This window comes from Crocodylus porosus, unplaced genomic scaffold (genome assembly GCF_001723895.1).
Source record: "Crocodylus porosus isolate Cpor-Errol unplaced genomic scaffold, CroPor_comp1, whole genome shotgun sequence".
Lineage (NCBI taxonomy): Eukaryota > Metazoa > Chordata > Crocodylia > Crocodylidae > Crocodylus > Crocodylus porosus.
In genome coordinates, this window is record NW_017728928.1 from 11,726,492 (window position 1) to 11,793,019 (window position 66,528).

The 66,528-nt window shown below is 45.2% G+C and overlaps 5 protein-coding genes across 5 annotated transcripts; 2 read left to right on the top strand and 3 right to left on the bottom strand.

The window, feature by feature from the left end:
- The first annotated feature begins 4,029 nt into the window (after positions 1-4,029).
- Positions 4,030-21,497, top strand: SLC16A5 (solute carrier family 16 member 5). The gene is made up of 4 exons (XM_019542528.1): positions 4,030-4,872; positions 13,308-13,451; positions 14,885-15,733; positions 19,142-21,497. Exons 1-4 carry the CDS (start codon positions 4,656-4,658, stop codon positions 19,372-19,374), a joined length of 1,443 nt encoding a protein of 480 aa, XP_019398073.1. The 5' UTR covers positions 4,030-4,655; the 3' UTR covers positions 19,375-21,497.
- A 5,099-nt stretch (positions 21,498-26,596) lies between these two features.
- Positions 26,597-30,368, top strand: ARMC7 (armadillo repeat containing 7). Its single transcript, XM_019542529.1, has 4 exons — positions 26,597-26,614; positions 27,237-27,318; positions 28,015-28,158; positions 29,749-30,368. Exons 2-4 carry the CDS (start codon positions 27,252-27,254, stop codon positions 30,084-30,086), a joined length of 549 nt encoding a protein of 182 aa, XP_019398074.1. The 5' UTR covers positions 26,597-26,614; positions 27,237-27,251; the 3' UTR covers positions 30,087-30,368.
- A 180-nt stretch (positions 30,369-30,548) lies between these two features.
- Positions 30,549-36,529, bottom strand: NT5C (5', 3'-nucleotidase, cytosolic). The gene is made up of 5 exons (XM_019542530.1): positions 36,313-36,529; positions 32,530-32,630; positions 32,387-32,447; positions 31,007-31,121; positions 30,549-30,910 (listed from the first exon to the last, which is right to left on the bottom strand). Exons 1-5 carry the CDS (start codon positions 36,496-36,498, stop codon positions 30,768-30,770), a joined length of 606 nt encoding a protein of 201 aa, XP_019398075.1. The 5' UTR covers positions 36,499-36,529; the 3' UTR covers positions 30,549-30,767.
- A 1,385-nt stretch (positions 36,530-37,914) lies between these two features.
- HN1 (hematological and neurological expressed 1) lies at positions 37,915-51,467 on the bottom strand. Its single transcript, XM_019542531.1, has 5 exons — positions 51,299-51,467; positions 47,903-48,048; positions 47,121-47,218; positions 44,855-44,879; positions 37,915-38,905 (listed from the first exon to the last, which is right to left on the bottom strand). The coding sequence occupies exons 1-5, from the start codon at positions 51,352-51,354 to the stop codon at positions 38,757-38,759; spliced, it is 474 nt and encodes a 157-aa protein (XP_019398076.1). The 5' UTR covers positions 51,355-51,467; the 3' UTR covers positions 37,915-38,756.
- A 7,962-nt stretch (positions 51,468-59,429) lies between these two features.
- SUMO2 (small ubiquitin-like modifier 2) lies at positions 59,430-66,458 on the bottom strand. Its single transcript, XM_019542542.1, has 4 exons — positions 66,284-66,458; positions 65,660-65,791; positions 61,737-61,808; positions 59,430-60,084 (listed from the first exon to the last, which is right to left on the bottom strand). Exons 1-4 carry the CDS (start codon positions 66,302-66,304, stop codon positions 60,022-60,024), a joined length of 288 nt encoding a protein of 95 aa, XP_019398087.1. The 5' UTR covers positions 66,305-66,458; the 3' UTR covers positions 59,430-60,021.
- Between the last annotated feature and the right edge of the window lie 70 nt (positions 66,459-66,528).

The window sequence follows — 66,528 nt, forward strand, 5'->3', positions numbered from 1 at the left end:
CGCCCCCGCTCCGTGCCGAGGCTGGCGGCAGCCCGCCCGCCTCCCGCGGGGTGCGGAAATGAGGCGAGGGCACGGGCTCCTTCGATTGGTTTTTTCCGTATTTCCAACCAAACCGAGTCAGTGCAGACCCAGAAGCGGGCGGGAAAGCCCCCCGCCCCAGCTGGGGCTTCAGGTGTGCCCAGCTCCTCCGGCGGGCATCCTCGGCCCAGGCCCAGGGGCTTGCGGTTCGGGTGCCCTCCCCGAGGCTTGCTCGCCCTTAGCGGTCGGGCTCCGGGAGCAAGCTAGGGTCTGCTTGGATTTGCACCAAGTCTCTTCCCCCTCTGGCCTCATCACACAGGGGCAGAGGGCCCCCTTTGCCAGGCAGCTGGCAAGAAGCAGTGCGATTCCCCCTCCTGCCCTCGGAGGGGGGTGGGCTTTCAGTCAGGACACGCGGGGTCTCTCGCCCTTCCCCATTTGTTCCTTGATGAGACGATTGCTTTCCCTTCCAAGTGTCTCAGGTGCCAGGAAGGAAGGACAGTCCCAAGGGCATGACTCACGGTCCCCCACCAGCTCCAGCCAGTCCCACCTCTTCCAGGGCATCAGTTTCCAAAACAGGAAGAAACAAGGGACCGCACAATAGGGCTCTCCAGTCCGTCCTCCGCCAGACCCTACTCTTCTATTCAGACCCAGGCTTCAAACAAGCAGTTGCACAGACCGTCTCCTGGGGCAGCCGTCCCACACCAAAAGGGGGGACCTAGGTAGCCAGCGAATTATCTGAGCGTCCTACCTGCAGCCGGGCTCTCCCTCCCACAGCAGCAATCCACCCTTCTTGGTCAGCACCTCCACAGGTCTAGCAGGGTGGGGTTGATGCGGCTCACGCAGGCAGGCCCCCAGGAATCCCCACCTCCTGGCCAGAGGAGAATTGAGCTTTGTGCCCAGTCAGGTGCGTGGGGAAGTGATTAACAATTCACATCAGTAGTTTACCAGGACAAAGACAGCTATATGGAATTCACTCCATTTTACAGATGATGAAATGGAGGCAGAGAGCGAGACCACACAGTTAGAAGGGTCTCGAATCCTGATGCCCAGTCTTGAGCAACAGTCATTAGGTCCTGCTTCCTCCAACCTATGAAAAATCAAGTGGCAGTGGCACATTCACGATCCCATTGATTGTGGCAAACCCTGCATAGACGTTCATGGGAGCAGAGTCAGGCCCTAGCACATAACGAGCAATATTTTAATCAGCTGGTTAATGAAATGCATGAGCACATTAGTGCTGCATCCTGCTTAACAAGTCTCACCAGCTGGGGTAGCACAAGAACCTCGGTACAGGTCTGTATGTGTTTACCAAGAAATAGATCCCTTGTAGACGGTGCTTATTTGCTCATCTTGCAGGTCTTTATGCAAAGTTCTTTCTGCTGCTGCAGTATTCCTGAGAAGAGTCCACAAACTTTTAAAATGATTCATGCAAGTTGTTTGCTAGTCCTTGGAGGGGGCAGTAATTGGCAACAGGAAAATATAGCAACACTGCATCAGGGAATGGAACGTGCTGCATCAGGAGCCGTGTGTCTCTGGCTCCCTTCCAGTCTTTTGCCTGCTATAAAGAAAGCAAGTAGTTGCATGTTGAATCCCACTCCCCCGATTCTCTTAACAAACAACCCTTCAGTTTTGAACTGTGCATCTTGCAGCCTAGCTAAGAGGGCAGGAAGATTGAGGAGCGGATTAGACAGACGAAAACACTTGCAAAGGGTTTTGCCCAGGTGCTGATGAGTGAGACTGGAGCATGGCAGTGACTGACAGCTGGGCTGATCCCATGGCTGTTTATCAAGAAAACAGTTTGTTGGGACAAGTATCAAAGATGCACAAAAAAAATCACCAACATTGGCAAGAGATTGGCCAAAGACTGAACAACCCTGCTAGTGATCCTATCTCTGAACCACACTAGAAGGACAGGGTATAGCAGCAAGCCTCAAGCAGGATACCATAGCACCCTGGGGGCCTTAAGCTCCTGTCAAGGATACTGCAGGGTGCCACACAATACGAGCACTGTAAGGTGTGCAAACATGATTCACAAAACAAATCCAGAGATTTCAAATGGAATCCATTGTGTTAAAAACTTGCTGAGCTCTTTGCAACAAAAGAATTGCTCCAGAATTTTTCTGCAGTCCAAAAAACAAGTCAAAACCAAGAACTGACATTTTCCAAGGGAAACCTTGAGTCTATCAAAGAGTGCCTCAAATCTGAAAGGGTTGAGGACCATTGGTGTATAGAAAAGGTCCCCATTTTATAGGCACAGGAAGGATTTCAGCCCATTGTCTTTCATGAGCAGTAAGCTTTCCCACCAAGGAGAACGTTTAACGACATGCGCAATGCATGAATAAATCCAGATTCTGCTCTTGCTCTAAGCTGGTGATGTGACGAGGGACTAGTACAGGGAATGAAGAGACATAAAATGAGCCCTGCTGGTGCACAGGAAAACATCCCTCTGCCTATTAAAGGGGCTGCTTGCACTTCCCTTTATCAGCTATTAGATACTGGGCTAGCTGTGCCAGGATAATCATTTGTCTGATCCTAAAGTGTTTGTACTAGTAGCTGGCCCATTCCCTGGAGGAGAATTCCAACAAGGTGTTGTACCACAATAGATCTTTCCTGTTGCAGGTTGTATGAGGTACAGCCAGGTGAGCTGGCACTGACATTAACTTGTTCCCATTTACCTTTGTTCAGGCAACAGGCCTGGCAATGAAAAGGTGAGAATCAGACTCCCAAGGAGAAGAACCTGGCTTGCGATGAGATGCCGTGGGTGGCAAAAGTGGTTAATAACTAAAGCAAGGGTGCATCTTAATGGGAGAATAAATGCACATCAGTAGCAAGTGAATACGTATGGGAAGCATCATGGGCTTGGCAGTTAGCTAGGTGAAACAAGTAAAGCGCTGGGCTGTGCAATTAGGGGCAGAAACAAATTGGCCTGTAATTTTCCATGCTTGTGCCTGTGAGGCTCTTCATGCTGAAGACAGTCCTGAGCCAGAAAGTTCAGAGCTGTTTGCTCACGCTGAAGGGCCAGGCTATGAACTGAGCAGAAGCATTTGCAGAGAACGAAGCTGTACCAATCATCCTCTCCCCACAGCCTTCCTCTGTTTATAGGCTTTCAGACCATAAGACATCAGGGTAAATACTTGCTGTTTTGCATAGGTGCTACGCTGCTCTGTGTGGCCTCAGCTTGGATCAGGCTTTTTTTATTTGCTACTTTAAATGCTTAGTCATAGGGGAATGACCTCGCCTACATCACACATGCATGCTTATTTATCATCCTATTAGTTTACAGAGTGGATATTTCAGTACCGGCTGGAGGCTTGAAATTATCTCCTTGACACCACTGTGTTTTGGACTTGGAGATATGAAGTCTGATTGGATTATTTCAGGAATGAATTAACAAAATATTGCCCATAAAACTCTCCCTGAGACAGACTCTTAAGACAGTGGGCAGCCAACATCAGTTAGTAATAGCCACACTGTTGCTTTCCACAGCTAAAAATATGTCACCTAAAAAAACCTCAAAAGCCAAGCTAGATCAGTGTAGATTGCAAGGGGGCTGTGTGGTCCAGCCCCAGAGTCAGGAGACTTATACTTTATTTCTTTGCCCATGGCTCACTGCATGACCCTGGAAAAAGCAATTTAAATTCTCTGTCAAACTTGGTTTCCCCATCTGTAACACAGGGATTATAACAGTCGCCCTCCTTTGAGCAGTGTCTGGGGATTCACAGGTATAAAGGGCTGTTGTGCAGACTGGTTGGGATTCCCCTGTGCCCTGAATGTCACAGAGCTCAAAGTCTGGCCAGCTGCCACAGGAAAGTATTGGAGTGACCTGGGTGTGGGAAATCTCCCTATTAGGGTTGCCAACCCTCCCAGATTGCCGATTCGGGGAGACTCCTGGCCATCGATCTCCTGGTGAGTACTGAAAGCAATCTGGGAAATTTTTTTCCCCTCCAACATGATGATTAATTTCATTTTCTTAAACTATCCTATTAATCTCTCCCAGAATACCATCAGTCAGAGTTGGCAATCCTACTCCCTACTGTTTCATTCTGCTGGCCCCCAAGAGATGGACCCTGGGAGCTAACCCAGGTTTGCCTTTAAGGCTTAAACAGGAAAGTGAGAAGAACAGGGAGGTGCCTAAAATAGCTGGCAAAGAGGATTTGCATAAAGCTTCCTAGTATAACTAGCTTGCCCTACTCAGTAGAGCTCTGTATGTTTTCTATTACCTTTGGTGTTTGCATAATTTTGGTTCTCTCCTCTGCAGGAGGATTCTGTGACCTTAGCTCCCACCCGGTAAGGGGACTCTGACTGCCGAAGGTAGAAGGGAAAACAAGGGATGAGAGGGAGCCGGCAAGGGCAATTCATACCTCATAGAGGTGGAGCCACTTCTGTACCTGGCCATGTGCAGAGCCTTGTGAAATAAAAGGGGAAGGCAGCACTTTCCCAAGGAGGCTGGTGCCGGGAGTCTGTAATGGGAGGAAGTGGTTGTGAAACACGCAAGACAAACAGCCGTGGTTGTAGAGGGCAGCAGCTCTCCTGAGCCCAGAGTGAAGGCAGCTCTGCTGTGAATAGCCCTGCATCCTACCAGGGGCTGTACAATAGCTGGGCTCTTTTCTTTGACAGGACAGAAGGTAAAAACAGACATGTCCAGAGGGGGAGCAGTGCATGGGACTTCCAAGGCACAGGACCGAGGATGGGCCTGGATCGTTCTGCTGGCCACTGTGCTGGTTCAGGGGCTAACACTGGGCTTCCCCTCTTGTGTTGGGGTCTTTTTCACTGACCTGCAGCATGAGTTCCAAGCCACCAACAGTGAAACATCGTGGTTCCCATCCATCATGACAGCATTGTTACATGCAGGAGGTAAGTAAGATACCAAGCAGCTACTTTCATCTTCTCCTGTTGAAGGCACTGGGCAGGGGGTCATTAACTAATGAGCATGTATTACAGTAGCTCAAGGCTGGGAACCAAATGTCACAGGGGACTGGAAAGGGGATACAGCCCAGGCATGAATCTGGATTCAGGCTGCTTGTGACCAAAAGCTTTTCATTTGGCAACACCCGTGAAATGAGCCCAGGGTGTCTCTGACCAGGTCCACCACCACGATCAGCCTTTGGTGGTAGTCACAAAGGTTGATTGGGACATGGAGACTGAACTCCTTTCTCAACTGTCTAGATTGTGCTGGAGGCACACTGGCAGGGAGAGAAAGGCTTAAGATGCTGACTCCCTTTCTCACCTGTCTTCTCCGGAACAGCCAAAATGCACTGCCTTTTGCACAACAGTTCCTTGGCTAGTGCATCCGATACTCCTACCCTCAGACTGCCCCATCCCTCTCTGTGCCCATTTAGAGCATGTCTATCTGCCTATACCACACCATACTCTGCCTTTCATGGTGGTGTACAAGATACTAAGAGGCTTTTGCTGCCTCTAGAGAGACCCCCAAATACAAATCTACTGGATTAAAAGCAGCTGACAAGCAACTGTCAGTTAAATAAGGACAGAAGGTAATGTAGCTCAGTGCCCAGAGATGGAGAAGACCATGTTCAGAGAAGTACTTCCCGCCTGCACAGTATCCCTGGCCAGTGTGGACAGGGAATTTGTTTCTCAGAACTATGCTAGCCAAGCGGTGCTATGCAGTGCGGGCCAGATTCATCTCTGCTGGGAACAGGAGGTGGAAGGAAAATTGCTTTCTGAGGATGAAGGAATGATTTCCCTGTGCGAGGAGAAATGGGCTCCTCTCTAAGTGATGACTGCTTTAGTTTCTGCTGTTCCATCACACCTCACCAGTACAGCAGCTGGGATGTGCTTACTGGAGGTGCCTTCACAACTAATACCATCCCTCCTGAGGTTGCCCTTGTGGTCTGTGGGGACTCCCGGTGGAACAGAGGTTGTGACCATCTTATGCTAACACCACCTGGCACACTTTCCACTGCTGGGCATCCAGTGCCTTCATGTGTGCCAGGGGAAGCTGGAAGGCACCAGAGATGAATCCAACTTTATTTTAAGAATATGAGTGCTAGCTGGTACTTGACACTGTGGAGCTAGTGCTCTCCATTCTTTAGCCAACTGGCCTGTTGTGGTATTTAAACCATTTAGATATTTAGTGGCTCTTTGGCCTCTACATGCCCCTTGGACCAAGCCATCTGCTTCTTTGGAGCGGCTGCTTCAACAGAGCTCCCAGCCCAGCAGTTTCCTGGGTCCCTGAACTCTGTTCTTCCAGCTGAGGCGCTGACTTTGCCTTGGCACTACAACCAAGTGCCAGAGCATCATTTCTGTGGTTCTTACCAGAAAGAGGTACAATGCTGTGGGCACCTGCCCCTCCAAAACAGTCATCAGGTGGGTGTCTCTGCTGCAGAGATGGCTTGGTCTACAATACTTGCTAGTCAGTGACTTGTGTAACTCCTGGCTCCAGAATTAATTGCCTTCTGAGGGACACTAAAACCCACATTCCCCACCTGTGCCAGGAGCATAGGAATCAGCACATGATCCCTGGATCAGGGGGAGTCTGGCACCACAGCCAAAAGGGAGCTATGAAAGATTAATAAGGTAGCAGTCTCAAGAGGGCACTTTACATGATCAGAGAATTCAGTGGTCACTAACTAAATAATTGTCAGGGCCCCCTCGGGAGATAGAGGAAGAAGTACCAGGAGCTGCCTTTCACCAGTGGGGAAACTGAGACATCAAGAAACTAAGCAACTTGCCTGGTGTCAGTAACAAAGCAGGATTTAGAACACACATGCTACTCCCCTTGCACACCCAGGCCCAGTCTCTTCTCTTGCTCTGGAGCAGGGTGCTATATATTAGGGAGACTTCATAGACATTAAGGCCCAGAGGCAAGGGATTTAGGTACCTAATTCTCTTAAAGTCAATGGGACTTAGACACCTGGATCAGGTTCTTTGCTCTCTCACCTTTAAACCTTCCCAGAGATTTACTTCTGACAGGATATACACAGGAAAAAAGGCAACCATGACAACGATTATTGTTTTGCCGTTTTTGCATATATATAATTGCACTTTAAACCTTTCTCATTGTGCTGCTCACAGGCCTTCACCAAGTGACAACCTTATCTAATCACTGTGACCTGTCCCTGCCTTCCTCTAACTTCAGTCCATTTGTTCTTTTCACAGATAAAAAGAACATGTCTTTTTATCTGTGCCATGAGGTACTAATCAGACTTTTGTCCATTATAATACAATGAAGAGTAGTATACTACCCTATTAATATACACATATGGAACACAGTGAGTGTGTGCACACACTATGACAGACATGTATGCATGTATCTGTATGTACCTATATAAGCACACTCAATGAGTTACATAGATAAACTGAAACTACTGGTTTATAAAACTACTGGTATATAAGCCTTGCAAATGCTCCCACATGTCATTCTTTCCTCAAAGGCTTCTGGTTGCACTTTGCTAGCAACAAGAGCAAAGCTTAAGTATTTATGATCTCCTTGGTATTCCAAGAGCACATCAGACTTTATTCAGCATTTAACTGTTTTATGTAGTTGAAGGGTATCCTACAACAACACACAGAATGGCCCTTGGGTGTTTAGTAACACAAGAAAACAGAAAACCACAGAGAAGCTTTGAAAAGTTCAGATCCTCAAAAGGGACTCATTTAGTTATACTCATGGCGGGGATACAAAAGCAAAACATAACTGCTTAATGTTATCTTTGGGTGCAACAGTGCTCCAGAAGAGTCTGGAGTAGGGAGATGGACCTGTAAGAAGAGGTTATAAGAATAGGCAAGGGTAGGGAGATTGACCTGTAAGAAAAAGCTATAAGAATTTCCTACAGTCATGTACTTCCTGGTGTAAGTTCCGTGAGCATCAAACCCTGGGTACACTCAGCTCCTTCTGCATTGGTCTTGGCTAAAAAAAGAAAGAAAAAAAAAGGGTTATTACATAACTCAGCCAAGAGGAGGAAAAACAGTTAAGCTGAGTCGTGGCTAAATTATTAAATAATGGGATGAAGCTGAGTAAGGGAATAATGTAGGCTGCGCATTGGGAAAAATTTCCCAACAATAAGCTAGCATAAGGATTGCTTAGTTCCCAGGGGAAAGCAGTGGTGGGAGTCAGGATAAACAAAGGGCTCGGGAAGGATCCATAAGGCGGAGAGTGGATTGAGGAAGGGAATCTCTTTCAGGGCTCTCAGTAGGATTTATCCATCACTAACTTTTAGACGCTGGGATTCAGCAGTAGTTAAAAAAGCCCTCTTTCCAGCAGGGAAAGGTTGTCCCACCCTTTGGACTTCTCTTAGAAAAGCTTCTGCTGTGGGTCTGTGATATTAAAGAATATGAGCAGCTCTGCTACTTCAGTAGGAAGGCTAGAAGGACTCCAGATAGGAGAGGGGGGTGGAGGTCTCCAGTGGCATCACACTATCAAGCAGTGCCAAACCTTTCCTTGGTGGAGCTCCCCCTGGTAGCTGCAGCCCACTAGAGCATCTCTGAAGAGTCCAGACATACTGGTGTTTGCCCCAGCTCTGCAACCAGAACACACAGGTCAGAATAGCAGGCTTTGCGTGCCTTGTCATTCCAGCCCAATGTATGCCCAACTCCCAGGCGACAGCCAGAATCTAGCCCAGCCCTTCAAAAGCTCCCTTTGATTTCATAATATTTATGGGGATGGAAGAAGGAAAAATATCCAGCCAGCTCTAAAACACCCAGCTAAATGGGCTGTGCCTTGCAACACCCTCTCTGCATGTACCCTGTGTTTGTTCTATAAACAGATCACAGTATGAGCTGGCACTAGGGGAAAGGGCCACAGCGTGCTGCCTGGGGCTGAACATCTGAATTGTTCCGTCAGCTCTGTATGTTCCAGGACCAGTGAAAGGTGACACTTTGAAGAAAGAAAAAAAAACCCAGAGTCATGCTTATGCCAAGGTTGCATGAGGAAACCCTCATTCACCAATGGTTATCTCCTGAGTAGGCCAAGGTGGATGGCTGACAGCCATGCGAGACCGAGGTTGCAGCAAGTCCAGAAATATAAGGCAGAAAAAAAAATCACAGGTGGAACTATGTTGAATGTAGAGAGATCCCTGTGAAAGCTCTGCAGAAATACTGAGCCCAGCTCCCAGACTCCACCACCCAGAGCGCGCTGCTTTCCACAGATTGAGGATCTGTGGATCCAGACTCAAGTGTTTCAAAATAAGCAGGAGATTCTGGATGCTTGACTCAAGACAGAGAGGTTGGAAGCCTCAATCCATCTCTGGTTAAGCACCCAGAACCAGTGCCTAACTTTTGAAAACTTAGTTCATGGTGTCCAATATGCTGCCCTCCAACCACAGACATATACAGCACCTCCTGCTATCAGTGGAAAAGAGTTTATTAGGGACCACTGTCTTTAGAGACTTTCTTAGGCCAGGCACACTGCTGTCCTGAGCCATCTAAGCAGGTAGCATCCAACAGCATTTAGACAGCCATATTATCACTCTCATTTTCCTAAAGGAAACAACCATTTCCTGACAGCTCAGCACCATAGTTCAGGGTCAAGGGAAGAAGGTCACTAAACTGATCAGGAAGCCATAAAATGGAGAGGGAAAGAACAGCATGGCCGTTATTAAATTGACCATCAGAACAGTAGCAGAAGGGCACGTGATGAGACAGGGCATAACCAGCCAATTCCAAGCCAGATGCGTCTACTCTGCAAATTTATGTCTCAGTGTTCAAGTTGCTAAAATGCGGAGGGACACATTCTTGCTCACAGACTCTGGCACAAAGCAGTAGACATGGTTAGCCAAAACCCATATAAAATTCAGGGAAAAAAGAACCAGGCTTAAGTTATTGTGTTTTTCTCCCTTCCTTGTTATGACACTTAACTCAAGGGGGGAAGGAAGGAGGAGGAAATCAAGCTGTGACCGTTTCCAGCAAATGGAGGAAACAAATTGAAGAGGGAACCAATGGAAAAGTTCCACTTTCTAGACAGAGCTTGTCATCATCAGTGGTTTTGCAAAGGTTACTCATGCAAAAGAGAGCTGAGTGAAGTTAATGCTTGCCTTGTAATCGGTTCTTGGGACCTGTTGCTCATAGCTAGTTGTTCCCCATTTAGCAGATTGGCAAATGCACTTCCAGTACTTACTACACAGGTCAGGAGTTCCCAGGTGGCATGTAGCATATTCAGATTGCATCAGTAACAGAAAGTCTCTCTCAGGAACCATCAGCTGGACGAAAGCAGGAGGACAGCTGGTGTAGCATGGGCTCATCACTACTGTACTTTGCATCTTCCATGGCTCCTAGTCCATTTCTGGTACCTACACAAGGCCACCTTCTCCAGAGCCTTCAGCAGGCTGGAGGACCATCCACACGACCTGACAAAACAGCAGTCCCATTTTGGGACAATGTAGGATAAAATGGGAGAGAAGCAAGTTGATGGTCATCTCAGTCGGGGGTGGAGGCAGGGGGCCGTAGTGAGGGGAGTTACAGGAAGAAATTAGACCCGAAGCCTGACAAATCTCAGAACGTGCTGCAAGATCCGCCTTTTTGATAGTCTTTTCACCATGACTGGCAGGATTTAAATATATGCTGACAGAGGCTTTGAAACCTGTCAGTTCAGCTCTGGAAGTGGAATAGGGCTTCTAAGACATCAACAAAGCCTCCAGCAACATATATAACTCAGCAAAACTCTCTAAAAACTGGTAAAGGCAAGGAGCAAAGTATTCCACAAAATTCATAACCAAACAGACAGATCCAAGTTTACCAGTGCACTGAGTCTCTCTAATGCCAGTAGCATTGTGGAAGTTTCTAAGACAGTGGTTCTCAACCAGGGTGCCATAGCATCCTGGGGTGCCTTGAAGTCCTTTTAAGCGTGCCACAACATGCCATGCAATGCTAGCACTGTTGGGTTTGCAAATATGATTCACAAGATAAACCCAGAGATACCAAGTAAGAATCTGCAGTGTCAACAACATTCTGACCTGTTAGGGGCTTTCTGAGTGCTTTGCAACAAGACTTGCTCTAGTATTTTGTTTTTTGTAGTCAAAAAACAAACTAAAAACAAAGAGCTAGCATTTTCCTGGGGGGAGCCTTGAGTCTCACAAGGGCTAACTTGAGTCTACGAAGCTTGAGAACCACTGTTCTAAGAGTTCAGTAGATAAGACAAGCGTGAGGAAGATCACTTGAGAGATCACATGTTGTCCCTGATCTTGGAAACTCAGCCTGAGCGGATTCCTTCTTCCAAGATGTTGAGTCAAGCAGAACTCTCTCTGCACTGCGTTTTGTCCTCATGTAGCTGTAGGGCTGGAGTCAGTCTATTCACTTCATCAGAATCATCCAGCTTTGCCCCTGTGTAGACAAGAACAGCCTTAGACCCTCAGATTTTACTAATGTTGTCAACTCTTGTAAGTTTAGGACCAAACTAAAAAAAAAAAACACAAAACCAAAAATCCCACCTTACTTTAAGTACATGAAAGCTGAGATTTCAGGGTGGGGCTTTAAGAAAACTGAATCTCAGCTTTCTTCTTCTTTGTTTTTTTTAAGTTTTTAAAGCCCTGAGGGTTGTAGGGAACAGCTTGAGAATGTGAAGCATGCCCAGAAAGCTCAAAAGCTATGAGACATTTTAAAAAGAACTAAATATTTATTCTTTAGAGAGAATTCTCGTGGCTTTGTTTTAACCTCTGGGGCTTGCAGCACTGCTCCAGCAGCCTGCAGTTCCTTCTGTGAGAGGGAAAATCATTTTGGCCACCACTCTGCTGAACCTACCAAATACTTTTTCAAAAGCTCTAAACAGGTGAAATCTCTCATGCAGATCAAAATACAAGGCAGCTGCAGCCTGCATGTTAATCAAATTCAGCTGCTTGCTTGACTATTATGGATTTAGTTTCAACCACCACATTGTTTTTAGGATAAAAAATTTGCCACTGGTTATTTTCCCACTCTGATCAGTTGCGGATGTCCATGAGCATTTTGCAGTGGCTTATGCAATGCTAAATTTTAAAAAACCCTCCTCTTCAGAACAAAAGGGAAACTTTTATTTCTGTCCCCCTCCCGATGGACTCCAGGCCTTTGAAACAGAAAAGCCTGTTCCTCCCTCAGCATTTCAGGGCTGTCCTGCCCTGCCTCAAAGACAAGTGCCCTATAATTAGCAATATCAACATATTAGCAGTTTGCCAGCAGCCTGGCAGCATAAATTTACATTAATAACTAAACAGAGATCCTTCACGTCCATACTTGCTTGGATGTTGTTTTGCTGGATGGAATTTGTTAGCAGAATGCACCAGCAGCGCAAACAGCAAACCCCAATATCCCATTTAAGAGTAATGGCAAATTTGCCTTCTGACATAGGTGAAGCATTAGTTGCTGTGGGCTGCACTGCTGGTGCGTAGGCTAGGTACAGGAATGCTGGGTTCAATCATTAGCTTGGATGACCTCTGGCAAGCAGCTATTCTGAAACTTGTCAAATGCATGGGGATTGGCAGGCATAAAGAGCTGTAACTTGGCATTGTTATTGGATTCCAAGGCAGATGAAGGGGTGAGCAGCTGGACAACTGTACACATCACAGGTTGGATACTGGGGACCGCAGAGGTTCGATTTTGTTCTAACATGGAGCAGAACGAGACCATTGGTCTGTTTCTAAATCATCTTCTTCAAGGGCACTTGTCATCTTTCTCCCATTCTTGCCTTGCTTTGGGCTGGGTCTGTCCTCCTTTCAAAGGGCTCTCATCCCCATGGGAATATTGTCAGTCCCAGTGCTCCTGACATTTCAGATGCTCTGTTGCTTTACTGTAAAAGGCTGAGATCTCAGAACGCTTTTCTATCTCTGCATCTCCAAGCTGAGTCTTGGAGTCAGAGTGCTGGACTCACCCTTAACCATAGCAGTGGAAATTCAGGGCTATGGCATCACCTACTTGAATAGGAGAAACTCAAAGGAGGTGGTCAAGTTTAGGCTTTATCAGCAAAGCACAGATGGGGGCATGCCCCCAAGCATGAGTTCTGGAGCTGACTCTGAATGAAGTGGGGAGGGAGGGAGGAAAAGGAGCTTTTTCTGAAGGTGGGAATCCAAGATCTGGATGGGAAGAATCATGATTCAGCCTAGGAATCCTCTGACCAATTGCTATAGTCTTTGAATTAGATCTAAACCCAAGGGGGCAGAATTTGGACCCAACTTCAGGCTCTTCCTGTATTCAAGCTTTGGCAAGGCCCCAATCAGCACTTCTCCCACGTTAATAAACTAACCCTACATGCCAGGAGTGACCAAAGAATCCAGGTCTCTATAGGCCCTGGGGGCTAAAACCCAGTGCAGAATCATTTTTCCATCTTGAATTTCTCTCTGGACACTTGTTCATTTGCTTTTCAGGCCCTCTCTGCAGTGTCCTGGTCGAGCGATTTGGCTGCAGGTTCACGGTGATGCTGGGGGGTCTGCTCAGTGGAGTGGGCATGGTGTCCAGCTCTTTCTCCAAGTCCATCAGCCAGCTCTACATAACAGCTGGCTTTATCACAGGTGAGTGCTAAGTTAGGACATGAGGCCTCAGTCACTGCCCTTGTTGGGATTTGGGTGTTGAAAGTGTTGGGGAGCAGTGTAGAAGGAGCAGAGCCCAGGCTGAATGTTCGGGTCTTTCCCTCATCCAGCAAACAGGACTGATCAAAATACGCACAAACTGGTAGGATTAATGGGCTGAATAGCCAGCAGCCTCTTGCACTTGCTTATGGCACATACTATTCAGCTAGGCTCAGTGGAAACAGCTTCTCCCACAATTCCCCACAAGGATACACGTCTCTACAAGAGAGAAATGATGAACAAAGATGCTACCATTTTTAGAAGCTGGGTGGTTTTCTGGTTTTGAGGAGAGGGAAGGTCATATAAGGGGGCTGATTTTTCTGACCTTAATTTCTCCGAAACTGCAATGTGGTACACTGGGAAAAAATCCATGTGGGTCCTATGTATTCATAGCTCACCCCTCCTTATTCAGAGAAGTCAGAACACACCCTTTTTCGACCAAAATGATATTGAAACTTCCCCCCCTCCAAGTGATTCTCAACCACTTGTGAGGGGGGTAACATGGGGATGCCTGATGTGGGAGGCGATAGGCTCAGGGTCAGGCTTGTCCCTGCCTGACTGCTCCCCTGCCCCTCTTATCCAGCCCCTCTGCAAGGATACAAGCACTGTACTAAATACATTAGTTTCTGAAATGGGGTGCCACTTAATCCTCCAAAGTTATGGAGGGCTCTCAAGTCTAAAAAGGTTGAGAACCACTGCTCTGAATATTCCTATTATGTGTCCATTAAGGGACTCTCCCTCTTTTTATAGCACAAAGTCATGAATTTCTGCAGTCAGGTCACCCTGGGACTCAGTCTCACTGGATCTGTGCAAGCAAAGCAGGGAGATATAGGTAGACGTACTAGTCTGAAGTCAAGTACAAGATGCGGTAGATTTGTGCCTTATAGACGAACTAAAGTAGGTAGCTATACAATACAAGCTTTTGTGGGCTGTAGCTCACTTTATCAGCTGCTGGAGCAAAAGAAGAGTCAAAGCAGATGATCACTGCAACAGCACAGAAAACCCATCAGCAGGAAATATAATTCCATTCTCTAAGTTAGTAAAATGACTTAATGAAGGCACGTCTCTATCACGGGGGTAATTAATTATCCTGGTACCATTTTGTCAAGATCAGGGGTTTTGGGACACATTTCAACTTGGATGAGAGCATCCAGCTCACCTAAAATTGCCTGAATCTCTATGTAAGATGCTGCTTTTTATATCATGTGTTGTGCTGTGCTGTGCTGTGCTGAGCTACTAAAAACTGTTCACTCGTGCACAGTTACAGAATGGTGGCTGAGGTAATTTGTGGGCACAGCTGAGGCTAATGATCCTTCAGGCAGAAAGGTGCTTTGGAAACCTAAAACATTGCTATTGTTTTCTTTCTTTTTTCCAAGGCCTGGGATCATGTTTCAGCTTCCAGGCAGGCGTGACCGTGCTGGGATACTACTTTGTGTGCCGGCAGGCCCTGGCCAATGCCGTAGCATCTAGTGGTGTTTCCATTGGCCTCACGCTGTGGCCCTTGATTTCCCAGTACTTGCTGGACAAGATGGGCTGGAGAAACACTTTCCTCATCTTTGGGGGGGTGCTGTTGAACTGTTGCGTCTGTGGAGCCATCATGAGGCCAGTCCAGCTCAAATCTCCTAGCCCTAGACAAGTGCCAAGGGAGACAACAGAGGGGGCACAGCTATCCAATGGGGCTGGTCCTCACCCAGCAGAGCCCCCGCAGCAGGGCAGGTTTGCTACTTGCTGCCGGATGCTACAAAAGTACCTGGCCTTTGACGTCTTTTGCAAAAACAAGGGTTATCAGATTTATACCATTGGTGTGACCTGGATGGTGATGGGCTTTGTGCTGCCTCTGATCTACCTGATTCCTTACGCCACCCAGAATGGGGTGGAGGAGCGCAAGGCTGCCCTCCTCATCTCCATCATTGGCTTCATCAACATTTTCATGCGCCCCATGACTGGGCTGCTCTCAGGACTCAACATCTTTGCTGGGAGGCGCATCTACCTGTTCAGCCTGGCCGTGCTGCTGAACGGCCTCAGCAACCTCATCTGCGTCATCTCAGCGGACTTCAGCATGCTCGTCCTCTACTGCCTCATCTACGGCGTGTCCATGAGTGGCATTGGAGCGCTCGTGTTCCAGGTGCTGATGGATGTGGTGGAGATGGACAGGTTCTCAAGCGCCTTGGGGCTCTTCACCATCCTGGAGAGCATGACCATCCTCATTGGGCCACCACTCATAGGTGAGAAAAGTTCGCTGGCTGGGGAGAGGATTGATAGGGCCCTGAAGCCAAACCTTGGGAGGTGTCAAGTGGAGGGAGGGTGGGAGGAATTATCCGATTTCCCCAGGGTTGTGGGGAGGGAACATCATTAACAGGAGCTTCATCTTCCCTGGTGTCTCTAAGAGGAGGGCTTGCAGTTGGATTCCTTTTAATCACCAGAGGGCAGGGAGAGGTAACCTGACTGGCAGACAGCTTCGATATCCAAGTAGGTGACAGGTTTTTGGATCTTCACTGGCTGGTAGACAAAGACTGAGAAATATTCACAGGGCAGGATCTCTCACCACTTCGCTGACTGCACCAGTCTCTACCTGTCCTTGGAGGCTTCTTAGCATGCAGTCCAGACACAGAACAGTCTGATCACAGAATCACAGAAAACGAGGGTTGAAAGGGACCTCAGGAAGTCATCTAGTCGAACCCCCTGCTCAAAGCAGGACCAGAAATGTAGTAGGTTCTGTGTTGTGCAGGATACCTACAGTAGGAAGGGGAATGTGGTTGCTTAGGCGTTTGGAGCCACTTCTGTCTCTCCCTGTTGTTGGCCCCAAGAATTAATTCTATTTTCTCTGGGAGGAGGAAAGGAAGCGAGGATTGCCATTTGCCCCATCCCTTCAGCCAGATGCAGTTCACCTTGAACCCCACTAGGTGTCCTGTTAACATCTCTGTTGTTCCTCCATGAAGTAGCACTGCAGTGCAACAGCAAGCAATGCAACAAGTGACTTAAGAGACAGGAAACTGGCACTGAATGTGAATCTCAGGCTAAGGATCTGAGTCCCTGACACAGTAGGAGCTGAGTGAGCCCTGATGAGGGCACTGCTAATCCCTAGAGAATGAATTTTGTGTCATTCAGCAGCAACCCCTGCTGCAGTAACAGTGTTTGAGGATGCTCCTATTCTCTATCAGTGCCATTGATGTAAAGGAGCGAGTGGGGATATCACTTGTTATGAACATGTTGAGCCTAGGCCTAGATCCTAGGCTTAATCTCTCAAACAGGTTGCCTGGAAATATCCCAAACACTGGGCAGAGCCAGAGCAACATGGTGCAGGACTGAAGAGACCTTGTGAGCTTGGGAGAGGTGTAAAACATGGCCAGAGATAGAAAAGCAAGAGATGACAGGCCTTGCATCAACATCCACAGATGTGAACCTTTGTTGCTTGGTCTAGCAGGTCACCTCACACTGATCAAATGCTGCCCTGCTACTTCAGAGCCTTCTTAAGGTGCTTTTGTCACAGGGACTATGCTATAACGGCAAAACACATGCAGCTCCTGCTGTGTAACAGGGGCACAGTCTTCCAGGATAGGCTTGCTGAAACCAGGGCCATTCTAATGTAATGGCCACACTTCCTGCATACACTAACCTGCCAGGGAATCCCAGAAGGAAAGTCATTCATGTGTGTCAAACACTTTGAAATCTTCTGATGGCAGGTGCTAGGGCAGAGCAAAGCGTTGGCACCGTTACCAAATTCTGCAAAAACAGCAGGAATGCATTTCCTGTTGCTCCATTTACACTTGCACTCAAGGAGCCTGGTGTGGACACTAATTTTAAGAGAAAGGGCCATTAATTAACATTCAGTGTTTGGATAATGACTGTTCCTTCAGCTTCCCTCACATATATACACTGTAATGAGCAGAGAGGACACACTGTAAAATCCTTTGAATATTGCCTGTTTCCAGTTAAAACAAAGGTTAGTTATTCACACACATGAACTATCCGCATTTGAATGGGGCTCACCCTAACTAGCCTGTCTTAAAGGCTCTACATCTTTACAGTGCATTAAAAACATGGATTAGTCTTGTTACCTGCAAATCCTGCTCTCCCTGACTATACCCTTTCATGAAGGAGGGTTTCAGTTTAGAAGGAAAACAAGTAGATTTTCAGATTTTGTAGAATCAAAGAGAAGTAGGACTGAAAGGGCCCTCCAGAAGTCATCTAGTCTATCTCTCAGCCTGAGGCAGGTTCATCCCTGTCCAAACCATCCCATACAAACTGTAATCTAAGCTCTACATAAAATGACTGTAAACCCTGACGCAACACAGACCTAACACCTAAACCTGCAACAGGTAAAGCAAAACCACAGCAGTCAAGATCCTGCTTCTATGAAATGTCAATATATGCTCAAGAGGTCCCAAGGACAGGGCCAGCCCCCCCAAGGCCATGCTACAAAGGGGCAACCCCTGCCTGCAGTCTGTACCAATCTGACCATGGAGTAACATTCCTTCCTGATCTGAAATACGGTGATCAAGCTGACCCTAAGTGGAAGGGCAAGACCCTCTAGCCAGGAACCTTTGGCTTGTGTCCCAACAGGCGCATTGGCACAGCCCAGTCAAAGTCCCTGGCCTTGGCTGTAGCCAACACCCAGTGTCTCTGAGGAAGGCTTAAAAACACATGTAGCATAATGAAAGGGGGCTGGGGGGGGCAACCGCTAAAGCCCAGAAGCCTGGGAAATCTCTATAGTAGAACATAGACACAGCCACACCTGAATCATCCTCAACCAGTGGCTGTCCAACCTCTTCTTCAACCCCTCCAGTGATGGAGAGTCCACAGCTGCCCCAGCCATCTATCCCATTGCTTCACTGTTCTAGCAGTGAAGAAGTTTTCCCAGATATTGAATCTAAATTTACTTTCTGCAACTTCAAGCCATTGATCTGCATCCTCTTCTCTGCAGCAAGAGAGAAAAGTTGCTTTCCCTCTTCTTTATGGCAGCCTTTCAAGTATTTGAAGCTTGCTGTATTCTCAGATTGGGAATTAGCCTATTCCAATATCTAGTGACTACTAGTGATTTTTAAGGCCCCCTGCTGAGGAAACTAAATGAATAAATTGCAGGAGGCTGAAGTTGTTTGGGAGTTTTCCCTCTTTACTGACTTGGCTTTTTATTGAGCAAACACTCATACAACCACAGAAAGTCAGCCAAGTTATTAAAAAAAATAGCCCAGCATCTGTACTTGGGAAAAGTTAGCCCATGGATGAATGCTTTTAGGCTGTGACCTACTTCAGGCAGAGCTCACTGTTGGGCTGTTTTCGGGGCAGGTTTTTTTTTGTTTTTTTTTTTTTACTAAAACAGCTAATTTAGAGTTTAAAAAAAGACATATTGTCTACATTAGCCCATGCTCCAACTTCTGCTGTAGGCATTTCTTCTTTCCTGTCTGGGGTCATAGTCTCTGCCTAGATAAGTTACCATTACTTCCCTGTCTTACCAGGCTTAGTAGTGTTACTGTGAGCTGTTAAACACCTGCTTTGTTCCACCCCAATGGCAGCTCCATTTGATGGCAAAGTGACCTCACTGCTGTTTGTCAGATGATCTGGAGTCCTAGGCATTATAGAAGTGTAAGATGCTTTCTTTTACTGTCTGGCTAAGCCCCAGTTCTCTGTTTCAGGTCTCCTGGTGGACCTAACTGGCCAATTCAGTTATGTCTTCTATGCTTCCAGCTTCTTCATGGTGTCAGCTGCGCTATTCATGGGGCTCAGTTTCTGTGCTCTGGAGAGAAAGAATAAGCTGAAAGAGGCCCCAAAGGGGACTGCAGACAGTCCCTCCAAATACCAGTACACCGAAGTGCCAAGCAAGCCAGAGGCAGAGGGGCAGGCTGTCATGTATATCACCAGCATCTGAACAAACTGGAACCCAAGGAATCCCAGGGCCCGTGCACACAAGGCAGGTAGGAAACAAGTGCCTGCTTTTCACAGTGATCCATCCTCCTTCTGCTGGGAGCTTCCACTTGCCGGGACTATGTCAGCTTCCAGACAGAAGACCCAGAGGAAGGGACTGAACCCTAACACCCCTCGTCAGCCTGCAAGCCAAAGAACAGACAGCACTTTTTTTTTTATGCCTGATGCGAATCACGAGGCAATGACAGAAGTCATTTGGTGACATCATGGTTAATTGAATCTAGTTAGCTTCAAGTGTATGACTTTTTTTTTTAAAGGCCGATTTCTTTTTCAAGTACAACTGTTTTTAAGACCAGAAAAGCTCTGTTAGCACATTGGCCTCTGCGCTACCACAGCTTCCTGATACCAGTGACATTTATCAGTCCTGGATGAGTTACACACTAAGTCACCTTGTTTGAACACACCCTCCTGGCAAGGACTAGAAGTGAAAGTTAACCACCTCCCACAGAGGGGCAGGGAGAAACACCTTCATTTCAGGGGAAGAGGTGCTTCTGCCATGTCCTCCATCTCTGAATGTGGAAGTTGTTATACGGGTTGTAGAACTCAGGCAAGTTTCATCTGTCAATCGCATCTAGGCCAAGTGGTTTTTCTTATGAGCTAATGACCAAAAAAATGAGCATTCTTGCATTTCAAGGGCATTTTCAGGGAAACAAAGGTTTCATACCAAACCCCAGGGAAACAGGGCAGACTCAGAGTGCCTGCATTTTATAGCCAGTTACTTCTCAAGTGCTTTCCTCCACACCCTTGCCCAAAAGAGCTGTAGGACAGGATCTGACAGTTCATGGCCAGTGTAAACTTATTAAGACACTAAAAGAAGGACCAGCACTTAGAGATGGCCATTTCCTTCCCTGGCCTTGTCCAGGACCAATTCTTTGAAAAAAGTCCTGGACTTGCCAGACACAGGGCCAATTTCAACACTGATGTAACACTCAGAAGGTCAGAGTCTTCTCTGGTATAAATGGACCCAAGTCAACCCTAGATGCTTGGAGTTAATGACACCCACTTTCTGATGAATTAGCGAGTCCACACTGATGTAATCTAGTGCTGAGGAGACAAAAAGAAGTGGAAAAAGAAGTATGTGGGGAAGAATTTCATGTAACCTCCACTTTATTCCAACCTCCAATTTGTAGCCTTTCCCGCTACACTGCTCTTCTGTTGCTGTAGCATACATGTTACATCAGCTTTAGGCTCCATGGACCAAATTCAGAGGACAGGTAACCTGTGGGTGTGAGTTACTAGCTGGTGAATGGGTGGGTCCACATGAGCACCAAGGAATCTAGAAGATCAGCCTGAAGTCATGCTGAGGCAAGCTTTGACTTAGCCATCTTAGCCTCTTCTTTGGATTTGGCCTGGGATACCAGCCACTGCACTGCCTCTTACGTGCACTATAGTCCTGATCATAAACTTTGCTTTTATCCCACTTCAGTTCTGATTCAAGGGTAGCAGCCCTCTCAAAAAACACTGGAGCTGGAGAGTAGTGTGAGACTCTCCCCACTTTCATTTGGTTTTAAGACTTGCTCTAGCAGTCCCCAGGATAAAAGGTGCTAAACACTTCAATTCTAGCCACAAAACCAAAGCTGCTACTTGAAACCAATGCAATCATGGGGTCCCAGCCTGCCAAACCTAGAAACCAAGGAATTAAACCACTAGAAAGCTGACCCCCCTGTGCTTTCTGAGACTATGATGCTGGGTCATGATGTATTGCTTCCACTGTCAACAAGTGCCTATTTTAACAGTGGTCCAGGATCCCTAGAGCATAACATACTTTACACTTCTAGATCAAACATCTCCTGAAGTAAGGTTATTGCAAGGAGATTTATATGTAGCCCTTTGCTTCCTAGAAGTGATGGCATCTTATCTCTAGCTGCATGTTTTCAGCAACTTCCATAAAGCTAAGATGGTCAATAACTGCAAAGCAACTATTTAGTGTCACTCAGCTGACTGTACACAACTACTGTTTCATACCAAGGAAATGTGCGGATTTTCTTCCTCACTAGAACCGATCAATGAGAAAGGACCAAGTCTCAACCCTGTTCTAGCTTTGATGAATAAAGGAGCTAGGCAACACTGTATTCTTCAAGCGATGTTTGTATTCAATACACTGTTTTACATTTTCAGTTGTTTCTTCCCAGCTGACCTTGTCCTCTGGAGGCGGAAATCACATGATATCAAAGTCTCTCTGTCATGGCCAAAATGGACATGATACAGGCTTAGGCTGGAAGCTATCAAAACTGCCCTGAGCCAGACAGGAAGGAGTCCCAGGAAGCATCTTCCTGTCCTTCAAGAGTCAAGCGATGCAGATAGCACTGGAAAGAAGTGCTGGGTTGGCCTGAAGTAACTGCTCAGCAAGACATAACAGCAAAGAGGTTAAGACAGAAAGTGAACCAGGGTGTCAAGAACCATCTTGCTAGTCCTGTGTTAGCAAACCAGCCCCAGAGGTTGATTTTCATCCTTTTCAGTAGGGGGGGGGAGAAGAGTGGAGGGCACCGAGTTAATAGGTGACGCATCACATTCCTGATTAGGAACAGCAGACTGTGCTGCTGGGTTCCAGCCTGCACTCCATCTCTCTTCTCCCGATTAGCAGGAATCACTTCTCTTTAGATTATAACTGATCACTGTAGCTACCCTTTTAGATGCAGCCCTTAACATCCTTCAGCCTGTCACTCCACAGCCCTTCTGCCTCCTGTTGTAACCTAAAGACCTTCTGAGTAGGGTCTCCCCCTGTGTATATATGCTAAGGGGCATGCACACAAGTGGCAAAAACATAATAAAAAGTCCACTTTGCTTGGAGAACAAGCGAACAGGAAGGGTAGGCCACAAGCTCTAAAGACTGAGAACATAAAGAAAAATAAACCCGTAACAAAGGTTCCTTTCATTAACTTAAGGTCATCCAATGGTGCAAGGCAGCCCCACTTAATTACCAAGCCTCTGAAGCATAACCAGTTTTTACTGACTTCCCATAGACAGTCAAACTGAAATCATCTTTAATTATATACAAACACTAGTGCCTCAACCAGATTATAAACTACTGAGCACATAGGCAGAACAAGGAGAACTGGCCAGGAACACACACCCCTCCAAGCCCCCTTTGCTCTGGTTGTTTCTGCAGGTCTCATCAACCTTTGGGCTCCTCTGCACTTTTGCAGTAAGCGTGTCTGTGTACGGCTATGGCATACAAACAGGGAAGTTCAAGCTTAAATATTCAAGGATTCTAATCAAACTTCACATTCGCATTGATAATTAACCAATGGAACCATTGCTGCAGTCCTATAAAAACTGAAGCCAAAAAGGGTGGCATTCAGACACAATCTGTATCATTCCAGCTGTATTTAAGGCACTAATAACTGTAGAATCAAGCCCGTCCCTAGACTGCCATGCTGGAGGCTGGGGTGATGCACACATGCTACAACCTAAAACTCACCAAACTGCAGCTGCAGGGGCTACCCCTGTACATGCCTCCTCCATGATATCATCCTGGTTGTCATCAACTGTCCTGGCAAACACCTGGCAGGGACAGCAGTCGGACTTCGAAAGGCTCTAACAATCCCTAAGATAAACAGCAAGTGTCATATGCCAAAGAGATGAGTTCATGGGATCCATTTCTGTATGCTGTTAAGTGGTCTCTAAAAAAACCATGGCAGTGAGCCAGCCTAAAGGGGACAAATCCACCCACTCTCCCAACAGGTCTTATCAAGAATGTGACCAGTGTTGTCTGTCAACCTCCCACAAATCCTACATTAAAGTTCTCCAGACTCAGAAGCCAGGTGAATGTTGTCTCACCCACCTCCCAGGGGGTAGCAGCCCCACCACAAAAACATCCCCCCACACACCTTCATGTTCAGAGGATGAACGTGAGCAGCCAGGGTGACGCTGTCAACACAGCTAATAGCATATGGGATGCATTAACAGATGCGTCAGGAGCAGGGCTAAGGAAGTGATATTTCCTTTCTACTCAGTGCTGGTGAGAGTCAGCTGGAGTACTGGGTCCAGTTCTGGGTGCCACACTTCAAAAAATATGTGGACAATCTTGGAAGGGCCACAAGAATGATTAAGGGCCTGGTGAACAAACCTTGTGAGGAAAGAGTAAGGGATCTGAGACTGTTCAGCCTGGGGAAGAGAAGACTGAGGGGGGACTTGGTGGCCGTCTATAAGTATGTAAGGGGTGTACATCGGGAGCAGGGGAGAAAAACTGTTCACTAGGGCGCCCCAGGGGAGGACAAGGAGAAATGGCCATAAACTGTTAAAGGATGGTTTCAGATTGGATATAAGGAAGAACTTCTTTACGGTAAGGGTGACCAGAATGAAACAGACTTCCCAAGGAGGTGATGCAGTGTCCAACCTTGGAAGTCTTCAAGAGGAGACTGAACTGACACCTTGATGAGATCAAGTATTCCTGCCCAGAGCAGGGGGGTTGGACTCAAGGATCTTTTACGGTCCCTTCCAGCCCTTAATTTCCAATATTCTGATTCTAAATCAACCTGGGCTTATATCAAAGCAAGAGAAAAACCTTAGAAAACAGAGCTAGTGGGGCACAGGAAGACAAGCAAAGCTGGGCCCCTCATCCTGAGCTGATACATGATTTTCCCACTTGCTAAGCATTAAATAAAGTGCGTCTCTATAGAACATGTACTAGCAAATCCAGCAAACGCAGGCTCAAGCCACGTGTGCAAGAACAGAAGAGTGATAGTCCCTTTCCTTGTTTTTTCTCTATGCAGAATTACAGACTGAGGGACCAGAAGTTCAGACCTAGTCAACCTCTTCCTTCCCTGCTCCTTCCCCCTGCCACCACCATTCAACCCAACTCCTTCTCATCCTTCTCTCTCCCCATTTCACTTCAGCATCATTTCACCTCCCAAACCCACCTCAGCAGGCTTCCCCCTCCCTCACAGTCTCACATAGGCCCCCGAATTTCCTGCTTCCCTCTGCACACCACTTCTACGTCTAGAAACCTCAGCAAGGACAACAGGTCTCGTTCATACCAAAAAAGATTTCCCAGTAGACTCATACCATCAAGCCCTCCTGGGCAGACACAGCTTGGACCAGCAAAACAGGTGCTTTTGCAGCATAGCTGTGACCTGCTCCCCAAATGACATAACCCATGCCAACGAATGCATTTTCTTCTGGTAAGGCTCTGTGCATTAGGGCTTCTGCTGCTACAGAAGCGTCTGACTCAGTCACTAACAACTTGACTGACATCACTGTATCCATGGTGGTATTGGGGGATTACAAACTTGGCAACTGCACGGAGCTCCAAGTTGAACAGAGACCCTTCTTGCATCACATCAGTTTTGGTCTAGTTGCTTAAAAAGCACAAGGGTCCAAAACAGACCTACCGCCCAGGGCACCCCCAGAAAGGTGAACCCCACCACTGATGACACCAGCAAAAGTTTCAGCATAGGTTTGCCCTTAACCTACAAGACTGGGTAGAAGTACCACCGTATCTAACTGGCTACAGCCAGGTCATCTGGCATCATCTGATGTGTAACACAGTACTGTATTTCACTCACTTCATCAATCATTTGTCTCTGGAATGAGTTCCCTGCATCATAGTTTAAGCCTTGCCCACATTCTGGAGCTGCACTCATTTAGCTTAAATGGGTTTAAATATGAACTTTTATTTTAACCGGTTTCAAATTACCCTGTCAATTAAGCTGATGCAACTCTGTATTCAAACCAGGGTTAGCCCATCGTGGCCTCCCATGATTCTTTTATAGCCCAGGCTTCACTCCACTTTTTCTGTCCTCAGTCGCACACCTGGAGGTGCCAGTATTGTTCCCACTTTACAGTCTCTGCCTCATCTCTCCCTTTTAACTCTTGTTCTGACATTTCCCTCCCTCTCCTGCTCCCTAAGCATCTCAGCCCAATGATACATTTAAAAAAACACGCGTCATTCCTCCCTTTCCCACCCACGCACACACTGCCCCTTCCCTGTGAATTTTTGCTTCTCAAATCAGCTTCTCTCATCATTTCCTGAAGTAAATAAAGGGGGAGGTGCTGGGATAAAGACTTCTGTTTTGTCCAGGGTAAGTAAATCTTGTGCTGCCCAGGCCTGCCAAGAGGATGATCAACGTCATGAGTCTGGGAACAAGCTGTTTGTTCTCCTAGTAGCGACTCTATGCAGCAATTACAAACAATTCAGAGAAGTTACGGGACAAGGGACAAATAGCCTGTACTAGGGAAAAACAAAGGCGAGCAGGTAACTAACACAGAAGAGAAATGCTGACCCTTCCAAGAGGGTCATTAAAGACTCCGCCATCTAGAACTGCAACAATTCTTCACGACTTGCCGGGTCGGAAGTGCAAGTACTCATCTACTGACCAGGGAGAGTAGTCCCTTCATTTTTTCAAGCAAAAAAAAAATAGGCAAAAAACCCTCTCTCTCACAGCCAGGCTCCTGTTCCGGATGAATGTCACCCCAAGCAATCCTCAGGGGTCCAGACTGGGTGTTTTTTGCCTGAGATTTTCAGTCCCACTTTAGGATGAGCTATCAGGCAAAGACACCAACTACACCACGTCTTATTGGCTGGGCAGAATGTGTGCAACACTGACACAGAGGAAACAACAGGTTAGAAAACCCCCTTTAAGCAGCCCATACAACAGTGTTGTTACAACTGGGAGAACCAGAAAAATTCTCCCCTCTCACTCATTGGCCATTAGCTCATGCCTGCAAAAATACAGCCGAGCCGTCCCAGCCCTCATATCAGCTCTTGACAGAAGTGGGAATTATTATTATTCCATTTTACAGACAGAGAAGCCAAGATGAAGAGAGTCACCTCAATGAGGAAAGCAGCCATGCCCGGGCAGGTTTAGCTAGTGAGTACTAGTCACCGAGTACTAGTCGCGCCTGACCTTTCCCTCAGTGCAGACTCAGGGCAACAACTTCCTAAGGTGCAATCTGTGAGCTGAAGTAGGTAAAAGGGCTCTGCTAACACCTGGCCTGGCCCAAACCCAACTCCTCTTCTCAATGCCCCGAGGGAAGAGCTCCTCCTCCTGGCCCCGCAGCGCTCCCGCCTCCAGGAACAAGGTAGGCCTGCCCAGCCCAGCCCCGCCCCCACCCGGAGACACAGGAACCACTTCCGGCCCAGCCTCTTGGCAGGAGCTTCCGCCCTTCCTTGAGCGTCCCTAGTACGTCACTTCTGCCCTCTGTTTTGCAAGGCGCGAGCCGGCGGGGAGCCGCTGTCCCACGTGAGTCCCCGCCCGCCGGATCGCCGGTTCGGGCCCCGCGCGGGGCAGCGTCGGGCGCTCGCAGTCCTGGGTGCAGGGCCCGCCATCCCCGGGCCCTTCCCTTGCTGCTCCGCCTTCTGCTCCATGGACTGTGCTCTCTGCTTTCTGTTCCCAGCCCTAACTGCTGCTCTGCTTTCTGTGCCCTACCTAATCGACTGCTCTTTCTGCTCCCAGCACTGTGCTCCCTGCCCAGTCTGCCGCTCTGCTTTCTGCTCCCAGCCCCCGCTGATGCTCTTTCTGCTCCCTGCCCCATCTGCTGCACACCCACACAGGCTGCCCGTGGCCAAGTTGGCCACACTTGTCCTGGGAGAGCAAAACATCCTTGTGGGGGTCAGCCAGGGAAACTGCAGCTGTCCCCAGCCCTGTTTTGGCCCCGCTGTGTTTAGCAGCAGCCCGATCCAAGTATTGATGAGGTTAACACTTGCCAGAGGACCCCGTGTGATTCCCCTGGGCACTCTGAAGGGACTCAAAAGAAAATCCAGGGACTGTTCAACACTCATTCAGACATCTTTGTATTAATCTAGGAGCAGAGATGGGAGACTCCAGGGCCCTACAAAATAAAGCGCTGTTGTTCTCTTTGCAGAATCAGTAGGATCCAATGGATCTGGGGCGGCTTGAATACTTGCAGGCGCTTGTCACTGAGTTTCAAGTGACGGAGAGTTCAGGTGAGACTGGGATGCAACTTTTTAATTTTATTTTATTAAGGTGTTTGCTGAGCTTCTGGGTCAGATCAGGCTGATCTGCCTCTCCCTTGTGCACTGAATGAACAAAATCAAAGGTCTGCCCTGGTCTAATAGCCGGGGTGATAGTCCAGGACTGGCACACCATCTTCGGCAGCCAGCAGTACACAAAAGGACGTGGCTGGCATTACCCATTCAACACCACAGCCTGAATGACCAGGTGCCCATTTTCCACTGTGCCAACTAGGAGTAGTCTTCAGGATAAGCCAAGAGCAAGGCGTGAACACAAGCTTCTAGAGCAGTGATTCTCAGCCAGTGTGCTGGGTGATCCTTATAAGGGTGCCATTGCAATAACAAATCTGCATGAGTCACAAAATAAACCCAAGAGATTTCAAATAGGAATCCAGAGTGTCAAAAGCATTGTGACCTGCTGGGGTCTTTCTGAATTCTTTGCAGAATTGCTGGATTGTTTTTTCCAGTCAAAAAAATGAGCGCAAGGTGAGTTTGCATTTTCCATGGCGTGCCTTGAATTAACAAGTGTGAGAACCACTGCTCCAGAGCCAAAGTAGGACACTGCAGCAGTATAGCTGCTCTACTACCACATTGTAGTGGATTCAGTTATAGCTTGTCCCCATTATCAGTTGTCCCTTTCCTGAACCTGAAGCTGCTTTTATGTTGCAGAAGCCAAGGAACAAGTACTGGCTAATTTAGCCAACTTTGCCTATGATCCCAAGAATTATGAATATCTCCGGCAGCTTCAAGTCCTTGACTTGTTCCTGGATGCGCTCACGGAGGACAAGGAGACTCTTGTGGAGTTCGCAATTGGTAAGGATTATATTTAAAACACTTATTGAAGTGCTAGTAGGGCACTGGCAAGTTATGAGATGCCAGCCTCACGGCTTCGACCCAGTGGTCCATTTGAGCTTTGGAGAAAGAATGAGCCACGTGTAACAGATATTAATGTGCTGTTTAATGAAATGCTGGATGGCAGCCAAACATAATGGCGATAAGAACCTCTCTAGAATAGAGTAACTGGAACAACGTGAGGGGAGGATGAGAGGGCAGGAAAGGAGGCAAGTCTCCCCTTCACTTCAGTAGCATGCTGCAGTGTAACAAAATACATATTTATAGGACTAGGCCAGTCCCTCAATACTGGAACAACAACTCAATTCTAACAGTTCTTTTAAGGGAAGTCTCTGTTGCATATGACAGTCATTGAGAACAGCTAAGTTTTTGGCAGACAGCCTGTGGAAGTACAATATTCATTTATTACTCTTGCTTTTGTCAGCAGTTAATGGTAATGTTTTATACCAAATAATACAATCCCATTACAGTGAGTCAGCATGGGCTAAATATAAACTTGGGAGCCAGCAATGTCAGATTTAATCCCAAGTGGTAAACAGGGTGAGATGATTGGATGATTAAATACCCCTGGGTCCCATCTATATTACAACTTCCTCTGGCAGGACTACAGGCAAGTAGCACCCATTGTTAGTGTGGGATGCCTGACAGGTTAGTACTGTCCTTACCCGTGCACCATGTAACAGATAGTAATCAAATATTGTAAACACAATTAGTACTGACATACTACTTTTAATAACACCTTCCATCAGTAGATCACATAATTAAGCCTCCCTATATCCTCTGTATGAGGTAGCAAAGAGATTTCTAGAAACCGCTTTATTGATGACTGGATTATAGCTACCTCTGGGGTGAAACAGGGTAACTGCTCAGTTGAACTCTTAGGACTGTTAACCCTCCATCTGTAAGAGTTGCCATGAGATTTCTAGTGACCAGGGTTTTGTCTCTCTCTTATGAAAAAGATGTTACCTACGACAGCACAGTGCCCCCTAATGCCACAGGGAAGAGCGAGTGCTTTGGTTGAAAACTCCCTTTGAGGAAGAAGGACATGAGAGTAAATTCAGACCAGGAGGCAGACGATATATACCATGTTAACGCTTGTAAAACAACGTTCTGAGCATTTCTTTCTATATTGGGATCTGGGTGTCAATGATGTGTAAACCCTTGCTTTGCCTTAGGGATTTTATGTACTTTATACAATTGCTATTGCATTATTAGAACATTTCATCCCCAGGACTTAGATGGCTAAAAGGTTTCTCTCTCACTGCTCTAGAGGAAAGTCTCCCTGAAGGAAAAGACCTAAGTCAATAGCAGCTAAAGCAAGACATCTCAAGTAACTTCCCCTGCCTTCCACCCCCAAATACAGGCATGTCCTTACCCAAACTTTCACCAAACTAAAACATGTTACAACAATTTAGGCATTGTCATCTGAGTTCATATATAGATAAGCCTTACAAAAGAATTGAGCAGCCTGGTTGCACCAATGAGCTTGAAACTTCAATGGCGGAGGTAAGGTGTTGCTAGTAGATGCTAGACACGTCCTTTCTATTTCAGGTGGTCTTTGTAACCTCTGCCTGGATAAAACCAACAAGGACTATATCTTGGAGGCCAATGGGGTGCAGCCCATCATAAACTGCTTATCCAGTTCAAATGAGGAGACTGTTATGTCGGCAGTCACTACGCTGATGTACCTGACCACGCCGCAGTCTCGCCCACAGATCACAGCTCTCCCCGTGGTGGAGTGCATGTTGCGTTTCTCCCTTTCTGCCAACAGGAGGTTGAGCAATCTGGCAGTGGTCTTCCTCGAGGATTACTGTGCACCTGTGCAGGTCGAGGAGGCCAGGAGCCTAAGCAAACACAGTGCGGTAGGGATCCCCCTCCCAAAGGACTGAAGCAGCACAGAGCAGAGCAAGCAGCTTGGGGTAGCAACTGAGAGAGCTGGCCCTGTCTTCAGAGCCTGCCTACAGCTGCTGGGCACAGACCAGAGGGATGAAACCAAGTAGAAGGGGCAAAAAGCATTCAGATGGAAGTAGCTTTGTTTGGAAAGAGGGAGGGAGGGAGCTGGGCTGCGAGAGCAAATATTTAATATAAAGCAGGTAATGTCTGGTAGAGGGTAAGCTGCCAAATAAGCTCTGACCAGCAAATTAGATCATTAAAATGCCAATGCTGTTAAACCTGACTTTCTTACATCCACCATTACCTGTCACTGCACAGTGGGTGGCAGGATACATGACTGGGAGTTCAGTGCCCTGCCTCCTTCACCCAGGCATCCCAGAACATGGTACTAGACCTCACAAGCAGCTGCTCCTCCTCTTGTTATTGAGCCAGAGGGGGAATCCTTCACAACTCTCTGACAAGGTGAAATAATTTAATAGGGCAAGTGTTCCAGAAAGTTTGAAGGAGATGCACATCTGTGATGACTCAAAGTTTGGGAGTCATTCCCTATTTAGTATTGTCAGCCCTTGGTGCTGCCTGAGCTATGTCAAAGTGATTCCCTCAAAAGGGACTTGAATGCCAGTTCACAACCCAGCTGTTTCCATCTGCGATGCGAACAGCACTGTTTCCCTTCTCCATTACTTCCTGCGTTTGCTTTCCAATATTGCTCTCCAGTCATCAGCCCATGACTGCAGCCGCCTATGTGGTGGCTTAAGCTCCACGTGCTTGTTATGGCAGCAGGTGAACAGGATGTGTTCCCAGCTTGGATTAGGCTCCACACCTGAGAAGACCAAGGGAGAAGCTGAAGTCAGTCATCTTTGTCCTCCCCAAGCAGCAGTAAATCACATGTGAACTTTGTCCCTTAAGTTTCCCAAACCTTGGATGGTGTCCTTGTCATCAAACAGCAGGTCGGCTGATACGATGGTCTTATCCCTGGTCAAAATCAGTCGATCCACAAACTCGGGTCCCAAATGCTTCTCCACCCACTTGTACTGTAGGGGAAAGAGCAAGCCATTAGACCTAGCAGCTTTCACACTGGAGACACCAGACAGCTCCTAGCCTAAATATTTCAGGCTTCAAGGCTAGGCTGTCTGTATCCCTTCCAGACCCTGCAATTTGGCTGTGGTTTGGATGCCAAAATGGCTTGTTTTGACCTGTACTTCCAGCAGACTTTAGTAAGGACTGCTTTGAAGAGGTCCAAACTTCATCTAGTTGGAGACCTGTACTGGCCATCTGCCCGGAGCTCACAAATTACATCCAGCTTGATTAAAAACTGTTCAAATACGTAAAGATTCATTCATTTCTTTTTTTCACCAACTTAAGGCAAGAGAAGCTCCAATGTATTCTGTAAAGTTAAATGACAGGAGGCAGCAGAAGAAGAGACTCAAGGCTTTGGCATATAAGCATCTCCAATAATCAAAAGCCAAAAAAACCTTTTAAAAGGCTGTGAAGAGATGAATAAATTATACCAAGTTGAGAGAGAGGTTTCAGGGGAGGAAAGGGGTTGATTTCTTGCATGTCAGCTGATCTGCAGTAATCAAGTCTGCTCGGTTGTGCAGAAAGCAAAACTAAAGGAAAATTTGCTTCTTAATCAAGCAACTGTTAAAATTACCAATTTTGCTTCCACCTATTGCAGGAAAGAGTGGACACAAACTAGTTACTTTTGATCAGCTGAAGCATGGCAACCACTTTCCCCTTTTACCATGCTATAACTTGTTAGCCTGTCCACTTAATACCTTTCTCTCACCCTACACTCCTATCTGGCAGTTGTGGCTAACCAGAGCAGTTCTGGTCTTAGTCCTCTGTGCTCTGAGTAATCTGCTGGCTTTTTCAGATGAGGTTCCTCCTATGTAGAGTTCTGTACGCCAGAATCGCTGCTTGCCTTTGGCACGTGCTAAAAGTCCAGCTGGCCCATACTGCATCTGCTCTTGTACCATCTCCTAGTCCTGTGCCACTTCTTGCTACTGCAAGATGGGCAGCCAGGCAATTTTAAAGCATGGTTTCTTTTTTATTCTGGCTCCCGATAAATAGGGCTCAGATGCTTTAAAGAAAAAAAAAAAAAGATGCAGCTCAGCCTAAGTGCTGAGGTCCCAGGTGCTGGCTTATTATTTTGGCAGCTATTCAGATGGACAGTCACCTCTGATGGCATGTTTGAATGCCCTCTAGAGCAACTGGCTATGGTCACACTGGTCTGTACAGTGCTAAAAGCTGCTTCTGCAAAGCCCAGCCAAAATTTTAAAAAAAAGAGTTCTCCTACCTTCTCAGGGATGCAAGGATCATACTTCCGGAGGGGACTTGTACAAATGAAGACTTCAGTGCTAAAAAGAAAGAGTCTCAATTACTAATTATAGGAGTGTATGAGATAATAGAAAAGGATGGTGCATTGCAAAGGGTCCTTACTCCTTCATTTGGATCATCTCCTTCATGGCTTCAATGGCTCCTGGTATTGGGTCCAGTCCCAGAAAGAAGCCAGGTGACTCATACACACTGACTATCTTGTCCTGGAAGAGACATGAGGAAAATTAGCAACATTTACTTTTTCAGAGCCTGACAGCTGTTCTCTTTATCCATTGCATATTGCTCAACCTCAGATGGGTCTCTGGTCCACGTTTTCCAGGGAGAGAAGGTGGTTAAAAGAGGACTGCAGAATCTCACCAATAGATTGTCAAGACAAGTCCAGCCCAGGTAGATAATGACTGGATATTGTTATCTGATGTCTCACATGAAGCACATGGACAGTTACTGTTCTAGTTCCCAAGAAAAGACATGATAGCTGGGACCCTAAACAGAGGAACCAAGGACAGACTGGGATATTGAGACTCCATTACTCTGGGAACTTCAGAGTTGATTTCTCCAGACCATGAGCAAGGCGTTCTAGTATGGAGGAAACTTTGCTTTGTCATTCTCCAAGATTTTCAATCCAGCATCAAGAAAAAAAATTGTGCTTGTAACACAGCGGAACCTGGCTTCTATGAAGACAGCTGTCCTACTGGGGTAACATGTCAAACATTTTCCTTTCAGAGGTGCTAAGGTTGTGGCTAAGCTGAACAAATGCAAAATTAAGACTGTTCCTTGACAGCTCTAGTAGCAGAGCCCCCATAGCCTCAAACAGGCTCAGCAGAGACAAGAGGCTGCACAAGCTTCTTCCAGCGTTCCCTGTCCATGTCTGCTATGCTGGCCCTGCCAGGAAGGGTGCCACCTGAAGCTAACTTCCTGGGTTTGGAATAGGGCATCTGGACCCCAAGGCTTGCTGCCTCTGTTCAAATAGGCTAGTCAGCAGCCTGGCTGCAGTAACACAACCAGGTGTGGATTTGTAAATGAAAGGACAAGGGCAGACTTTCCTGAGATGGGAACGAAAAATGGTGCCTTCTGCCAAAGGCTGCATAGTCCAACATGAGCCAGACAGGTTTTTCACCGGCTGTCACATAACTACAGGCAAGGGCGTGAATTTAGAGGCTGAAATAAACCAAGGGCTTCTGTGATTGCTTTAAGCGCAATGCAGTCTCCTTCCATGACTTGCTGCATCACCAAAAGACGTTTCAGTAGTACTTAGCTTTTTGTGGCAACTAATCCTTGTAGGCTCCCAGGAAAATGTTATCTCCATTATCACAGATAAAGGGAGATTTAAAGGACTCTGCTCTGGTAACAGCACATGACAAAACACTGCCCCTTGCTCCAGATCCCAGTTTTGTACTTAGCTAAAGAAGCGTACGTGCCTCTCCAATTAGTCACTGCTGATCTCTCTGCTTCTGAATTAAACTAAGGCCCAGACTCACTATTGTGCTCTGGTCTCCTTGTGCTGGCTCAGGGCTGAAGCTGTGATGGAGATCATCCCCAGCAAGAGCACCGCCCCAGATGCAGAGCTGGCATCACTAGCCACAGGAACAGGGAATGGCCTGGGGCACAGGAGGCAGGGAAGGGCCTGGATGAAGTGGGTGGCCAGCACACCTTTGTCCCCCAGTGAGAGGAATAAGGCAAGGCAGCCTTTGCTTGCCTGGGATATTTCACTGGGAAGCACAGGCCCCTTCCCACTTGGCCTGGCGCCCATACCAGATGAATGGGTTTTCTGTCTCTGTTTCTGATGCACATTGTCCTCCCTGCCCTCCCTAATTCATTTGCAGGACACTCCTGGTCAGCTCCTGGCTGTTTTCAGTGGAGTACACCCACAGGGGAGGAGTGAACCATGTGTGCAGGGTCTTTCTCTCTCTCTTGCCCCTCGTGCAACTGCTCCAGATATACTGGGGGGCACATGCATATGATTGATGCCATTCTCCTGTGAGGGGAAACTGAGCTGCAGAAGGAAAGGAGGCAGTTTCCAGTTGACACTCAGGCAGGGTTTAAGGGGCAATGATAAAGCAAAGAGAGCATTTCCTGTCAGATGACACTCCAGTACTGCCCCTAATAGGGACAAGAGGATAAATGAGCCAGTTACTATTGAGTGATAGCAGGGCTGCTGCATGGCACAGAGGAATCTCTGCCCAGCCCCATTCCTTGGGAATTGCCTGGCCCTCTAGTCATTTAGTTACGCTGTTCCTCATTTTCTTTAATACCTCAATAGCATCTTTTATTAAGAGGTTCACTGGTTTGAATCTAGCTCTGGCTGGTGGTTTAATAAAAATTGCTGGCTGGTGGCTGTGCAGTGGCCCACGTGAAGCGACCACTAGTCTCAGTGCAGACAGCTACTGGCTTCACACACCCCACTGCTACCCCTCACCTCTTCCAGGGCAGTCACCGTATAAGCAGACAGGACTGAAGGGGCCACAGGGACAAAGCTCCCTTTTGCACACCTAGTTGCAGTGTCCAGTCGGCCCTACCTCAAGAAGCGTGTGAGCACAGAAAAGGCAAAGCACAAAGACATTCATTCTTCAGAGCTGCAAACCCATCGTTGCACTCCCTCACACCCATACTACCGAAGAGGCTGGAAAGCTTAGTTCTGGGTGAATAGTCCTCTGGAGAAGTCTGGCAGCCTTTGATTAGACATATCCAAGCGTGCAGGACTGCTGCCTTTCTAGCTGACCTGCCTATCTCCCCTTGTGTGCGTCACCGGTGCAAAATGAACACACAAACATTCATGAAAGTCTTGAGAGAGTCATCAGCATTCATTATGTGCACAAAGGCCAATTTAAGGGTTAGCATAAAGAGGAGAGAGGCAACATTGAATCGACAGAATTCACAGCTAGCATTTGGAGGTAGGGAACACCTACGCTTGAGAAGCAAGAGGGTAGTATTTTTAAAAAAAAACAAAAAAACCCAGAAGAACAGCATTTAAACAGCAAAGAGTACTGAGAGGATTTAACAGCGAGCCAGCGGGAAAAATAAATGCAGTGCGACTGTCAAAGTCACAGCTGTGTTTGATGGCAATGGTGCTAGGTGCTGTATGTGCCCGCACACCTCTCTATCCCAACAAGCTTACAGTTAACACTAGCCACTTTGCTTTTATGTTAATAAAAAAACCCAAAACCTGTCAATTCTCTTGGGTAGGAGCAATTTATTTTGCACAGTTCATTTTGCTAGATGCTTCTACCGCACCTAGCGCCAGAGTGCAAACACAATGAACGGGGCGAGTCGCAGCCAACTGTCCCGACTGAGCCCAACTGGATTCAAACTCTTCATCTAGAAAAAGTCAGCTCTGTAACCCACTGAGACCTCTTGGGGCTGAGCAGGACGGCTGTGGGTCAGGAATAGCCGAGAAGGAGCTCGGGGATTAGAGGCTCTCAGAACAAGGATGTTATACAACGGTGTCACTCCAGCCACTTACAGACCCATTCACCCCAGGGGATCTGCCTAGCTGGCTGGGATTCACACCCAGGATCAACTCCCATCCTTTTCAGCAGGTCCGTCCTCTTCGTTCAGCAAGTTTCTGGTGTCCAACAGAGCCAGGTAAAACCATCACGGGCACCGGCGCCTCACGCACCCTCTCCTACCTGCAAGCCCGGCCCGCTTTGCAGAGCAGGCGCCATCCCCATCCCGCCGCTGGATGCGGCAAAAGCAAGGGGAGCCGGAAGCCCGCCTCCGCTCGGCTTCAGACCCGCACGTGGAGGGCGCTAGCCCCTGGGGGACTCGGCGCTCGGCCCGGGCACGGAAGCGGCTCCTGCTCTGGTCCTCGCGACCCGCCAAGCCCCGAGCACTATTTGGCGGGAGGCCGGCCTGCGGGACCCCCCGGGGGACGCGCCCCGCGCTCACCGCCAGGTCCTCCCGCAGGCCGCGGTACTGCTCCCGCACCGAGAAGCCCCTGCGCTGCGCCAGCTCCACGCGGGGCTCGCCGGGGAAGCGCGCCAGGAAGGCCCGCAGCACGCCGGCCTCGAAGTCCGCCAGCACCCCGTCCATGTCCGCCAGCACGCGCAGCGCCGCGCCCGCGCCCGAGCCCATGGCGCCTCAGACCGCGCGGCCCGGCCGGCGCCGCTGCATGCTCAAGCGCGAGGGGCGGGGCCCGGTCATGCATATTCATGAGGGCGGTGGGGGAGCCCCCGGGCAGCGGGAGGCAACGCAGCCTGGCAGGGGCTTCGCAGCCCTCGCCCCTGGCCTCAGCAGAGGCTGCATCTCTTAAAGCAGCTGCAGCCTTTGGTCAGTTTGAGGGACCTACACGGGCAGAGGCCATGCGCTGAAATGAAGGCCAGGCCCTGAGAGAGCTTGCTGGAGCTCCCCCAGGCGGAGGAGAGCAGGAGGCCAAGGCTCCTCCAAGTCAGACTGGTGCAAAGCTGTTTGCACAAGCATGGAGGCACTTGCCAGCTTGCAGAAGGTATCTACTTCCCTCTGCCATTTGCATGTAGCGTGGTAGAGCCAAGCATTGTTTTAGGCTTTCGGCAGAAGTTTTGTTAGAGATGGGGCAGGGTAACGTACTGGTACCCCAGGCAGTAAGTGGGGCTACTACCCTTTTATCTTACCAGGATTGTTTTAAAGCAGCTAAGGAATCAAATCAGTGAGAACACAGCTTGTGGATAACCGTGCATCTTTTAAGAAGTGAAAATTAGAGGGAACAAGAACAGTGAACTAAATGAAGCCCTCTGAAGAGCACAAAGGAATTTAAGAAAGGTGGCACTAGCATGACTGAAGGCTAGAACTAGAGTACGTGTCAGCAAAGAGGAACACTTTCACCCCAGCCACCACAAAAAGTGCAAGTGAGCAGAATGGACAGGTGATTAAGCTTTGGTCTAACAGGAGTAGGCAGGTGTCAGTAATTAGTTCACTTCTTCCTTAAAAAAAGTAGTAAAGAAAGTCACATTCTCTGACTAAATTTCAGAGGCAGCACTCAAGTGGCTTTCCTACATTATCCGAAAAGCATGACGGATTTATGACACAGTGATGGAAGTGTAGCTATTAAAATACAAAGCTATTCCTGATTAAGCCCATGTTTGATGCTTGCTATACTAGAGGGGAATCTCAGCAAGCAATATTCAAATCCAATTCTTGGCTCAAGACAATGGACAAAAAAGTGAATGAGCATCCTGAAAAGCAGGGGTTTGAGATTACATACACTGCTGCCAGAAAGAATATCATGTGTGTCTAATCTCTATTGTTTTTTCTTTCACAAGAAATGTGTTGAATTGAAATGCATCCTAAAGAATCAAGTTTAACTTGGAGTTCATCCGTTTATGAAAAAGGCCACCATACTTCCAAAGCTGGACTGAATTCCAGTTGATGTAGGATCAAAAGACTTTTCCTCTCACTAAGCAGGTTGCAGGAGTGTCCACTATAGGGGTCCCCACACCTTCCTGTACAGGATGTCGTACCTGTATATTAAAGGCAAGATAAGCAAGAGCACCAAAATAAAGCCCACACAGGACACACTGCTTCAAAATGTCTATATTATTTACTTTTAAGCAACAGTCCAGCTTTCTGAAATTACAACACACATTTTAAAGGATGAGATTTCCACCTCATGGTCAAGCACCAGCATGATCATGCACAGCATTGAGTCATTTGTAATAAAATGCCCTGTAGATTTGTATGCAAATATTCACTCCTGTATGATCCACTCCTCACTCCACCTTCACTGAATGAAGTCTCCTGTATACAAGAGTCCCTTCCCCAGTATTAGGACAGGCAACTCATTCACCATGTATTTGGCACACATACCCCACTTAATGGTCCAACATTCAGATACTCCTCATTGAAGGCAGCATGGCGTAAGCTAGCACCACACTATACAGTTCTGTATGGCACAGTGGGGCTTAAGACATTTACCACAAGGAAGTCAATGAAACCTTAGATAACCAGTTATTGTGTGTGGTGGAGGGGACAGTTCTTGCTGATTGCTTGCTGGCCTGTATATGCAGGATTGTAGACCCTTGTGAAACTAAGGGGGTTCTAAAAACCTCAGTACAAAAACCCTCTAACCACACTTAGAACCAAATCTAGTCCCCTTTGAAATACATTACTATACCTCAAAAGCTTTCCCTCAAGTCTATCACTAGAGAAAACACTCATGTCACTTCCAGTAGATCCAGGGGAGACAGGACAGAAGGGGGAAAAAAAAAAAGTTGTACTTAAAAAAAGATGGAGTACATAAAGTGCTTCTTTTTAATGAACAACATTTGAGATGTACAGTCAGGCTCAAGTTGTGCAGTTCACAAGCATGGGGGGAAAAGAAACAGACACGAGTTCAAAACAGTCAGGAAGGAACAGGTTTAACCGAGGACTAGGCTGGACTTGCCACCAGGTGGATTTCTCCTGGATGGTGCAGGTACTGGTGCTACAGGGCTAGGAACAGGTGCAGCAGGCAGGGATTTTTCTTCACTCTGGCTCGGGACAGCTTCTACGTCGGCCTCAGTGTTTTCTAGAAAAAAGACAGACGTGCGTTTGATGCAGCAAAGGGGAAAAGGCAGAGGCTTCCTCTTAGAGGAAACAGACAGAAGAAGGTAGGGCAGAGTGACACCTTGGAAACCAACTGGTTCACAGAGGCATGAGAGTTCAGACTCACTTTGTCAGAGGCTACGGAAGGACTGTATAGATCAGCATTCTGAGGGCAAAAGCTATGCTTCCTCCCAAGCCGGCTTTAGTGTTTAGCTTTGATGAGTCCATGTTGCCATGTTGGAAATACATTTCCACAAAGGACTATCAAATGTTACACCTGGATATCGTCATTTAGGAACTCTACTAGTCCTATTACCAAATGGGGCAACCTGCCAGTAATTCTTGCCAAGAAACCACAATTCATGCAGTCCTACATGTTGTGGATCAACATGAGACATAATTGTAACAACTCCTGTGGAAGCCTGAGCAGGTGCTAAAAACAAAGCTACCACAGTGTAGGGCTGAACTTGAGCTCTGTACTTGCAAGTACAGGCAGTCCTCCACTTACAACATTCAAGGTAGGTTTTGGAATTACAACATTTATAAAATTGACACCATTTCAACTTTATGATGTCAGTTTTGACTCGACAACGCTTGATCTGATGCAACGCTATGCCATGCCAGCAAACAAGTTCACTGCGTCACTCATCTCCCTGGAGAACATCTGTCTAAACTGCCTTGGACACTTTCTTTAAGAAAGCAGACAAGACTCCATAAAAACCTGCAGTCAAGACTCCTGAGAAGACTCCAGCCAAGAACCCTTCAAAAAATCCAGCAAAGTCGCATCAAAGAAGTCATTCCAAATCAATATGATTGCTATTTACAATATAATACATTTATGTAGCTATATTACTCATATATAAAATAGAATACAACATTCTGGGGGGTTTGGGTGAAGACAGGGTATTGGGCCTGGGTTCAGGAACCAATCCCCCATTTATAACGTTGTTTCTTATGAGAAAATTGGTTCAGAGTTGCAACGTTTCGACTTAAGACAGTTTTCTTCAGGAACCAATTATGTCCCGAGTCCGAAGACTGCCTGTAAACAGGATGCAAATGTAATAGTTAAAGAAGCAAGCTGAAAAACAGTAATCAAGTGAGGAGATACTCCTTCCTTAGCTTCCCCAGTGCCAGAGCTTTCAATCAAGTCGGCATGAAGATGAAAGATTCAAGCCTGACCATACACCTCTGGGGAGGGGTGTACTCTGCAGTTTGAAATTTAATTACAGGACTCCAACACATACAGGACCCTTATTCATGCAATACTTCAAGAGTTTCTTTGCCCAAGTATGGTGTATTGCTTTGGTGTTTGTTATAGTCAGTTATCTACTCTGCCAATGCCTGCATTAAAACATTTGAGAATGGGAGAAGTTTCACTTCTCAATATGTATGCCAAGGAGTGATGTACCTAGATCAGTTTCTGCTGCAATTTGGGAATACTTCCAGGTATTATTCCTGAAACAAGTCTTCCTTCTGTCTATGATACCCAAGAAGCTAGTCTATAATCCATTTACCCACCACAAAAGAGAGTGACCAAAAGGACATCCCAAATTTTAGTCAAAAGCCTTCCAGGAGATTTACCAAGTAGTTCAGAAGAAGTCAGACAGAAACCCAGCCCACTCCAAGTTCTCAACTATTCAGAAAGATAGATAAATAAATAAATAAATAAATAAATAAATAAATGTTTGCAATAACTGAAGTCAGTTTGCAAATATTAAAAGCAATAAGTCTATGGGCTTTACTGTAATTAGATGGGAAGATAAGCGATGCATTGCAATCCACTTCAGGAACTGTGGAAATTATTAGTGTCTAGTCTTGTTTTAACAAGATTTATGTAGGACAAAGTTCAGGTCTTGAGATTGGGGAGGGGCAGTGTACGGCTGGCCAATTTAAAATCAAAGACCATTTAATTAATTATCTTACAGAATTAAGAAACCAAGGATGAAAAAGATTGTTCTATTTAACTGATTCACGGGAATACATAACATGCTCCAAGAATCCAAAGGAGGTTAATGATTTTTAACGTGGGAAAAACTGCAGTATCTAATAATACTACAGTTGGAACTGGTTGGGTTAACATGGATCCTACACAAAATCATTAATGCTTCAGGATTCTGATTAGTTGCACCTTTGAAATAAGTTCTTACTAATGTACTACTTAAAAAAGTGCAGGCTCAGATAGGTCAAGTTTTCAGCATGGATCACATCTAAAGTGATCTCAGTGGGCATTTATATACATTGATTAATTGAGTCTGCTCCACATGCAAGGTGACGCGCCCAGTGCTGCGTTGCATACATTCGTACAAGTGGCAAAATGTGCGACGGCACTGAGAAAATGGCGGCAGTGCGCTTTTGAACTAAAACATCTTTGATGCATTTTAGATTCAAAAGCACACTGCCGCTATTTTCTCAGCACTGATGCGCATTTCATCGTTTATACAAATGTATGCACTGCAGCGCCGGGAGCTTTTAAAAGCACCCAGTGCTGCAGCACAAGCACGTGTACAAACGCCAAATGACATCTTCCCTTTCAAGTCTGGTTTCAAAGTTTGCAAGAGCTACAGCAATTGCTGACGGATAGATGGCATGATGTAGTAGCAGGCAACTCTCTAGGCTACTAGTAGTTTACTGCCCAATTTAGTGCTTTAGCAAGAGAGGCACAGAGTTCTGTATTTGTCCAAGAAGAAATGCATCCCTTTTTAAACTGGCTAAATTGTGTGCAAGTAACAGCCTTTGCTCTCACGTTTATTTCAAAAGAACTAATGTAGACAAGTGACTAGACAGAATCAGAAATAGGTTTTGCTCAGAGCTACCAGCCCATAGGCACATTTAAACCAGGCAGTGGATTTTTATATTCTATAGAAGCCTCTGGCTTACACCCTCCATAACTCATGCATACCACTGTTTGCCTACTCAGCAGAACTGAAACTACTGCAGTTGAGCCCATTGATTCATTGCAGAGAGCTGAAAGCTCCATTGTCTGCACTTCAAGTGAAATAGTTCATGAATACTGCGAGACATGTCAGAATGTTCTGCAGTTCTCCAAATGCCAGACTTTATCTTCATGTCCACATTCTTGGAAGCTTACACACTAGATAAGCATTAGATACCACCTCATCCTCTTCAGCTGGTTAACTGGTAAAGTACATGGAACCCACTGACCTCAGCAATAACTATGGAAAGAATCACTTGGTTGATAAGATGCTGAACGCAAAAGATGCTACATTCAGAATCAGGATTGCTACAAGATTCCTGTGGAACCCTGGACAGGTCTCTGAATTAGTGCCTCAGAGGCCCATCTGGAAAATGTTGTTTTATCCCTGCCTCAGAGGAGCATTGAATGAGTTCATTCTTCTACAAGTTTTTACACTACTAAGATAGTAGGGATAAAGTTTCCAGAGACGGATGCAAAAGAGGCTGGGTTCTATGCACTCCAATGATAGCAGGTTTAATCTGAATGGTTTGCCTGCTGCGTTCTCACTATTTATTATGATCAACCATCCCCACACATGCTAATCCTCAGTCCTGAACAGACTGGAGGGAGGGAAAAGCAAACAACTCCCAAAAAGGACTTTTCAGGAATATTATCTGAACTGTTCTTCAGAGTCAGCTTTCTCACTTGCTTCTCAAATGATAGCTGTCAATGAAGGCACCTAACTACCCACCAGCTGTAAACTCCAAGCGATAAGAAATGGGCAACTAAGTATCTGGGAGTAGCAAAGGTGGCATCAGCTATGCCAACAGCTATGCAGTTAGCACTCTGAACATTAGAACCATAACAGGAATGACATTTGATACCAGTTATAAGTTAGGTATTAGCTATAATTGTTTCTACTCTACAGAGACAGTCGATTTCTAAAGGTCTTGAAACTCATACTCTCACTTCAGATCAGGTTCTGGCCCTGGATTATGCATGAAGTATTGCAGTGCTAATCAAGATTCATTAGACATAGCTTAAAAGGAAAATAAAGGAAATTTGAAAAGCCAAGGTCAAGAATATTGCTCTACCCAAACCTAACACCTGTTGTACGGCTACCAGAAGTCATAGATCATTAATCCCACTGAGAGGTATTTAAGAAAAACTGAGATCGATGTCTCCCCTGGGAGATGTCCTTTCAGAATAAGGAAGTGGTAAGTGCTGTGCTGATCTTCTTCCTGAGATGAAGCTTATAGGTGTGAAGAGTGACACTTGCAAAGTACCAAAGTAAAAATCACATGAATGTTCTAATCAGGCTCTTTCCAATGTGAATGGTGGGAAGAGGCATTGTCTCCACTCAATCCTGGAAGAGACTATTCTAAAATGACAGGCATCAAAGGAATGGATATTTCCCCCTTCTTTACAACAGGTTTCTGCCAATGTCCGCACCTCCTCAACAAAACAGGTTGCTAAATAATCATCATAAAGGACATCACCTTTTTAACAATAGCTAAGAAGGAAATTAGTAAATGAAGATCAGTGAAGAATCATTTCAGATGCTACATCAGTCTTGAGTATCCTTGATAATGCATCACTACACAAACGCTTCAGCTCTAATGCAAGACTGGCACAAACATGATATCAAGACAGTAGTGGAGTCAGTTTTACCTGGGCTGAGAGGAATAAATATTCAAGCTGCCAGTTCCCTAGAATGACTGACCCCTAAACCAGATATGTGCCAATGACAAAATATTGTCTGCCAGCCTCTCCATGTGAACCATGTTTTCACTTCAGGAACAGGAAAGCTGTTGTGATGACAACCAATAAACCTGGCATGTACTAGACCAAGAGAGATACTATGGTCTTAGACATTGTCACAGAGCTGAAATCCAAGTGCTCTAAAATAGTTAGTTTTATAAGCATGTAACTTATTCAATGTTCCATTCCTCTGCAGTTGTACTGTTAAAAAGTGTTTGGTCCCAAGCATACAAATACTGTCCAACTCAGGACCGAGCTAAAACAGCATAGTTCCAGTCCAGAGTAAATGGAACATTTCTGCAGGTAACCATGAAGTTTTAAAACCAGATCAACATTAGTGACCGATTACTTTCCTCTAGGGACTCTGGGAGCCACCCTTAGCCTGGGAGAAAGTCTTTATAGAAAGATGCCTTCAAGGAAACACATCTTGTACAACTAAATTATAATTTTTGCCTGTATTAGAAACACAAACAAATAAAAAGTACATCCTGGGCAAACAGCTACACAAGATAGACCTAATCATGTAACATTTCTTTTGTTACTTTTAAGTTAGTCTTTGCATCTTTGGGGAAAATGCAGTGGTACAAGTTGAAACTTTACTTTTATTCAGCAATACAAATATTTGTATTGCTTGGAGTCTGAACTTAATACCAAGCTTTAGAAACATAGGAAGCCAAATTCAAGTTACTTACAGGTGTCTTGTAAAATATAAAATGCAAAATCCTAGTAGAAGCAATATATATTTTGGTATCTTCAGATATCAAGATTACTAAATCACTATTCTTGAAGTGCTCTACCGCTGCCATAATCCAAGCTCAAAATTTAGTTCCTGGGTTAGATAAAACGCAGGTAGACATCACATGCTACGCCGTATCATAACTTTAACAGAGCTAGTGCCGATCCCTGTCCATCCCTATATCCCTTGTAACAGGAGTAGCAAGTTAACCCATTAGTCCCAAGTTTAAATCTTCCTAGCACTAAACTACTGGCTGGCAAAGCATCCAATAACACTACCAGAGTCAATGTGTTAGTGAGAGAGAACAGGACATGCTACAATTTGATTCCATTTCCCTATATTAAAGACACTCTAGAAGTAGTTTGGTCATTAAACTTTTGAAGGGTTCAGGAAATAATGACAAGCTGAATTTCACCTTTAGTGCTAGACAACCACCATCCTTCCCTTCCATCACCTCAAAAGTGTAGTCTTCCATCAATGAACAATTTCTTTACAAGTTATAAAAACAAGGAGTTACTCACCAAAAGTTTCAACAGCTTCCCCTCCCTGAGGGGAAAGAAAAAAAAAAAGAGACATTATTTCCTGTATTTTACAAGGCATTTTGATATTGAGCAGCATGTCCTGACTGCCTTACTTGGGGACAGTCACTAGACAGAGTCAACATGGCTCTCTATACCCAAGATAGTCCTCTGAATTACAGGGCTGCAAGGGAAAATAAAGCGAACATCAGGATGTTTAGATTTCCAAAGTCAGATGTCAAGGCATTACTGAAGACCGCGTTTTCCTGTTGATCAAATGGAATACTATTGAGTCACACCTCTGGAAGCACCTTGGTTTGTCAACTGTTCAAACAAGTGAAATGCATCATTTTACACATGAGTGCGGTGGTCACTGTTTAGAGTCATTTAAGGATTGAGTGGGCAGAAGCAGGACTCTCAAAAACAGGAGTAGTGGTCAAAGGAAATGAGTAGGGCCCCTGGCATGCAAGAAGAGTCCCACTGCCAATTCTCACAGGCAGTTTAGTGTAAATAAAACACGAAATCCCCAACGGTGCTAGAAGTCGAGTTCACCAGCTCTCAACTGCACTTTCAGCAAGAGAACTTGGAAGTGTCCCCATCTCCATTAGCATCTGAATAGCTCAACAAGGTTGGGGCCTAAAGTGTAAGAGAATGCATTTCCCTTCATGCAGACCAACTGGGAAGTGAGGAGTCTCAGGAACTAGTGATGCTGGTACATGTGCATCTGATATCAGTGACTATCAGAGTACAGTTCCAATAGATAAGCCGAGTCAGGATTAAACAAATAAACAGCCAGCTTCAAGAAAGTAGCTTAAATACTTGACTGAGCCCATACCACTAGTTTAAATCCCCCCATTTGCAATTGTAGTTACTGTACAAAAATAAAGCATTCTCTGAAAAGTTACTCATTTGGCTATATAGTACATAATACAATTAAGATAACAGAATTAGAACAAACAGGTTACTTTTGTTTTCAATTGCGACAGCCAACTGAAGTTTATAGCTGCCATGTTCCAAATTAGGAACATTTTACACACTAATGAGTTTGAAGAGCTCTCTAACTCATCCTTTGTTAGCAACAATAAATGTGAACTAGCTAAACATGGAGCAACAATAGGAATAGGCCACCAGGACAACATAAGCATTGGCCATCATTATCTGGCAGCTACACTGCCTACACAGCTTTCAAAAAAAATTCTCATTTTTGCACTAGGATTGTGAATCCTCAGTTGTAAAATTTGTAAATACAAAGTCAGCTTTAGATTTTCCCCTTCTGGCTGTCAAGAGAAGCTTTTATCCTCCGATAGAATCATGTACTAAGCACAATCCATGCTCTTTGTACCCCTTTGGCAACTAGGTCTTGTATACAGTTTAAAGCAGAAAAGGCATTATGTCAGTATGCAGGCTATTTGGTTTACATTCCAGCATGAAGTCAGCCTGTTCTCATTAAAGGAAGCTGTATATGGGTTTGTTTGCTGGTTGTTGTTTTTTTTAAAACATAAAATAAGCACTATTTATGGTAGTGAACCTGTAGCTGAGGCCAGGCTTTTCACCTCTTCCTGGGCTGTCCTATCCACCAAGACCCTACTTTAGCAAGCGCCCAGTTTAAGAATTCAGAATTCAGTTTAAATACAAGTTTCCCCTCACTTTATGCTGTGCATGCATTCCTGGAAAACAGTGCATAACTTGAATTTGCATAAAGGGAACCCACTTTATAATGTAACAAGTAGGGATATGTTCCAAGACATCAACTATACTGACCCCAAACCCATTTCTACCACTTTTACATGACAATTTTGGTACTCACCAACAGCAGACAGTACACACAAACACAGGGCACTACCTTAATGGGGACAGCAACTACAGAAACACGTCGCAGACAACGAGTCAGGAGCACAGATTCATGCAGGAGACCTACATATTATTTTGGTGCGCGTCACTCCTACAATATACTGCACAAAGCAGCTTACTGCAGGCTTCCACCACACCGATCACATAAGAGTGAATTTACCCCACATATAACAATTTTTTGGTAGTAAAAGGATCATTGCATAAGAGCAAATGGACTCATACAGAACCCACATAAAGTGAGGGAAACCTGTACTTTGCACAGCATTAGAAATTAATGGAGATTTCAGGGAAGCTGTGGAGTACAGAGCAAAGAAAAAAAAAAAAAAAAGTTCTTCCCATCTTACCAGAGGTGATTAACCAGTCAACAACATGGAAGAGTAATACATCTTAAAATCAGGCTTTTGATATAGTCACTAACCTTTTGATCTACAAAGTCTCCACAATTTGCATCAGATGAGTTTCTTCTTTGAGGGCCAGATGATTCACAATTTTCTCTGACACCACTGGGTGTGGCTCCTGAAAGCACATGTTTCAGCTGAGATGTAAAGGTCAATTAACTGGGAAACGAGCCATAATCTCTAAAGCCTTACTCCCAACTAATGAAGTCCTAGTAGACAAAGATTCCATCCCAGTTGTTTAGGAAATTCCACAGTATTCTTCACTGCAGTGTTTGAGAGCCATTACCATAACATGAACAAGTCCATCATCACAACCTCATCCTTGTAAGGCAAATACTACAATTTTTTTCTATTTATGCAGAGAGAAAGGTTCCAAGCACAAAGGAAGCTCTGATAGCAATGGGATTTGAACCCAGTCTGAATCTAGTGCTTTAACTACGGGGTCACCTTCCCTCTACATTAGGGAGTCCACAGTGTAATCCAATAAAGAACATTAATGATGCCAACCCTTTTGGAGGCCAGTCCCCAATTTTCTATACAGATCACTACATTAGAGTACTCCGTACACACAATAGATGTAGTTTAGATAGATGGTAAGCTATTTCTTCTATGACCAACTATCTGTGATTTGCACTCTTAAAATATTAACTTTTCCATTATTCACAAGAACACACTCTATCAAGATGTGCAGCCCACCTAGAGACTGTTCCACCTCACTTGCTAGTAGTTTACAACCCAGGACACCAAAGCTGATCTTAAGCAGTCACATACTGGATGCAGAAACCAGATAGTGAAACTTTACCTGTTGAGCTAGCCCAAGAAGATGGGTTCTCTTCAGGAAGCCCAAAGATGTTGGACGCCATTTTGTTCCTTCGCATTGGTTGCTCTTTTGGCTCATCAAAGCCGCCCAAGGTAAAGTTAGATCCACCACCAGGAGGGCGAAGTACTCTGGAGGGGAAAAAAGTTGACTTCACAACCTTATATATTGAGCATTTTAACCATCACCGTTGAAGTATTGCTGACAAACCAAAAGGCACAGGGTGAGGAAGCGGACTAACTGCTTTGGGAAGCGGTGACAAAACTAAGAGTCAGGCTAGGTTGGTAGTGACTCAGGGCTGCCATGCAAGATGGTTACATTTCACAGTCTATTCACAGTAGTGGTCAATGCAAGTAACCTGTCTGCTATACTTCTTGGTACCCAGGGGCCAAGCACTAAAAGTGAGTTCTTTTTAAAATCGCAAGACTGAAATACAACACTTAGAACAATATAACCAAGTTTGTACCACTGCTGTAATTCCTTTGGCTCAAGGCTAATCACAGAAGCCTCAATATATCCTTTCCTCAAACACTAAAAATTAGGACAGCCCAACAGAGGAAGCTAACAAAACAACCAGTTCTATTTATTCTTTTATATACCAAGGTCAATGGAAGGGATCCCAGCCCCCACCCCCAAAAAACTGAGCCAAAAAGGGGTTTTCATTTATATCTAGGCCCAATTTCCCCACTATTAATAGCCATTTTAGAGAACTGAATGGAAATGAACCTCAAAGTGAATGCTATGACAAGGACTCAAGTTTGGCTCACAAGCCCACAACTCTTTACACCATCACTGATCACATCTGGGCTCTGGACTCTTCTCTTTAGAGCTGTTCCATTAAAAAAGGTAATCTGCTATAGATTCTTGTATTGAATGAGTAACTTAATTGCAAAGCTTTAAACTAAAACAAGTTATTTGAAAGCCATAAGCCTTGAGGAAGAATTGCTAAGGAGCAGGGAAAGCAGGTCCATGCCTCCAAAAAAAGCAAGGCAGGTTTTTCAGTGACTTTCAATCAGCCTATCTGGTATTTCCTCCTTACAGTCCACAAGGAAAGTGAAAATTTGGGCTGCAGATTCTCTCTGCATAACATTCCTCTAACTCATCAGAAGGGTGATGAAACCAGAGGATCAGATTCAGGAGTTTAACAATGAATGGTGATGAAACCAGAGGATCAGATTTAGGAGTTTAACAATGAATGAGGCTAGGTGAGAAACGTGACCAGCTCTTAAGCAGAATTCAAAATGCTGACATGCGACCTCAGTGTACCAGATTAAATGGGTTCCACCTGAATTTTGGGTCCAAGCTCTGAAAAATGGACAGTTCCATAATACAGAGGCCAAGCAGAGAGCTTTCCATCCTTTTTAAGGCAGCCTGGGCAGTTAGGAAGCCCTTGATGCTGTTCCTAATAGAAAAAGGCCTGTTGGATTTCACCATGTAGATTCAACTAGGAATACCACAGAGCTTGAAAAGGAAACTTGTGTTTGTGGCCTTGGATGATCATTGCTAAAAACTGAATTCTGACCTTCCTAGCCCTTTAGCCTATGACACTAAGGACAAAACAAGTCGCTTTGGAGGCCTGCTAAACTCAAAGGCAGATAAAATGTGGCTTGCCAATGTTCTATTTAGGTGTGATTTAGTTACTAGTAACATCCTACAAATGCATCAAGTTTAGAAAGAGATCCTTATTCCTCTCCAGAGATCTGTCATGTACTTGCTACACAGCACTGCTGGTTATTTATGAAAGATGCAGTGGCTTAAGAATCCTCTTAAGAAATCCAGGAATCTTTTAAGATTTCATGTTTTAAAAATTTCCTTCCCTCCCTTTTGAAATACGTAGCTCACCAAGTTAGAGTACCCCTTGATTAAACAAAAAAAGTTACTTTTCCAGAGCAATAATCCTTTCAGGGAACATGCTAAAGTGGCAAGACCTCCTTTCTTGTATCACGTAGCATGTCACATTCACCAGTTCTTAGGAAGATGTAGTTAGTTTTAGCAGCGTCAGTCTGAAGTCAGGCAGAAGGCAGGGCAGCACCTTAAATGCTCATTCATTCAGAAAGACATAAGCTCTCGTAGGTGACAGCACACTACATCAGATGCAGTAAAAGGATTTAGAAAAGAATATTTAAACAAGTGCTTGCTCCCACAATCTACATCTTCCTATTTGACACTGGTGAAGTTAATGACTGACATCATAAAAGTTTCCTAAGCAGTTATGACATCTTAATGAAGTCATCTGAAATAACAGATGTGAGAAGGACAAGTATGCAAGCCACACAACTTCAGCTTTAGTATTACGGCCCAGTTAGTCTATCAAGTCATCCCCGCGAGAGTTGAACCAAACAGCTCTTGAATCCACACGGAAGCTCCCGAGTTCGCTTTTGCCCTGCAACAGTTGAGTCACACTTAAAGGGCCAGTGCTAGCACTACGCAGCAAACCTGGTGAGGCGAGTTAAGATGCTGAAAACGCAGCTACAGCTCTACAGACATCTCCACCCTCTTGTATTAGAGCCCATTTAAAGTCCCCCATCCTCAACAGGAAGCAGCTCCTTGCTCAAAGCAGAGTCCTGCCAAAAACGTCTGAAAACCGGACTCTCTGCACCGTCCCCCCAAACCCTGCACCTCGCTGCTGCAGTCTCGCAGGCACCGCTGCACACAGTTAGGGAAGGCAAAGCGATCCCTCCCCATCCAAGTTCTCCTTTGTTTCTAGCCCAGCAATGGCTTCCTCGCCTTCCAGCTCTTGCTCCTGCACCCCCTTCCCTCCCCGCCTGCCTGCCCCAGCCCCTTCGCAGAACCGATTCGCCTGTCAAAATGGCTCCAGTTACGACCCCCACCCCCAAGACCAGCTGATGCAACGCCACAGGCTTAGATCCCAGGGAGGGAAGAAATGAAGGGAAAAAGTGACACTCCCTCCCTGGGAAATCCCCATCTGCCAGCATTTTTTTTTTTTAATTTAATATTATAATTTTTAAAGACTCATTGCACAATGGGCTGAGCCACAGCAGCCCTGCGGAGATGCGCCTGGCTCTCTCCGGGGGGAGCGGAGAGACAATGGAGCCCGCCCCGCCCCACCCAGCGGGGCGGGGGGGGCTGCAGCGGACAAGCCCCGGGCCTGGGCCGGCTGGGGGTGAAGGGAAGCCCGGCTGGGGCAGGCTCCGTCCTTTGTTGGCGAGGAGGCAGCGCCGCGCATCCTCACACACCGCCCGGACCGGAGGGGACCCCCCCCACTGCCCTGCCGGGCAGACCCCCCCGAGTGGGCGTGGCCTCCTCCCCCGGACCGGCCCCACGCCCGGCAGAGGGGAAGAGGCGCCCCCGGACACCCCGGCGGGGGAGGTGGTCCCAGTGGCCCCACCTCCCGGTAACGGCCAGCGGTCCCGCCCGCACCTGGAGCTGCTCCTGCCGCTGGGGTCCATGCCCGTGTAGGTGGTGGTAGTGGTCATGGAGGGAAGAGATGGAAAAACTCCCCAGTGGGGCCGACGGGTCCCGTTGCCGGGGCTGGACACTCCTCTTCCTGCCGCTGTCGATGACAACTGCGGCCACCGCCCGCCCCGGCAACCCCTTTTATAGGCACCGCTGGACACGCCCCCCGCGTGGCACCGCATTGGCTAGTTCAAACCCGCTCCTCGACCGTCATTGGGCAAGGGTCTGCCACTCCGGGCTAGATCCCGCCTTGCCCCCTTCCGCCCATGTGATTGGTGAAGAAATAGGCCAGCCCAGCAGTGACGGGCTGCCTGTGATGCCTGGTTTCTTTGTTGGCAAGTGGCAAGGCTGGCTGTCACTCATGTAAAGCGCTTTCTGATTGGCTCGAGTACACATGAGGCGAGACAAAAAAAAATAAAAAAATCCGCGTAGTCCCTCCAGCTTTCCCTGAAAAGGGGGCGGGAGAGGGGCGAGGTCGGGCTGGGAGTAGCTGCGCCGCAGTGGGGGGAACCTTTAACATTAGCATCGCAACAACAACCCTCCAAAGCAAGAACACTGTCTGGGAAACACCACCACCCCACAGTGTAATGCAATGACGTCACCTCCAGGCGTCACTCATCAATTATGACGCAAACTTCGAGAGCCTGGCATCACAGCACTAGGGATGGGTCCAGGGGGAGGGGCAGTCACACCCCCCTCTTTGATTCCTATGCCACCCAAACCTTAAAGCCAGCTGCCTGACATGACAGCTCCTTGTGCCTAGTTTGTCGTCTTTTTTTTTTAAACTGAATACATAGAGCACATTCAAGCACATTCCAGGAGCTGTATTTGTTTGTGCTTTGATCATAAACTGAATCGGTCAAGGCAAGCCCCCAAATAGATTAGGAAAGCTTATATTTTAACTGGAGAAAAAATGTGGTGTGTGGTATGTGGTGATGCACTGCACCCCCTCCAAAAGCCTGGATCAGCCCCTGCACAGCACAGCGCCCACCCGCCCTACAGCCTCACAAAACCCAGTCTCACCCCAATGCCCAGCAGTGCACCAGTAAACCACCATACACCCAAGCAGATTGTAGGTGACAGGCTGCTCTAGGCTCAAAACAGCACTGCCAAGAGACTGCCGCTTCAACATCTGGGCTGCATTTGTAGGAGCACTGCCAGTATATCAAGGGAAATAATTCTTCCCCTCTTTAGTGAGGCCACAGCTGGGAGTACTGTGTCCAGTTTTAAACATCTGTTGGGCTAGATGAACTCTTGAGGTCCCTTCCAACTCTAATTTTCTATAATTCTCTCTCAGCGTGGTGTATTGTAAGGTGCCAGCTCAGATTTTGACAAGACCTGAAAGCTGCGAACAATGGCATTGTCAAAACAACTTCATTTCCCAAAACCGAGCCATGTAGTCACATGTCAACTTTGTCACATTCCCAGAGCATGCTCTATTGCAATAAGATACAGCGGTATCAAAACAAATTTTTGGTGTGTCATCATAAGTCACCACACTGCAACAGAGCGCAGTAATGACAACTGAAAAGAAGTAGGCATGTCAAAAGTGCAATATGAATCTTCCTAGTGATCTTTGAAATGGCCCAATTCTAGTCTAGGATCATCCTGATTTTAACAGGGTAAACTTGTGATGATCCCAGAAAATCCAGGACATGCAACCTATACAACTACTGTCAAAATGTTTGAATCCCGACTTGAAAAAGCAGCCTCGAGGCATAGTAGAGGGATGCTTATTTGTGTTCAAAATGCCTGTATTAGGAGCTGTATGGAAATTACCATGAAAAGATGGGTTGAATAGCTGTCTTGTAAGTCTTACAGCCAGAACCAAGGAAACCAAGACTAGCCACTGTTAAATGAACTAATCCTTCCAAGCAGCGTGTCTCAGTAGCACAACCTTTTGATTCCCTGGAACACTAGCTAGTTGTGGCAACTTATCCTGTGACCTATGCTGAAACCAACATCCAGGAATATGAATGGCAGAGCTAGCATGAGGCAGGTAAGTATAAGTATTGGGGTAGCCTCTGTCTGCTGACTCTCCTGAGACTGGTGTTTATTTTCAAACCATTAGTTTCTTTACAAAGCACATTCTTCTTTAAGACCAGAAGATTATGGGAGCAGGTTACAAATGACAGATCTTACTGCAATGACATCTCTTCTGATGGTTTGTTCTCTTAAATTAGCTAAAAGACCCATCATGTCCCTGGATCTTGGATAGAAGTGATCTCAGATGTAGTTGGGATCTGACCCATCAAGAATGGCTTGCACCTCCTTTCCCAGTGCAGAACACTGGTGTGATACATTCTTGACTAGTCATCTTGTCACAGCAGACAGCTGCATTTTGCACAAGCTACAGCTTCCATTGCTCCCACTTGCAGCTCAGATGCAACAGGCTACTGTGGAGGCATCATATCCCTGAAGCACTGTGGCCAGTCCTGCATCTCTCCATTTTGAATGAAGTCTCTTAAAATGAAAGTTAGAGAACGCAATTCTTGCTACAACCGCTTATATTTGGCAGCCCTCAGACTGAGACTGCAACACTTTCCTCAGGAGCAACAGACTGGTTAACTAACCTTAAACTGGACTTATATAATTGTTGCTCCAAGTCAGCCAGATGAAAGATGATGAAGACTTCAGTGAAGAGGAGCTAGACTCCATGTTAAGATACTACTCTCTCCCCTCTCTGAGACATCCTCAAAGAGAATTTCCTCTTGCTCACTACATTAACTATCTCAGCCAAGGCAAGTCAATCAGATGCTCTTCATGTACTAGTTGATCTCTTAAGCTATGAGGCTCACCATCCCTGAGCTGCGCTGCTGTAGGCCTCAGTGTTGGATTCACCACAAAGCCTCCTTTCAGATGATTTCCTTCACTAAGGAACAAAACATCCCACGCCTTCACCAAGACTCAAGACAGCGCATAGTTCAGTACAGTTCCATAGGCTGGAACTGTGTGGCTAATTGTTATGTCTAACTCTACCAGCACCTTCTGTCCAAGTGTTTTAAAAGTGGTTCAATAAACATAAATTGATTAACCCCTCCCTCCCCCCCCCCGCACTCCTACGTTGGAGTCTGGAGTACTAACCCTATTTCTACAGTTGGCTGAACGGGGCACCAAGGGGTTAAATGACTTAGCAAAAGTCTGGTAATGAGGCAAAATTTGGATTAGAATCTAGATTCCCACCCCCCACAACAAATCCCCACCCTCACTGCTGGGATCCATTGCCTCTGTGCTCTATTCTAATAAAACCAAGGTAAGTTATACGAGACAAATTCTTCTCTGGTCCAAATACACCGACTTTCATTACCTAAATTACAGCAGGAATGAATATGGCACATTGTAACTAATGTACACGAATTATCCGATGCAGTGCAGTATTAGCTTTAAAAAAAGAAAAATCAATCACAATCAATCAACATATTTGAGTTCAATGATTTTAAAACTGTACTTTATTACTCCAAGACAGCCTATCACACTAGGTGATACAGATATGTACTGAAAAGAAGCCACAATCTTATCCCCTAGTTGAACAAAAAAAACCCAAAAAACAAAACCAACACCCCTCCACCCCCAAACAACCTTCCACTCTAATAGTCACTTCATATTTTTTAAAAAAAGGTGAAGAGCAAGGGTGTGATTTTCAGATCTTTCACTCTGAACAAATAGCTAAAGCTTTGGAAAGCCGCTCATTTCCAACTGGCTACAGGCAGCTGAGTGTCAGCTCTCTGGGCTAGTTAGATTATACCTTTTCATTAATGTTGCAATAACAGTCACAATAGAATTAACATCCATCTCGCACAATGATAGCACTTACATTACACCGGCTACTTCATGAGCAGTAAAGTCACTGGGAGATGCGCACTCTCACAGGAAGAACATCTGCTTTAGGCATAACTATCTTTTGCAAAAAGATGCTTGTTTTATAGTAGTATCTGAGCTTTAGCAATGTGCTTGTTTTGTGACAGTAAAAATATTCACACTAATTGATTCTTGTAGTATCACCTATTTTTCCCTTGAAAAACAACTTTAGAACACCCCTACATAACTAGTGCAATCTCTTACATCACACTGGAATACCCCTTCGCACCGTTTTGTGCTGCACTATTAGGCCGCCAACACATTCTGCTTCAGAACATCCTGACATCACGCATGGCATAATACTTTGCACATCTAGAAACTTTTTAATATGAACATCAAGGCATTTCACATTAATCCTCAAAGCACTCTTTTGCAGTGGGCAAGTACCATCCCCATTTTAACAGATGACAAAACTAGGGCCCAAAGGCCAAAAGTGAACCTTTTCAAACTTGCATGCCTAAAGTGAAATGCTTAAAATGAACTGTCTGAATAAAACTAGCCTGACTCTGCTAAGTAGACAAGTTCCCATGCAGGGAAGAGGAGGGGCACAAAGTCAATAGAAGCTGCGCCTTGAAAGTTTAAGTTATTTCTTATTAGGGTCACTATTGTGGATGCAAGTACCCACCTTTAAGCACAGAAGCCTGAAAATGCTGCCTTAGGTCACTTATCTAAAAACATAACTTGGCCTCAGAGCCTGTAATAGAACTGAGGAATCCCGATCCCTTGTGTTCTAGCAGATAAGATTAGCCCACACTTTTTTTTTTTAAATATATAAAAACAACAGTGATGGGAAAATAAATAAGGCCTAGTTGCCCAAGGCTAACAGCACACAGCAAGTAGTAGAACAGCTGTAACTTGAGGGGCACATAACATTGAAATGCTGGGTTTTCAAGACTGGAGGAATTCTTTGCATTGAAGTTTTGTATCGAAAGTGATGAGCCTTTCTGAGCAGAGCAGGATATAATCATCATATAGTCGGGAACAGTTTGACAAAGCCTTTTACACAAGTAATATGTGTTGCCTCTATCCTTTACAGGCCTTCACACTTTTTGATTAAAAAAAAAAAAAACTTAAAAGCAAGTTTGGGCCCTGATCTACATGACAGTCAGTTCACTATCTGCAGTATTCAGAGGCTTGGTGGACAGCACAACGTTCACAGGCCCCTGAAGATCCCCTGCTGTTTAGTAAGTGTGAAGCACTCATTTGTTTGCACTGTGCAAAGAGAACCTCTTAATAAAAACTTTCCTTTACTCATCTTCACGTGGGATTGAAAACATTTTGGCTCCTACTGGAAACCGGAAAACTGTTGGGAAGTGATTTAGGCCTACAAACCAAACCATTTTTTCATACCAGATCCACTAATAACTTGTTTTTGAAAACTACATAGAATATGGACTTATGCTGGTGCAAACTGGCATTAAGCTCCATTCATTCCCCCTCATATATCATAAGTAGCTCTCCGAGTGCAGATTAAATCATAGAGAAAGCATTCAGATCCTAGGGGACAGAGGCTTTGCTACCAAGTCTCCAGTTTAGGAGCTGTGCCAACAGGCTACCAAGTTACATGACCATCTGGTTACAAGCTACAGAATCACATCAAAACAGACCTAATGTCTAGCTTGTGGGTTTAAAATTAAAAATTGGTTCGTATCTTAGCCCCCTGCTGCTAGAACAAATATTTTGTACTTAAAAGTGAGTCAAAGCCATCCACTAAACTGTTAGAATAATTAAAAAACTTGAAGCTCTTATGGGGAGAAGCTTTCTAAGACATTTTTTGAATTTTTATCATCAGGATGTTTTCAGTAAGGTGCTTTCCAAAACAAGCTATTTTGACTGTGCAAGACTGTTACAGCTTTGAAAACAGCTACTTTCTAGTCATGTTAAAATTAATTTGTAACAAACAGGCACTTTTGGGCTCTCTCAAGGTAAGCTAAAAATAAAAGGGGTACTGCATATAAAGGAATTAAGATTAGCTGACAGTTTAAGTGTAACAGTATGTTGCAAAAGACTTTTAAAATGCAAGATCACAGAAGACAGACATTCATAAAACCATTGCAGCCAATTCATTCTTAAGAGGGGATTATGGACAGGTTCCCCCTATTTTTGCACAGAGGAGCTTTCATAAACTGGCCTAAGCCCCCTTAGAAGGCCTGGTTTCCTTAACAAAATGTGCAACTCCCTTTCTGTTGACAGGAATTCCACATGCAGGCTGTGACAAAGCGTTATTGTACTTTGTTACAAGGTTAAGACAGCAGCTTTGAAAGCATTTGTGTGCTCCCTGCCAGTCTTTCATTGCTCTCCCCTCAGGGAAGAAGAAACAGGAAACAAGATGCAACTGGAAGTTTTTGGCCTGAATTTGGTTAGAGCTCAGGAAGGTATGATTAAGGAGACCTCACCCACCGTTTTCAGAGGCCAACACACGGCCAGATATGTTTTTTGGATTAACAGAGAGATTTCAGCAAAGAACAAAGTCCTCGCAATAATCCCAGCAAAGTTTAAAGAATGAGATGGAACTTTTCATAGTTGTTAGGGGCTGGAAGGGACCTTACAGATCATTGGGTCCAGGTTTTCAGAAGTCTAGGGAAAAGCAAGGGGGGCGGGTGGAAATCACTCTGGCCAGATAAGAATAGAGCTTTTAAAGCCAATAAGGACATTTTCAGGAAACTCGCATGGGAATTGAGGTAGGAAATTAAAACTGAAACATTATGAAAGGTAATGAACTACTCTACCTCATAAAGAACTATTTCTCCAGGCTTCCGTGTACCTCTTGATACAAATATTTATCTACAGCAGGAAGGTATACCAAATGTGCAGGATTATATAGGTTGGAGCTGCAGTCCAAAATAGGTGTAAACTGGGGAAGAAAAATATTTCCTTACTATGATTATTGATTCCTTAAAATTAACCAGAAAGCAGGACATTAATCCTCTACACATACCCAATTAAAGCATTACCACACAAAGGCACATCCAGTAGTAGTTTATCCTTTCCTAATACTTATAGTTCTCTAGAAGTGAGCAATAATGCTATCACAGGATGGGAAAAACATCATCCCTTCATCTTTTGTCCAAACCAAAGGAACACACGCACACCATTGTCACATACAAAACCAGGTAGTAAAATCATCTTGTTCCAACATCAGGCACAGGGGAAAAAAAAAACAAACAAACACACACGCAATGATCAACTCTCAGGGTCATCAGTGAAGTTGTAAAAGCTGTCACCAAGGATTTGGCTTTATCTATTTTATCTTTTATGCATTAGGAATCCGATATAAATTACTTGAGTAGCATAGAGCCATTGGATCTTCCTGAAGAACAAGAACAGTGACAAAGAAAGCATTTTCTAGGTACAGTGAAGCAAGGAAGTAGTTTGTGAAAGTAGTTCAATACGCTGTCTCAAAAGTCTTGGGTTTCAACTCCGCTCTACCACTACCCTCAGATTTTATGTTGTCTTGACAAGACAAATCACAAGAGGCAAAACTGTGTATAGCTGCAAGGAGCCTCTATTTCTGGTTGTCTCCAATGATTCAATGAGCTATAAGTTCTTCCCTTTTCATCCAGAAACAATAACCACAGGGGAACAGGAGTCTGGAATCCAAATAGTATAAAAGTAAATATGTCCAAAGCACTCAACTTGCTTATTCTACTTTCCATGTTTTGTGAGTGCTCTACTTACAAGCTGAATGCTCAATGATTTGTTTTCTCTCTCTCAACCCCCACCCCCCAAAAGAAAAAAAGTCAGCAAATCAAATAATATAAAAAAAAAAACAAACAAAAAAACAAAAAACTATTACAACCGAAATGCCAATATTTCTATAAATGCGTCCCAAGTTCCTATGCAAAAAAACTGAAGTCAGCCCATGAGATACTGTAATGCTTTAGTCTGTTGCAGTTCACCTAGCTTCTGGAAATTGTTTCTTTTGGTACAATAGTTCATCTCCCTCTTTCTCCAATTAACTGGACACCAATAATTATTTTCCCTTCACAACAGCCAAACGGTGTAGTATAATGCACACAAAGCCCAGAGCAAGGGTTTCCTGGCTTCTACTTCCAGATGAGCTACTGACTCTTACATTACCTTGAATAAGCCCTTCATCTTTGTTTCCTCACCCATAAAGTGAGGATCATACTTACCACAGATGGTTTGAAGACTAAAATTTGTACAGTGCTGTGGAAATAAAAAGCCGCAAGTGCCAAGTATTACCACTGTATAGAAGCATAAAAGAAAAAACTGATTATTTTAAACAAGAAGTTTATTTAAACAACAAGACGCTTTACTTGAAGGGAAAACTATCTAGGATCATTTTTTTTTCCTTTTAAGAGTAATTTACCCCTACTTAGACAGATTGCTCTACGTGTAACAGCTACGTACAAAAAAGTTATAAAATCGTCCTTGGTTTTACAATGATAAAAGAAAAACATTGAAATTATCCAATCAAACAAGGTATGCAAGGTTTTGTTTTTAAACAGTGAGAGCAAAATAACTTACTGGAATATAAAGATAAAAGTTGAAGGAGCATGCCACTAATGGAGAAAAGGGGCATTTTCACAGACCCAGTTTGTTTTTCCCACCCCATCTCCATTCCATGTTGATCAAAACATACTATTGGGCATTTAGTTAAAAAAAATATGCATTATGTCTGTGCACATACACCAGTTACTTTATGTACAATAGAAGAAATAGGGGGAAAAAAAATCAAAGAGAAAAAAAAGAGAGAAACTATACTGCAGTAGTCAGGATATGGCTGAACCAAGTCTCGTTTTCTAACTGTGAATGTGTCATCTGTGGGAGCACAGTTCTGGAGAGGAAAGAAGCAGGTTCTCTTTTTAGTAAACTCCTCCTGTCTGCTGCTGGAACACATCAATTGTATCTTCATCCTCCATTTCCAACTGTAACAGAAAATAAGAAAAATTGCTTTCAACTCAGTTAAGTTTATTAGATGCTGAAGACATCCTTCATTTTAGATCCACCTACCAGAGCAGAACCCAAGCTTTGGGTGTTTTAGCCCGCTTCACCAGAACATGAAGTGTAAATAATGAAGCATGGTAGATAATTACTATTCTAGTAATAAGTCAGGAGTGCTGATCTTTATGTTCTGAACTCTTGCTGCCTGCTTTAAAATAGACCACCCTATTCCTCCCCCTTCATTTTCTTGGCTCCCCTTAAAAAAAACTGCTACCTCCCATATTATGATTGTTCAAATGAACAGGATCTAAGTGGCTTCAGCAAAAGGACTAAGGGAAGCAGGCTAGGATTAAGATTTCTATACCCCTAGAGCAACAAAAATCAACCACCAGCTACTGAGTACAAAAAAAGATTGAAAGACTGGCAGTTTTTAAGCATGTTGCATAATTAGCCATAAATCAAGGAGCATCACAATTCTGAGCTACAGACAATATTACTGAAGCAATTTTTTCCATCATACAACTTGTATTATAGATCAGGGGTAGGCAACCCCTGGAACAGGTGCCAGTGTGGCACACAAAGGCATTTTGCTTGGCATGAGCACCTCAAGGCAGATGGTGAGGAAGGGGCTGGGGCTTTGCTGCCACAACAATTGGGCCCCCTCACGGCCTCACCCCTGGCACACCAGCATCTTACAAGTTGAGGTTGTGGGTGTTTTTGGCACTCTGCCCAAAAATCATTGCTGACCCCTGCTGTAGACAGACACCCAACTGATGATTTAGCCTCAACATGGCTTTCTCCATGTGTGCTGTGAGTTGCGTGTAACCTTAATTCCCAACAGTCGGGTTCAACCAAAGGTCCAAATGCAACAGCTAAAGGAGGTATAATTCTTCAGACCAGGCATCTGAAGACTGCCCCTTTGACAACACTGACAAAATTGTTCGTGCCCCTCATTTATCATGGGATGACGTTTTGAAAGCATAAACTTTGCACTGGAACTGCACACTGGTCAGTCACTCATGCCAACTACACAGCCCACTATAGAAAGACATCCTTGACAATCACCACTAATTACTGCCGCAATTAACCCGCATCCTGATGTTTTAACCAGTTTCCATGCACCACCATGTTAAACCTTCAGTCAATTCAACCTGGAAAACATCCAGTGATTTTTATATCAGAGACACTAGAGATAAAACTAGAGATGCTGGAAAATCTTCAGATTTCCTTGTCTAGCATTACAAGTAGAACCTGTGCTAGCACCAACTGGCAGATCAACATGTTTAGCTATAAAATGTAAAAGGCAAATGAATGTGCATCCTATTACTGGACAACTCCAACACTTCTCTGTCAGGATCATGAAGCCATGACAGTCTATAATGCACAGACCTCCCTCACAAGGCTCAAATCTCAGCTGTAGTTGTACACCGTTACCTTACTTTGCTCTGAGGTGGTAAAAGTTCAGTAGTCTAGATGTAGCATTAAGTACTATTCCCAACAAACCTGAACTAATTTCTGAGTGAATCTTAGGTTATGACAAGTGATCAAGCTCTATCACTGAAGTATTTAGCTAGACAAATGCTTCTGTTAAACAGATATATCAGTTCCTGAGCTAAGCTTTAAATACAATTTTTACCTGTGCCGGTGTGTCTGTTTCATTAATTGGCTGCCCATCAAACCGGAATCTGATTTGCCTCATTGACAAACCCTGGATAAGAACGAACACAAAGTAAAATAAATGACTTGTTAAAACACTCCTCAGAATGTGTTCCAATATGTAACTGGAACTGCACCTTGACTCAGAATAGAAAACCCATCATCCACAGTTCATACCAGAGTTTTCTTACTTTTCTCATGCACCAGTTTCAGAGCTCCCAGACCAATTGCTGTGATTTACAGTAGTAGGTTGTGTGTTACAAGTTGCAATTTAGTTGTTAGAACATAAAACAGTGCCCCTACTGACAAATGGCCCCACAAAGCCCATCTGAAGGGCAGAAGTCAACATGAATTTCTTCACGAGAATATTTAATATTCAATAATACAGTTTAAAAAAAAGTTAGAACTAGCACTTTGTATCAGGTGTCATCATCAGAACAGCAACAACCCTACCCACAAAAAGGAAACACGGCTTCCTAGTTTTCCCCAAAAGTTGATATTGGCCTATTAGTCCAAAGCAATTCAAGAAGTAACCAATTAATCCTAAAGGTAACTTCTTGAACACACAGGTAACAACTCACTAATTTACAGTTAGGTTTCAAAGGAGTCGATGGAACCATCTTGCTTCAGAGGAAACCTTCCAAATAAAATATATTACAAATCAGAGTAAAAAAAAACAGAATTCAAATTCCTGTCACATTTTGTCGATTCTCCCATTTCCAAAAAAAGTTACCAGACCAACTGAGAAAGAACAGCAGTTAAAAAATGCCCAGCTAATTAGTAATAGTTCTGGGCATTAACATAAGCTTGAAGTTTGTAAACATTACTTCAAAGGCACTTTAGCTCTGACCTCTCAGCTCTTCTACTGGCTTTCTAAAGAGAAGGGAAGATTAAGGATGAGGACATACAGCATACTCATTGTGTCTACCACAACCTTAGTCTATTGTAAGGAGCAAGTAAGTCTAGCTCTTCCAAGCTCCTGCCCGGGAGTTCTTGCAAATTCTATGATAAACCTTAACCACTAGGTGGCAGAGGTGCCCATTTTCATTGAGCAAAGAACTAGGGAGGTTCATGCCAACCATGGGAGCAGAAACACAACAGGTACCACTGTATATTTACTCCTCATTTTCCAAGGTAACTACATCCCAAAATGAAGCAATTTACACCGATACAAAGCTGTGCATCCTGTTTCTGCTGTTTGCTCTGCAATAAATGTGCTGTGTGTCCACATCCTAAGCAATTTGCCCAAGGATAGTTAGTGGCAGAACTAAGACCAGAACTCCCGTCTCAATTCCAAGCTCTATCCCCTGCCTAGCTTGTGAATGTACAACAAGTATTTTTTTATTTTTCAATTACATTGTGTGTAGCAGACCACGGTGAACAGCAAAACCCTTACTTTGCCACATAAATGAGAAACAAAATTGTAGTGTCACGAATAGGTCCAGATGTCAGGAATGAAGTTTTAGCAAGAGTATTTAAGTGAATAAAAACCTATGGTTTATAGCAAAACAAAATCTCACCCGTAAGGCCAAATCTCACACCAAGGAACAAAATAAGTTCTGGCACGTTCACCCATGACACTGTCTTAATATAACGCAAGTATGTAGGTGACTAAGCCTCACAGAGGCAACACAACCCACTTCTGCACAGCAGAATGTTTCAGGCACGAGCGTTTAAAAGGCTGAATGTTGTAGACACAATTTGTTCAGCTCTGGGGATGCTACTCTAAACTGCCAATCTCTTTAGAAAGAGACTTCCTGTTGCCAGGTTACTGAAGAGGGGTATTTGAAAGGAAGAATTAGACAGATGGAAAAAAACTGGAGATTTCATCAAAAAGAATATATACCATCTCTCTAACAGCATGCATCTTACATTATATAGTCTTAAAAAAATTTAAAAGAAAAAAGTGTTATTTTGCAGATTCCTAGCAATTGTGCATGCATCTCAACACGGATCCTGACTGGCATTCACTGAAGTGCTTTTCCAACCTCAGGAAGACATGGCTCTTAATGCATATCATTCAGTATACTAAAAACAAGTTTCAGTAATGCAAAATCTTCACCCACATTGAGTCAGAACTTTAAACTAAACTCTTTATTTACATTTCATATTTAGCATATATCATGCACAGCTTCCACTCTACACCACCTAGTTTACATTTCTCTCAAAAGCCTGGTTTTTGTTAAGCTTTGCTTTTTTAAGCTAGAGTTTAACCAGGGTCTACCTTGTACACTTCAGAAGAGTCTGATTTTTAGAGGTGCTGAACACTCACAGTACCCAATGAGTCAAAAGGAAGCTGTGGGTTTTAAGTATATTAAGGTATACTTCCACAATATAATTAATATTTGGTGCCTAATCAGTTAACAGCCCAGTTCAAAAATATGGCCTTTGTCGCGTGGGCTATTGCTTCTTAGTTTAGCAACACTTTGAATGCTGGCTTATTTAAAACTTGATTTCTGCTAATTGCAAAAGGTGTCTAAACCTTACTACTCATGGATTTTCATGGGTTAAGCACTTTCGCACCAGTTTTATTTTTAAAGTATTTAAACAAACACAAACACACCAACCATGTTATGTTGACTAACCTGAGTGTCCATGATACTTTCCATTTATATCGCATCACCTTTCATCCAAGAATCTCACAACATTTTTCAAACAGTTCATTAATCTTCACAAAATCCCATGAAGATGGTGTTTGTGTTTACACTTGGGACACCCGAGGGTCAAATGACTTACCTAAGCTAACGAGAGTCTGAGAGTGAGCTGCAGAAAAGGAATCCAGTCCTTCACAAACATTCTCTTGTCTATTCCCATCACACTTCTCAGAGTGATTGAACTCTTAGATTAGGTCTGGACTAGACATGGTTTTTCAATAAGAATCCCAATTTGTAGTCCATGTGCAATTTCTACTAAACTGGAACCAGCATAACCCAAAACATGACTGCTATTATATCCAAATGAAGATCCCTTGTACTGGTCTGGCCTACCCTTTTTCTGAAGTGCCTAACAACGTTAGTATAACTGCTCATGCAGGGATGGGAAGGATTATACCAGTTTAACCTGGTAAGAAACAAGCCCTTAGATTCATTTAATACACTTAAAAATTCCTGTTGAAGAAGGGCTTTTAAAAAAAAAAAAAATAGACATCCATGAGAAAGTTCTGGGCAATGTCACAAAAAAAGTTTTTCTTCAACTGCTGCTGCAAAAAAGTGTTATTGCAACACTCCTCCTGCAACCATTATGTTCAAACTCCCTTCTTTTAATATCTTGAGGCAGGTTAGGTACAGTTGCTTGCATGCTACCAAAATGCTTGCCGCTTTCTTTTTGCGAACTGGAAGGGGGTGATCAGGACAACTAATCCCCTAGAAATAAACCAAACCTTATCACAAAATGTGCGTGTTGCTTCCCAAGCCCATCATCACACAGCTTCAAAAAATCCAAAGAAATCCATGATCAGCTGGTTGCTTCTTTATCTCGCTCAAGCCAGCAAAACCAAGCTAAGAGTCAGATGTCTTTTAAATTTAGACCCAGAACAAACAAACAAAAATCCTTATTGCTGTACAACTACCTATCGTATTTTCTCTTGAAAGTCCCTGCCCCACCCTCTCCAAACTGATTTTGGGGTAGAAGCATCAACAGCCCTCAGACTAACCAGAGCTGCAAAGATAACAATTAACCTTTATGTCACTCACTTTCTGCCCTACCCTTCCCTGCCACCTACTTTGTAACAGACCCTTGGAAACAAGACATCACTCACAACGTGATGAGAGGTGTTAAAAAATACACGAGATTTTGATAAAAACATATTTACACTGTGGTAAGACTTTACTGTCCTCATCCATCTTATGCAGATGACCCTTCCAACAGACATTGCTTCTTCTAGCGTTCATGCAAGAACCATACCTGTCGTTCACAATAGGCTTTCATTAGTTTACTAAGTGGTGTATGCCTCTTAATCTTAAACTGCACCACAGACCCATCTTGCCCTGCCACCTTCAGATTAATGTGGTCGTTGTTTTCGGTCTTCACGCCTTCCTGTTTAGGGGCAGGGGGAAAAAAAACAAGAGAGAGAAAAGAGGCATGATTTTAAAAGAAGTGATGAATTCCTGCCGAGGGGGAAAACAGCAAAAGGGGGGGGGGGCAAAAGAGGCACAATTTTAAAAGAAGCGATGAGTTCTCATCAAGAGGGGAAAAAGACCCAACAAGAGAAGAAAACAAAATTTAAAAAAGGGATGATTTCTCTTTTTTTAAAGCAATGAAACAAGGTAGCGTTTTCGGTGGAGGGGGGCAGTCAAGCGAGAACACGATGCTGTCCCACAAGCCGACAAAACCCCGCTTTCGCCCTGCCCTCGCCTGGAGGGATGTGCTGGCCTGGATGGTCCCCAAATTATGCAAGAGGCGGCGGTGAGTTTCGTGGGAGCGGGATCCAGCGCGGCCCCTCGCGCGCCCTGCGAGGCGGGAAGGCGCAGGGGCCCTGGCGCGCGGGGGCAGGAAAATGGCGCGCAGCCGGGGCCGGGCCCCGCTCACCTTGGGCTTCTCGTCGGCCATGGCGGGGTGGGCGCGGGCGGGGCCGCTCGGAGCGCTGCACAACGGGCGCGGGGGGAACCGAAGCCGGAGCTGGGCCTGAAGCTGAGGCCGGGACGAGCGCAGCGGCGACGAGGAAGGAGCGAGGAGGAGGAGGAGGAGGAGGCGGCGGCGGCGGGGAGAGAGGCCAACGGAGCGCGCACGCACTGCCGCGGGGCCGCGCCTTAGCCTGCGTGCGCGCACCCGCG

What these genes read in the sequence shown, in the direction of transcription:
- SLC16A5 (XM_019542528.1), top strand. Translation starts at nt 4,656, where the DNA reads ATGTCCAGAGGGGGAGCAGTGCATGGGACTTCCAAGGCACAGGACCGA. An exon ending in AGCATTGTTACATGCAGGAG is followed by an intron (nt 4,873 to 13,307) that starts GTAAGTAAGATA and finishes TTTGCTTTTCAG; the next exon opens with GCCCTCTCTGCAGTGTCCTG. An exon ending in AACAGCTGGCTTTATCACAG is followed by an intron (nt 13,452 to 14,884) that starts GTGAGTGCTAAG and finishes CTTTTTTCCAAG; the next exon opens with GCCTGGGATCATGTTTCAGC.
- ARMC7 (XM_019542529.1), top strand. Translation starts at nt 27,252, where the DNA reads ATGGATCTGGGGCGGCTTGAATACTTGCAGGCGCTTGTCACTGAGTTT. An exon ending in TCAAGTGACGGAGAGTTCAG is followed by an intron (nt 27,319 to 28,014) that starts GTGAGACTGGGA and finishes TTTATGTTGCAG; the next exon opens with AAGCCAAGGAACAAGTACTG. An exon ending in TCTTGTGGAGTTCGCAATTG is followed by an intron (nt 28,159 to 29,748) that starts GTAAGGATTATA and finishes TTTCTATTTCAG; the next exon opens with GTGGTCTTTGTAACCTCTGC.
- NT5C (XM_019542530.1), bottom strand. Translation starts at nt 36,498, where the DNA reads ATGGGCTCGGGCGCGGGCGCGGCGCTGCGCGTGCTGGCGGACATGGAC. An exon ending in GCCTGCGGGAGGACCTGGCG is followed by an intron (nt 32,631 to 36,312) that starts GTGAGCGCGGGG and finishes TGTCTCTTCCAG; the next exon opens with GACAAGATAGTCAGTGTGTA. An exon ending in TGACAAGGACACCATCCAAG is followed by an intron (nt 30,911 to 31,006) that starts GTTTGGGAAACT and finishes TGGTCTTCTCAG; the next exon opens with GTGTGGAGCCTAATCCAAGC.
- HN1 (XM_019542531.1), bottom strand. Translation starts at nt 51,354, where the DNA reads ATGACCACTACCACCACCTACACGGGCATGGACCCCAGCGGCAGGAGC. An exon ending in AGCGGCAGGAGCAGCTCCAG is followed by an intron (nt 48,049 to 51,298) that starts GTGCGGGCGGGA and finishes TTTCCCCTCCAG; the next exon opens with AGTACTTCGCCCTCCTGGTG. An exon ending in GGAAGCTGTTGAAACTTTTG is followed by an intron (nt 38,906 to 44,854) that starts GTGAGTAACTCC and finishes TCTTTTTTCTAG; the next exon opens with AAAACACTGAGGCCGACGTA.
- SUMO2 (XM_019542542.1), bottom strand. Translation starts at nt 66,304, where the DNA reads ATGGCCGACGAGAAGCCCAAG. An exon ending in TGGCCGACGAGAAGCCCAAG is followed by an intron (nt 65,792 to 66,283) that starts GTGAGCGGGGCC and finishes GCCCCTAAACAG; the next exon opens with GAAGGCGTGAAGACCGAAAA. An exon ending in AAGCCTATTGTGAACGACAG is followed by an intron (nt 61,809 to 65,659) that starts GTATGGTTCTTG and finishes GTTCTTATCCAG; the next exon opens with GGTTTGTCAATGAGGCAAAT.